The sequence below is a fragment of the Capricornis sumatraensis genome, chromosome 3, assembly GCF_032405125.1.
Source record: "Capricornis sumatraensis isolate serow.1 chromosome 3, serow.2, whole genome shotgun sequence".
Taxonomy (NCBI): Eukaryota; Metazoa; Chordata; class Mammalia; order Artiodactyla; family Bovidae; genus Capricornis; species Capricornis sumatraensis.
Genome location: NC_091071.1, coordinates 153879924 through 153952012, shown reverse-complemented (window position 1 = coordinate 153952012; position 72089 = coordinate 153879924).

The window sequence follows — 72089 nt, the reverse complement described above, 5'->3', positions numbered from 1 at the left end:
CTTTATAGTCCAACTCTCATATCCATACATGACTAATGGAAAAACCATAGCTTTCACTAGGCAGATCTTTGTTGGCAAAGTAGTATCTCTGGTTTTTTAATATGCTGTCTAGTTTGGTCATACCTTTTCTTCTAAGGAACAAGCATCTTTTAATTTCATGGCTGCAGTCATCATTTGCAGGGATTTTGGAAACCCCCCCTAAATAAAGTCTCTCACTGTTTCCATTGTTTCCCCATCTATTTGCCATGGAGTGATGGGACTGGACGCCATGATCTTCGTTTTCTGAATGTTGAGTTTTAGGCCAACTTTTTCACTCTCATCTTTCACTTTCATCAAGAGGCTCTTTAGTTCTTCCTCACTTTCTGCCATAAGGGTGGTGTCATCTGCATATCTGAGGTTATTGATATTTCTCCCAGCAATCTTGATTCCAGCTTGTGCTTCATCCAGCCTGGCATTTCGCATGATGCACTCTGCATATAGGTTAAATAAGCAGGGTGACAGTATACAGCCTTGACATACTGCTTTCCCGATTTGGAACCATTCTGTTGTTCCATGTTCAGTTCTAACTGTTGCTTCTTGACCTGCATACGGATTTCTCAGGAAGCAGTTAAGCTGGTCTGATATGCCTATCTCTTGAAGAATTTTCCAGTTTGTTGTGATCCACACAGTCAAAGGCTTTGGCTTATATCCGTAAGTTCGTATCCTTTTCATTAAAGAGGGCTCCCGTGATTGAATAAGTATCAGAACTCACAAAGCTTGGATCTTTGTTTGAGAGGGGTAGAAAACAATCTTATCTGGTAAAAGGCTGTGCCTTGAAAGATGATAGAAAGCAGGGCCAGTTGGATAATTTGCCAAGCTCAGTGCAAAATGCAAACATGAGGCTCCTTGTTCTGAGTCTGTGAAGAATTTCAAGATGGCAGCAAAAGTATTGAACTGTGTGTTGTGTTCTTTCTGGCGTAGAGTCAATGAGCCCACACAAGTCGCAACCCAGGAAACTCACCCTAACAGCATGATAGTGCATGATTACACTGTATTTCTGGTCCTCTGCTCCCTGGTTCAGCATTGAGGATCTGAGGCTTCCACTCCCAAAGTCAGCCATCGGAGGATGACGGTTCCTAATGACAGGTGGTCTCAACTCAACCCTCTCTTCCTCACTTCTACCTCCTGGCTCTATTGCACATTTTATTCTCCTGTTTCCTACTGTTTCTCACATTCAAATGCTCTGAGAGTCGGAGAGAGGGAAGGAAGAAGAGAAAGAGAGAATAAGAGAAGAGTTGATTAGTTTCATTAGTGGTTATCCAGCATGAAGCACCCTGGTGGGTGGAATTCTCATGTGCAGTTGATTCCTGGATCGCTAGACAGAGTATACATGGCAGCTTAGAGTCAGGTGACAATCTTGGTCTAATTAACTTGGGCCAGGGGTTGTGCATCATATAGTGAAAAGCATGATGACTTACTTGCTTCTAATTGCTTTAGTTAGAGCCATGTGCTGGCAGCAATGGAAAGCCTCTTCGGTGGGCAGGATGGTTGGAGGACCTGGGACTTGCTTTGTCCCACCCAGGAAGCACAGGGTCCCGTGCTATGCTCCTGGAAAAGCGGTTAAGTGTATTGTCTATTGAAGCACAAAAGACAACCTCTGCAAGTTCAAAGATCTTGTGCTCCCAAATTGGGATGATTTGAACACTGGAAAAGCAGAATGTGAGGCTGGCTCCCTCTGAGAATCTCACTCTGCTTTCTTATCAGATTTCAGCTTTCTGAAAAGGCATTTTCAAGTGGGCTGTAATTGCCTGCCGGTAGACACTTTGTACGCTCATAAATCTTCACTAGAACAGAAAAGCAAATTGTGTTGTGTTTGAGAATTCTTTGGATAGTGAGAGGGATATAGGGTGAGGGGAGAGTCTGTGTTCCCAAGGCGAAAGTTGCCAGTCAGAGCACATGGATCCTAGGAGTGAGCAGAGAGGGCAGAACCCAGCCCATGAGGTGCTGAGCAGCGATGGGACGGCTGTGGCCAGCTCCATAGATGTGATCAAGAGGCTGCCATGAGGTGACAGCACACTAACCATCTTTGTGTCTCAAAGGTTGAGCCTCAAAATCCCCCAGGTAGAATTTTGCAAATGCAGACATTAAAAATAAAATTTCAATCACAGCAACAGGGGAGTAGTTAGGAACCTTGATCTGGAGTCAGACGATTGGTTCAAATCCTTGTTTTAGGACTTACTGGGTGTCTGATCTCTGTGTTTTCATTTCCTCATCTATGAAATGTAAATAATACTCTTAAGTTTTTTTAGAAGGTCTTGTGAGATTGAATGAGAAGGTAAGTATGCCAGTGGAGTACCTAAAACTTTGGGGGCACCAAATAAATTCTGATTGTTATTTAATGTATTCATATTACATGTAATATGTACTTACGGATGGAGGTGTTTATACATATCTATATACAGAAGTGTAGGTAAATTATATTAAGGCTTAATGTACCATTGGCAAGGGCATATTTTATTATAAAGTTTCTTTTGAAATCTGCTCTTGAAAGATGAGCGGGAGTATATACTCAAACATGTGCTAAAAATTAAGTTAGAATCCAAATGAAGGCATAGTTCTACAGGGAAGGACTTGAGATTTGACAAACAATCAAAAAGCAAATCTAATTAATTTTAGGGGAAAAATATTCAGAACCTGCAGAAATCAACTCCTCTATTCCCAAGCATACGGAGGAAAACAAGCCCAGCAAACATCATGACTGTTTTACATGCAAAAACAATACTAATTGAGTGAGCTACCCGGCAAGAGAGGAGAAGAGAAGTAAAACCCAGTCTTTTCTCTCCGATTAATAACTACAGCTCTCTGGATTGTCAATTCCTGCTGGGCATGGACCATGTCTGTTTCACTCCCTGGAGTTCTTACACATCACCATGTGCAGATTAACATTTAATAAGTGTTTGTGGAGATGACTGATGATACGGCCAGTGCACTTGGTAATTTAGAGCAGGCTGTGTCAGTAGTAAGAAGTTTCATTTTCCTTCCTGTGGGAACCCCTTCTCTGCTTGACTTTTCTTGTTGATTGTAAGCTCCCTTGGGCAGGAAACTTGTTTGTCTGTATGTTTATTAAGAAGCAATGAACAAATTGCAACAAACTACACAGTGATAAGAGTGAGTAAAAATTTCATGAGATGCTATCAAATGATTCATTAAAAGAAAGATCCAGGATATTACCACCAACTGCTACATTAACTAGTCATGTCATAACGCCATCAAAATGCTAATTAGGTTGTCTGGTAGAATTTGTTATTAAAAAAAATCAACCCAAGTTTCCTGTAGTTCTTGAATTCGGATAGTTTTTCCCCTCCTAATATTTGCCTCAAGGTTTATTGCTTACCACTGAGTTTTCTTTTTTGGAGATAAACAAAGCTTTTGTGTATTCTTCCTGTCATTACTGTTAAAAACCCCCAAGCACTCTAAACTCTCAGAGGGAGGTCCAAATCTGTAGAATAGTGAATTGAAGTCACTAAAAGAGGATAAAACTTGGGGTTAAGAAGATGCCAGGCAGAAGAGACTGTTCATGTTGTCTTCTCTTGGGATCTAGCCAGGGCAGACTGGCTGCTTGCTTGCAGCTGGACAAGGCAGGTGGATAGGACTAAGACCTATAGCAGGAGCCATCCATTGGCATAGGCTAGGAGCTGGCAGGCAAACAATAAGGACAGACTTACACAGAGAAGGTTCTGTCCAGCAGGCCAATTCTGGTATCTTGGGGGCAGAGGTTTCAGAAGTAATTAATGATGGACAAAAATTCGAGATGAGTAAAGGAGTTGCCTAGTAAGTAAGACTCACTCAGCCTTGGAAGGGGCAGATGCACTAAATCATTTAACCTAAATGACCACTCTGAACAGAAGTCTGGGCTGCAGTCCAGCTACTGAGATGCTGGGGCTCACAGTGGATGGAGGATGAAAGGAAAAATAGACAGCTTCTCAGATCTAGGACTCCATGGCTGAAATGACTGCAAGATACTACATCCTAAAATGTTCCCAGCAGGGCTGACATGAATACTTTCAGTTAGGAATTGGGAGCAGGGCTGTGCCTGAAGGTATTCCATCCAGCCCCCTTGCAGAGAGGAAGAGACAGAGGCTGATGGCAAGTATGGCTGCTGGTTTGGGGGAGCCAAGTGTCCTGCTTGGGCTTCTGTTCCCAAATCTCCAGAATGATGGAATCGGTCATCATTTGAGGGAGAGACAGCAGAGCATGATGCTGACAGCACAGGGTCTGGAGTGAGATGGTTTGGCTTTGGCTCCTAATTAGAGTTGCCAGATTTAGCAAATCAGAGTACAGGGCACTCGATTAAATTAGAACTTCTAAACCATGACCAGTTTTTCAGTATAAATGTGTGCTCAATATTACCTGGAACATGCTTACACTAAAAAAATTATGGCCCATGTAATTTTTAAAAAATTTATTTATTTATTTGACTGTGCCAGGCTTAGTTGCAGCATGCAGGATCTAATTCCCCAATTAGGGATCAAACCCAGGCCCCCTGCATTGAGAACTCGAAATTGTCTGCTACAACACCAGGGAGGTCCCCCATGTAATGTTTGAGACATAGTTATACTACAAAATAATTGGTCATTGTTTATCTGAAATTCTAAATAAACTGTGTGTTGTCTATTCTTTCGGGGGTTGGGGGTAATCCTACTCTTAACTCCCCTTTCTAGCTATAGGATGGCTTCCCAGGTAGCTCAGTGCTAAAAGAATCCATCTGCCAATGTAGGAGATGTGGGTTTGACCCTGGGTCAGGAAGATCCTCTGGAAAGGAGAATGGCAACCTATTCCAATATTTTTTTGCCTGGGAAATCCCATGGATAGAGGAGCCTGGTGGGCTAAGTCCAGGGGGTCACAAAGTCAGACATGACATAGTGACTGAGTGCATACGCATGTACTATAAGAACTTGGCAACTTATTTAAAAAATGATCTAGCTCATAAGGCTGTTGTGAGGACTGAATGGGTTAATACATGCAAATTGCTTCAAATAGTGTCTGGCACAGAGTAAGCACTCAGAAATGATTGATTTTGCTTTTGTATTACTACTATTACTATTTATACTACTATTTGAGAGCCAGTCTGAGTTACTGGTGATCAGGCAGATATGTTTATGTTTGTAAAGTAATGTAGGGCAAAGCTTCAGCAAAATTGTGAAACATCTTACTCGTTTGTTCCCAATTCCCTTCTCCACAAAATCATAACTGTCTCAAAATAAAGGAACTGGTAAAATTAACCCAAGGACAATTACCGTTAGAAAAAAGACAATCGTCAAAAAGTTTAAATAAAAAAGATAAAGAAAAAACAATGAAGAGATTCTGGCTGATGATATAGTTCTCTATGGCGGTCAAATACAAAGTTCTGAGTTTGCTAACAGATCAAAGAAATGGTGAGAAATCAGGAGATTGGTTTGCTGCACGCTCCTTGTCCCCTCCTGATGTCCCATTGTATTTTCTTCTCTCAAAGTTTGCTCCAGAGAGTCTCTGCTATCCTAATATCAATGTAAATTAGTGACCCCTCCAAGAGCATCTCCACTTAAACTCACTGCAGAACACAAGGGCTTACTTTTCTGTTAGAAAGTCCTTCTGGTAGCACTTTGTGGGGTAGAAAGGAAAAGAGTTTTGTATTTTTGGTGTTAAGTCTTCGGTTGGGGAAGTTTTCAGAGAGAGTAGTGGTCCTTGACCTTGTTTACCCAGTAGAATAAACTGGGAAGGTTTCAAAAATCCACTTCCAGGCAGCAATTTACACCAGTTTCTTCACAATCTTTGAGTGGAACACCCAGGCACGGATCCTTTGTAAGCACCCTAGGTCCCCTCCATGGGTAGCCAAGGTTGACAATCATTGAGCTAAAGGATTATACACGTGTGTGCATGAGTGCTAAGCTGCTTCATTTGTGTCTGACACTTTGTGACCCTATGGACCACAGCCCACCAGGCTTCTCTGTCCATGGGATTCTCCAGGCATGAATACTGAAGTGGGTTGCCATGTCTTCCTCCAGGGGGATATTCCTGACCCAGGGATTGAACCCATTTCTCTTATGTCTCCTGTATTGGCAGGTAGATTCTTTATCACTAGTGACACCTGGGAAGCCCAGGAATATACACACCCCTGTGCAAACCATTTATATGGCAAGACTTATGAAAAAACCATATAATCCAGAAAATAATAATAACTGTGATTTAAAAATTCTTACTATATGTTTGTTACTACATATACTTCTAAGCTCTACAGGATTGAGGAAGAGATCTTTTTATCCACCTTTTTCAGTGAGGAAAAAGAAAATTGTAAATGACACAGTAAGTAAATGAGTCCAAAATCAATTAGATCTTTGGCTCTGCCTTGGGAAAAGGCAGAGAAAGGTGGAATTGATGCTTTGTGTCCTTTCTTTGAGCCTTATGTTCAACAGTGTCTGATTTTTCTACTAGATATCAGTGCCTCGTGGTCATTCAGGTCTTGGGACCCTGTAGGGTCAGAGTTCTGTGGCTGGTCTTCACTCTAATATTTCCAATTCCCCATGAGGCCTTCATCCATCCCACCACAGACCAGTCAGCCTGAATACAAGAGCAGACACACAGATCTGGGCTTTGCTGGGCAAACCTGTCTGAAGATAGACTTGCGAATGGTGAGCCAGCTTCTCCAGCTGTAATTAAACAGGGCTTGGCCTGACGGGTTCAGCCAGTCAAGCAGGACTTGTCTGAGCCTGTGGGAATGACAAGCTTGAATGAAAAGTAGGGACAAAATCAGGGACCCACAGATCACTTCAGCTCTTCTCATCAGTCACTGGTTAACTCTTTTACCAGAAAAGACCTCTCTGCTAAAATGGAATACAAACACTGTGATATTTTGTTGTCAGCTCATGCATGGGAAGAACGGCCAGGTGGATCCAGTTTTCCTATTAAGACTGTGGCCTTGGAGCCTGTATGTATGTACGTGTGTATGCATTCATGTCTTCATTCATTCATTGTTCATTTACTCATTCATTTACCTACACATTAGTTGGATCACTCAACTGATATTTACTGAGTGCTTTCTGAGTGGCAGGTATGCGCTAGTTTCTGGATATTCATTGCTGTTGTTCAGTTGCTCAGTTATGTCAGACTCTTTGTGACCCCATGGACTGTAGCCCGCCAGGCTCCTCTGTCCATGGGATTTCTCAGACAAGAATACTGGAGTGGGTTGCCACTTCCTCCAGAGGATCTTCCTGAGTCAGGAATTGAACCCTTGTCTTCTGCTTTGGCAGGTGGGTTCTTTATCACTGAGCCATCAGGGAAGCCTGGATATTCATTAGTAAACAAGGCAAAATGATCCTGTGGTCATGGAGCTAGCAGGATAGGAAAAGTGGGGCGAGCACATCAGTTCAGTTCAGTTCAGTCGCTCAGTCTTGTCCAACTCTTTGCGACGCCATGAACGGCAGCATGCCAGGCCTCCCTGTCCATCACCAACTCCCAGAGCCTGCCCAAATTCATGTCCATTGAGTTGGTGATGCCATCCAACCACCTCATCCTCTGTCATCCCCTTCTCCTCCTGCCCTCAATCTTTCCCAGCATCAGAGTCTTTTCAAATGAGTCAGTTCTTTGCATCGGGTGGCCAAAGTATTGGAGTTTCAGCTTCAACATCAGTCTTTACAGTGAACACCCAGAACTGATCTCCTTTAGGGTGGACTGGTTGGATCTCCTTGCAGTCCAAGGGACTCTCAAGAGTCTTCTCCAACACCACAGTTCAAAAGCATCAATTCTTCCGCTCTCAGGTTTCTTTATAGTCCAACTCTCACATCCATACATGACTACTGGAAAAACCATAGCCTTGACTAGATGGACCTTTGTTAGCAAAGTAATGTCTCTGCTTTTTAATATGCTATCTAGGTTGGTCATAACTTTCCTTACAAGGAGTAAGTGTCTTTTAATTTCATGGCTGCAATCAGTAAACAAATAAATTATATGTTTTCCTCATATTATTATCCATGGGTGACATCTTAAAAAAAGAAAATGCATATTATGAGCAAGGAGATATTAAATTTTTGATGGATAGAGAAGTAGGTGGCTCAGCAGTGAAGAATCCAGCTGCAATGCAAGAGATGCAGGTATGCAGGTTCAGTCCCTAGGTTGGGAAGATCCCCCAGAGAAGGGGATGATTACCCACTCCAGTATTCTTGCCTGGAGAATCCCATGGACAGAGAAGTCTGGTGGGCTACCATCTATGGTGTTGCAAAGAGTTGGGAAGTTGGACCTGACTTAGGGACTAAACAACGTGACTGGGAAATTGTCTCCAAGAAAGTTATATTTGAACTAAAATATAATTTTGCAGTTCAAAAAAGTTTTTTTTACATCATAATATCATTGAGCCAACTGCATAGACATTTTTCTTAGCCTTCCTATCTATTTTTCATATGTAAATTATGGAGCTAAGAGTAATCTATAGATTGCTATATTCAGAAAAATACTGCCCCAGCATCCCACAGAGGATCAACAAAGATTAAATGTCACAATTTGTCTATGGAAATCACCCTTTCAGCAACATGATTGTTTTATTTTGGGATGCACTTTATTGTTTCAGAGCTCAGTCACATTTATTACCCACTTGGTCTTCATCAACAGACCTGCAGGGTACAAAGAGCATCATCATTCTGTTAAACAGTGGGAAAAAATGATTCTGTAGTCAATGTCTTGTCCAAGGTCATGTGAGTATAGGAGAGAAGAAAAACTTAGGGTATTTTTTTTTGCCCAGAGTCTAGGATTATGCATGCATAGTGCGGAATTCCAAAATTCTGTATTTCTTATTTCCTGCCATTCTCCCAACTATGTTTCCCTAAAGCACTCATTTCTTTCTCTGATTCAAAGTATCTGGGGGAAAGATTGATTTTAGAGGACTCATTTCCCTTGTGCATTTTCATGGATCCAGGAGAGTCTATGTGGCCCCTGTTCCAGCTTTCACTCTCCAGTTAATAAGTAGATAAACAAGTAAATAAAGTTCAACATATATGCTTTGGTTGTGCATGGGTACTAAGTTGCTTCAGTGGTGTCCAACTCTTTGCCCACCAATATGGTCTGTAACTTGTCAGGCTCCTTTGTCCATGGGATTCCCCAGCCAAGAATTCTGGAATGGGTCGCCATTTCCTCCTCTAGGGGATCATCCCGACCCAGGGATTGAACCCACATCTCTTACATGTGGCCTGCATTGGTTAGTGAGTTTTTTTTTTTTTTTTTCTTTACCACTAGTACAACCTGAGAAGCCTATGTTTTGGTTGCTTATTGCCTATTAGATGCTGCTCTAGGCTCTGGGGATACATTACTGAGAAAATAGACAAGAATCCCTACCCTCATTGAGTCTACATTCTCCCAAGGGAGGCAATCAATAAGTAAATCAATATGTCAATATAAATAGCCTGTTGGATGCTGCCCTACTGAGGAAAGAAAAAAACAGGGAAGAAAACTAGGAGCACTGGAGGGAGGGTGTTGAAAGTCAAAATAAGATGGTCAGGAATGGCCTCTCTGAGAATCTGCTATTTGTGTAGCCATGATGTCATTTGGAGAAGAACACCATAGGCAGAGGGGACAGAGGCTGAGGGGTTGGCCGAAACTCAGGACTCAGTCAATGCACCCCACACTTGAACTTGAACTGTTTTTTTCTAAAGGCACAATATTAAAAATGCTGGCTAGATACAGTTGAAATCATATTTTTAAGGATTAGGTTCTGTATTCAATTTCATTTTGGGTTCAATACCCTATTGTGGTCTGTCCAGAAAGCCAAACCACCATGAATAATGTTTCCATGGGAAAATGTTTTCTGGGTTTCAACTCGCTGACTTACCAATGAACTTAGAGCTGGTTAGTAAGTTGAGAACGAGCTGTATTAATTAAGGGGCAATTCTCCTGCCATGGCTCCCTCTCTAGGCAAGGACAGAATGCCATTGACCGGGCTTCTGCCTCTCTCACATTCTGTTTTCTGTCCTTATCCTTTCTATAGTCTCTTTGGTTCCAACCTGTATTTTCCATTTTCCCCGCAGGGTTTCTCTTTATGCCCTTAGATCTTTGAATAATCCTTCATGAAGCCATATTGAAAACCCTTGATTCCGCTTATTCTCCTTCAGATGAGCTGCTGTCTATCTCACCTTAATTGTAGTGTCTCAGAGATTTCCCAGGGCTTTTTTTTCCATGCACATGGATTTATTTGCATTATTCACTGTCTGCTTCTGCCAATTGCAGTGAATTTAATGCCAGTAATGAGCATTGCACCTGGAAAATTCTGAGCACCTCACAAATAGATTAATGAATATACATCATATGTTTTTATGAAATTAATGACTTTCTGCTCTCCATTAAATGGTGAATTCGGGAAGATTCTTTTCTCTATAGGAACACTATACTGTCCGTTTGAATTTGACTGTATGTATTCATAAAAATAATTGGCTAGGCTGATTTCCTTTTTCTCTTTCCACTCTGCCTTCCGTTCCTTGAAGGGGGGTTGGATAACATTTTCACAGGTACAGAGAGGCACAGTGGGAATTCATAAATCTGTAGCATCAGAATAACAAATGAAAAGGAAGTGATATTTGCAGTACTTGAATACTGGAAAGACTATTTGAAATTATTCTGTGAATTTGCCTGGGTCTACATGGAATGACCATATATATATATACATTCAAACCATGAACAATTTTGTCTTTATTCTCATTTTATTTACATAGTTAGAGAGTCAGTTTGGTCAAATACACAATTGTGGGCTGACCAGAGAGCAAAATCTAGAAAGTAATAATAGTTAACAACTTGAGAACACTTGGTGTATTCCAGGCACTGAGTTTAATATGGATAAGCTCTTTCACTTCACAATATCCTAGGTGAGCCCCTGAGACACAGAAATTAGGTAACTTGCCAAAATCCACCCAACTAGTCAAGATTCAATCCAAGGCAGGGAATTCCCTGGGGGTCCACTCGTTAGGACCCTGTGCTTCCACTGCAGGGGGCACAGGTTCAATCCCTGGTCAAGGAACTAAGATCCCAAAAGCTGCATAGTCACACACACACACACACACACACACACACACACACACACACACACACACACAAATTGACCCAAGGCAGTCTGATTGTAGGACACAAGGTTTTAACTAATATTCACCACTACTGCCCACAGATGAAGGAAAGCAGATTTGCCATTTTCTCTTTTTTCCCTTTCTTATGACTTGGGACACTTTTACAACCCTTAATGAAAAAATCAAACCCCTTTGAAATCAAAGGTCACTTTATTGGATTGCAAATATATGCTGGGTACTGGTTCTTCAACTAGTGTCCATCAGAATGACCTGAATGACTTGTGAAAACGCAGAGTGCTGGGCCTACCCCAGAGCTTCAGATTAGGTAGGCTGAGACTGGTGCTGCTGAACGGGGGTGCACACTTTGAGAACCACTGGTGAAGTACTCCCCACAGATCCTACATGTCAGTAGCACTAATAAATATGACTGCATTTGACAGCGTTTTCCTGCTTTCAAAGCACAGAGTCTATAGCATCACAATTCCTCACAACAGTGCCAGGCTTTATTCTGGGCAAATGTTACCTCCATTCTATGGCTGAGACAGTAGAGGTGATATGACAGCAAGTGACCCATTTTTCGTTGTAGAGCAAATGAGTGGCAGAGCTAGTGCTATTGGGGGAGCACACTGACTGAAACCGCCCACCCTGGCCAGGCACCGCAGTAACCATTTGCATGAGTTGTTTACAACAGGAGGTCCTGGTAAGGAACACAGAACTAATAAGCCACCACCAACAGGAAGAGTTCAGGAAAGGTCAAAAGGAGACACCACATGTCTGACCACCTCCCAGAATTCTTCTTTCTGGTTATCCATCTTAGCTGAACAAGGTGTGCACCACCAGGGAGGACTCTGAGTCAGAATGATTGGCTAAAGACAACCTAGAAACTAATCTCATCACCATAAAACCCGAGACTGTGAGCCACGTGGCAGAGCAGTTCTCCTGCTCTCCACCCGGGTGCCCTTTCCCAATAAAATCTCTTGCTTTGTCAGCACCTGTGTCTCCTCAGGCAATTCATTTCCGAGTGTTAGACAAGAGCCCAGTTTCGGGCCCTGGAAGGGGTCCCCCTTCCTGCCACAGTATTGAGGCATTTCATTTTTCCCTTTGCCCTATTCATGCTCTAAGAAGAGACCAGTAACCATCCATCCTTAGCACACAGCTCACAAACTGGTTTGTTCACTTCTCTTTTCAGTTCAAGCTTAAAGGAATGAAGGAGCTCTGGGGAAAGAGGGAGGGGAAGGGAGGAGGGGAGGTGGAAAATATCTCTTGTTCAAAAGGAGAAACTGTCTTAAGAGGTGAATATCTGGACACAAAGGAGGGTGGACCCCTTTGCCTCCTCAAGCAAGATCTCAACACTTAGATCCAAATTGGAGGTCTCTGAGCTTAACTTGGCCTGGCTAATATTTCTCTTCCCTTCCAGGTTTGCTGAGCTTATAAATATCAATTATAAGGCTGAGTAAATTACAGGGATGTTGAACTCTGAATTGTTGTAGCACTTTAAAGTGTCTATATAGGGATAATAAGGAGATTGTGAAAAATCTGCTGAAGGAAATCTCACGCATATTTATAGATAATTAATACAGTGAGCGGAAACTGAAAATCAGCACTGAATTTTTTAAAGCAGTAATTTAAAAATGCATTATGGCAACACATTAAGTTAGCAGTTATTCAACAAGGAAATCTGCAGATTATTAAGCTAATTAAAGGTAATAAAAACAAGTGAAGGTATTCGGCATATAACTCTGAGATGAAAAAGAAAGAAAATCCTTCGTTTATTCCTACTACATCTAGGCAAGATACAAATGGCAATTAATATATGGACAAGTTACTGGATTTTTATGTAATAAGAAGAGAGGGTTGTATAAAAATACATTCCCTGGGGAAGCATAAAAAAAACTACATGGAGATGTTTCTGTGTAACTCTAGACCATTTTGCAGGCCCCCGTGAGCACACGTGTGCTTACTCTTTCTTACCAAGCGGTGAGTAATTGCCGTTTCAGGAACTTGATCTTGGAAAACTTTCTCCGATATATCCAATCTCCACTCAACTTTCAGATACTGAGGCCTCTTTTCTGATCTTTGGACTTTCTTCCACTTCAACTTATATGACAGCAATTCAGGTGATGGTCTCTGATGCTTCCTCCCCTTGCTTTGAGACCTTGCTCTCTGCTATTGATATAAAATGGAAATATATACTACAAGCGGGAAGCTGACATTGCTGGTGAGAACAGAAATAAACCCCTCGTTCAGAAGATGCTTCAGTTAAGTGTGTGTAGCTCTGCAGGGCTTGTAAGTTTCTTTGGGGAAAGATAGAGAAGGAGGAGGGAAGGAACACATCAAAGGTAATCATTAGAGAATTTAAAAAATAACATTCACACATGCAACAGAAAGTATGTTTATGTCCAGACATTTGTGGGTTGGTTTATTTACCCGTGATTGGGGAGGAAAGGGTTGACCACAGGAGGGAATGGCCAGACTCCAAATGAACCATACCTGTGTCTGCCAGCATGATGAAATGGATTATTAAATGCTCCTGGAAGAAGTCTTGGGGGTGTTTATGGCAGCACAGGACTTGGCAATTTCAAATTAAAGCTGGTTCATGATTATTAATTCTGCTAAAGGACCCTTGTAAAATTTACTACTGAGCAAATTGGGGTGTGCAGATTTAAATGGGGGCAAAGGGCAAAGCTTATCACAGAGAGACTTGTTCAACTTCTCAGAAAAACGAGGCTCGAGTAGGATAAAAACTATCAAATAAGTAATTTATCAGTAAAGTTCCAGCTTGTCTTTAATCCTATATATTTATGGGAAAAATAAGTTAGGAGCACTATAGCTAAGTGCTGGATCTTATACCCCAAAAAGGTATGGTTATTCAAGTTCATTAGATTCTATGCAGCACTTTATGAATTCAACCTTTCCTAAAAATAACTGGGAAAATCATCCTGAAGATGAATTTGATCCAGCACTCAAGGGGATTTAATGTTGCAAGTTATTTGGTTAATGATCATGCAAACTATAAGTAAGATATCTATCAACCTTTGTTCTAAGATTCTAAATAGGGGAGAGTTCTTTGGAAAGCTAGCACATTTTTATCATCAAGGTCACACTAGGAATTTTAGGACAAGTAAAAAAAAATGACTTCCTCAAGCAAAAGGCATCCTTTTAGGTCGTCAGGATGGATTGTTCGAAAGCTTCAAAGCAGCCTTGGTTCTCATTACTGGAGTCTGCCTTTACAAGAAATGCCTTTTTCCAATTATTTTCACTTTTCATTAGAAGTCCTAGCAGTTGCAGCTCACCTCATTTAGTTCACTGAGATACGATGCCTTTAATTTCCATGTTATAATTTGTGGCCAATTGTTTGACATTAAACCTGGCTTTTTGATTCTCTGATTTCTGAAGGTTTTCACAGCCCTTCCTGCATGGTAACCAGTTACCTTCATGAAGACAGAACATAGTAATGTTGTCAACATAACTTGTAATTTAACTAGTCTCAATTATTGAGATTTTGCTCTGGTAGGTTGTCCAGGTCAGGGTGCCTTCCGAGTGGGAAAGCATTCACCACCCGATGCCTTCAGGACACAGGTTCAGCCTGCCTGTAAAAAGCGCCTCCTGATCCAGCCTCCACTTTCATCACTGAACGATCAGTGGGCTAATTGAACACTTTCTCTCAGAAGATTTTCCTAATTCTCAGCCAAAACTTTCCTCCGCTAATTCATCTCATTTATTTGGTGTGTGCACATTTGAGCTATTTGTAGCTTTTTATCATTTTGCCCCTCAGCTATTGCTTAGTCAGTTTCCTCAGTTTGACGCCTTTCATCTTTTCTCATCAGTCAATCACTCCCAATCCCCTCATTCCTTTAATCATCTCCTTTGAACTCGGCCCAAGCTTCGGGGTGCTCAGGTACCCAAGATACAACTCGGTGGTCCGGGTGTGGCCTCCTAACCATTACACGGAAATAAGACAGGGAAAGGGTGAAAGAATCTTGAAGGTGTCCTAAACTCATTCTAAATTTCCACTTCAAAATAGTTTCACCCTCTACTCATGGGCCTCTCTTTTTCCTCTTCCCAGGCCTTTCTCATTTGATGTAGAGCATTAGAAGATAGAGCTTTCCTGTCACTACATGCCCCATCGCAGACAGACTGCTCCCACCTTACAGAATTGGTGGCATCCTGGGGCCTCAGGCAAAGTCATGTTTCTGCCAAGTCGGTCTACAAATGTATATACCATTAGCAGGTATGGGTGATGAATTTCCAGATAAATTGTGTTTCACTTTCGCTGCCTCCCCATTAGCCCTACAGAGCCTGGAAGGATACATATGGCAGACCGATCACCAACACCCCAGCAAACATCAAAATGATGCTGAATGTTGCTGCGAGATCCTGGCGTTTTCCGAGGAGCCTTCATAAGCATCCCAGGCGTCTCTGTTGGCTCAGTGGTAACAAACTCATCTGCCAATGCAGGAGACCTGGGTTCGATCCCTGGGTTGGGAAGATCCCTCGGAGAAGCAAATAGCAACTCCCGCCAGTATTCTTATTCCTGCCAGTAATTCCTCTTCCCACCAGAGGAGCCTGGTGGGCTACAGTCCATGGGGTCGCAAGCAGTTGGACTCGACGAGTTGGACACAACTTAGCAACTAAATAACAACAACAAAATAAATGTTCCAAATATAATCTCAGTTTCAGTTGAAGTAAACCCCAGAGCTTTTAGCAGAGGCTGGGCAGTGCACACGGGGGAAGGTGATGCTAAGGGGCATTGCTGTAACTGGGAGAAGGGGGAAGTGGGTCATTGCCACGTCACCTTTAATCCCCACCTCACCAGTGGGCCTGAAGTTAGGGAATGTCAAAAATGTCCTTCCAGCAAAAGACAAGCCTTCATGCAGTTGTCGCTTAGGTTAGAGCCTGAGAACCTTGCCATTTGTTAGAACTGAAAATTGAACTTGCCCTACACATAGGAAGAGTGGGTCCATCAGCTGTATATCGTGGAATTTTATTAAATCTGCTGCACTTTTCCAGTGACTGCATCCTGTAGCTTTAGACCTAACAGTTGTCGAGGGATGGAGTTTTTCATTTTCGTAGCTCAACTTCTTTTCTGGTAATAAATTGCCCAAACTTGGGGCCTTAAGACTGTCAATTTGCACTTTCTCTTTGGATCTTCTCTTCTCTCCTGTTGTGTATGTGTAGAACCATGACAAGAGATTAATAATGAAAGAGAATTCTTCCCATTACATTTTACCTGCCCACTTCTGCCTTTTATTTTTGTCTCCAAGACTTATTTTCTTTTGGCAAAAACCTCCAGGTTAATGTAACAAAGGATTCCTCCCTGAGTTTACCTGAGTTTTCTGCACATGGGTGACGTGTTCTACCAATTGGTATTTGTCACTGAGAGATTCTGAATGTTAAACTTGTTTCTTTAAGTTACGAGGGAACAATGTGCCTTCGGGTCAATATCCATCCTAACCACAACAGAATATAAGCCTCATGCTCAGACAGAAAGCAATGCATTTGTTCAAAGACGAAGAAAACATAAAAGGGGCTGAGGCTAAGGCTGGAGACAGTTTCTGGGCGTTCACAGGTAAGCTGATACTTTGAGATTCTCAGAGATTAGTGTTCTATCAAACAACAGAACATCTTTGGCAAGGAGAAACCTAAGGGATTAATGGTGAGTTTGGGGTGGGGGAGCTAACCACAAGAGTATGGGGGACAGATGTGTGCAGAGGGTGTAAAAGTCATTCTTCTTGGAGCTGGAAAAAGTTTAGACATTCTGGGGATTGAGCCAGCTAAATTTTATTTTAAGCCTTTCAAATCACAAGATTACAACAAGCATGGACAAGTTTAATTATTGTAGATGGAAGGTTAAAAAGCACACACATTTCCACTGAGTGGGCACTCACACAGAAACATAGCAGTTCTGTTTTTTGTTTTGAACTCTTTTCCTGGGGAATTCATGTAACTGCTAATTGCTTATGGGGAAAGATTTGTCGGAGCAATAGCAGAATTCGTGGCATTCTCTATAAACAATTTGAAAATAATCAAAAGAGAAGTTAACTTTGACACTAAACTGACACCTTGAAATAGAGCAAATGAGAGAATAAAAGCAGCTTTGGAGAGCACATATGGGTCCTGGCTGATTCTAAACACTGTGTGTGTGTGCGTGTGTGCACACAAGCACATATGTATGTAAGTGTGAATTGAGAAATTCCATCACGAAGTAGAAAAATAAATGAAGTTTCAACAAAAGGCATTTGGGGTAAGATAGCAGATTGGTTTTTGGGATAATATAGAGTTAGCCACCAAAATGTGAGCTGCAAAGTTGAAATTGGGTGGTGTTTTTCTGTGTTCTTTGTTGCAGTGTAACAGACCATGCCACAATTTACTGGTGGATTTTTTGGCATTCCCAAAAACTCTCTGTGTTGTCTGAACTCAGCTGGGCAGCTCTGTTGCAGCTCATGGCAATAGCTGAGGTCACCCATTGGGCTGCACTTGACTAGGGGCATACCTGGGGTGGGGAAGTCGAAGACAGCCTCCCTGGACTGCCTGGAGCTCTGATGGGGACTGCTGAAAGGCTGTGACCTTTCCTCCTAGGTGGTGTCTCTGGGAGGATAACTGTGCCCCTTTACACAGTGGCTCAGAATTCATAGAGTAAAGGCAGACACTTGTAGGTCTTTTAAGGGCTAAGCTGGCATTGTGTAACTTCCTCCTATTCTTTGGGGAAAGCAAGGCAGACCAGCCTAGATTCAAGATGAGGGGAAATAGAGCCCACTCCTGATGGGAGGAGTGCAAGTTGGTACAGGCACAGCTGGAGTCGGTGGCAGCCATTTTGTGGGCAGTTTCCCTCAGTCTTGTAAGCATATGGGGTCAAAATGGAGGGATCAGAAGTATAAACTCTGCTCTAGTTTAAAAATAAGCAGTGTCTTCATTGGTGAGACAAAGTTGTAGTTTCAGTTCAACTTACGGACAATCATAAAATCCCTCGTTTCAGGTTTGAGTTGAGAAGTGAAATTAGTTGCTTTCATGAATTAATGCTTCCGTGCAACCTGAAAACTTTCTTCACCCCCAGAGAGTCAACGCACTGGGGTCATGGAACCGCTGCTGTGCTGTCAGCCAAGCTTTGTGCTTCTTTTTCAACTGACAAGTGGTCAGAGAGATTCAAATAATTCTTATTCTTTTTGTTTTTCTCATTTTTACTCAATTTGCGGCAGTTTTATTAGCCAATTAATTAGAAAGATTAAACGTTGTAAAGACTACTTTTCCATTCTTCACTTGTTTATTATCCCAATTATATTGAAATAAGAAAATCTTATACTGTTGCTTGGTTTCCTGGTATTTTTATTCCTTATCTTCTTTCTTATGTATTTATATCTTTAGTTGATTATATAAGCTTAATAAGACTACTTGATTGTAAGATGAAGTTATTGTGACTTTGGTTTGGCTGTTACCAGCTCAGGATTAATTTTATAATGCTATTGGGAAACTCATTTTCTATTAAATCCATACATATTTATTGAGTGTCTGCCGTGAGCACTATACTGTATTTTTTTTTTTTTTAAGGGCACAAATGTTCTTATCAAGAACTTGTATCATTTAGATGGGTCTTTTTGATATCAATCCATGCAGAAATCATGATCCTACATAATAACCATCAAAACATTGAAAAATAAATATGTTGAAAATGCTTGAACTGGGTGCTAAAAAATGAATCAACCAAAAGATAATACATTCTATAGCAAATATAAATGTTGCCTTTTTGTCTTCTCAGCAGTTAAAAATGAATTTTATTCCATGGGAGGCCATAGATTTTCCTAGAGACTAAAGAAAATACAGAAAAATAATAGATCATCAGGGGATATGTTAAACATAATGAAAAAACATAATGAATTCTATAGAAGTAGCTACTTGTAGAGTTGATCTTTTGGTACATTAATGTGAGCTGTTTAATAGCAGGTTATTATTGAAAGGTGAAACAATCATAAATTAAAAAATAAACAAACAGCCAACATTATTTTAAGCCAAACCAGAGTTTATTTATTTATTTATTTTTAAAGTGTTGTGGGAAATGAAAGGAAGAATGAGCATATAAGATAAAATAATTTTTAAAAATTTTGCTTATTATGTTTTAAGGAAGAAAAACCAATGTAATTATAAAACAAACTTTTCTATACAGCAGCTTTTCACTGCCTATCTATTAGCTTCTATATAACACAGGGAGCTCAGCTCTGTGCTTTGTAATGGCTTAGAAGGGAGAGATGGGGGGTAGGCATAGGGATGGGAGGAAGCCTTGAGAAGGAAGGGATATATGTATACATATGGCTGATTTCCTGGTGGCTCAGTGGTAAAGAATCTGGCTGATAATTCAGGAGACACGGGTTTGATCTCTGAATTCGGAAAATGCCCTGGAGAAAGAAATGGCAACCCACTCCTGTATTCTTGCCTAGGAAATCTCATGGACATAGGAGACTGGTGGGCTACAGTTCATGGGGTCACATGAAGACAACATGAAGATAATGGTGACCTCCTTCAAAAGGACTTCTGCATGCTTTCTTGTATTCAGTGCCCTTGACCCTGTGGCAGGCCATTGCCGACACATGCCTCCGCTGCAGACTCCTGGACACTCACAGGCAAGTCTGGCTCAGTCTCTTTTGGGGACACTGCTCCTGTCTCCTGGCTCCTGGTGTGCATGAGGTTTGGTCTGTGCCCTCTAAGAGGCTGTTTTCCCAGTTCTGTGTACCTTCTGTAATCAAATCCCACTGGCTCTCAAAGTCAAATTCCCTGGGGGTTCTCAGCCCCTTTGCCAGATTCCCAGGTTGGGAAATCTGTTTTGGGTCCTAGTACTTTCTTAATAGTGTGAGATTACAATGGGAAAGACTAGGGATCTCTTCAAGAAAATTGGAGATACCAAGGGAATGTTTCACGCAAAGATAGGCACAATAAAGGACAGAAATGGTATGGACCTAACAGAAGCAGAAGATATTAAGAAGAGGTGGCAAGAATACACAGAAGAACTATAAAAAAAGACCTCAATGACCCAGATAACCATGATGGTGTGATCACTTACCTAGAGCCAGACATCCTGGAATATGAAGTCAAGTGGGCCTTAGGAAGCATCACTACAAACAAAGTTAGTGGAGGTGATAGAATTCCAGTTGAGCTATTTCAAATCCTAAAAGATGATGCTGTGAAAGTGCTGTACTCAATATGCCAGCAAATTTTCAGCAGTGGCCACAGGACTAGAAAAGGTACATTTTCATTCCAATCCCATAGAAAGGCAATGCCAAAGAATGCTCAAACTACCACACAATTGCACTCATCTCACGTGCTAGTAAAGTAATGCTCAAAATTCTCCAAGCCAGGCTTCAGCAATACGTGAAGTGTGAACTTCTGGATGTTCAAGCTGGATTTAGGAAGAGCCAGAGATCAAATTGCCAGCATCCACTGGATCATAGAAAAACCAAGAGAGTTCCAGAAAAACATCTACTTCTGCTTTATTGACTATGCCAAAGCCTTTGACTGTGTGGATCATAACAAACTGCAGATAATTCTTCAGGAGGTGGGAATACCAGACCCTCCTGCCTCCTGAGAAATCTACATGTAGATCAAGAAGCAACAGGTAAAACTGGACATGGAGCAATTGACTGGTTCCAAACTGTGAAAGGAGTATGTCAAGGCTGTATATTGTCACCCAGCTTATTTAACTTATATGCAGAGTCGGTGATGCCATCCAACCATCTCACCCTGTATTGTCCCCTTCTCCTTCCACCTTCAATCTTTCCCAGCATCAGGGTCTTTTCAAGTGAGTCAGTTCTTCACATCAGTTGACCGAAGTACTGGAGTTTCAACTTCAACATCAGTCCTTCCAATGAATATTCAGGACTGATTTCCTTTAGGATGGACTGGTTAGTAGATCTCCTTGCAGTCCCAGGGACTCTCAAGAGTCTTCTCCATCACCCACTTCATGGCAAATAGATGGGGAAACACTGGAAACAGTAATAGACTTTATAGGCTCCAAAATCACTGCAGATGGTGACTGCAGCCATTAAATTAAGTGATACTTCTTCCTTAGAATAAAAGCTGTGACCAACCTAGATAGCATATTAAAAGCAGAAACATTACTTTACTGGCAAAGGGTCCGTCTAGTCAAAGCTGTGGTTTTTCCAGTCATCATGTATGTGAGAGTTATACCATAAAGAAAGCTGAGCACCAAAGAATTGATGTTTTTGAACTGTGGTGTTGGAGTAGATCTTGACAGTCCCTTGGACAGCAAGGTGATCAAACCGGTCAATCCTAAAGGAAATTTGCCCTGAAAATTCATTGGAAGGACTGATGCTGAAACTGATCTCCAATACTTTGGCCACCTGATGTGAAGAGCTGACTCACTGGAAAAGACCCTGATGCTGGGAAAGATTGAGGGCAGGAGGAGAAGGGAATGAGAGAGGATGAGATGGTTGGATGAATCACTGATGCAATGGAAAAGCCTGGCGTGCTGCAGTCCATAGGGTCACAAATAGACATGACTGAGTGACCGAACTGAACTGAGCACACAATACACGTAATAACTGATTCACTCTTTTGTACAGCAGAAGCTAACATATTGTAAAACAATTATACTAAAAAAAACTAACAATAAAACAATATTTTTTATAGCCATCTTAAAAAGTTCTAAAATCTTCATTACATTTCCAAATATTTTTCCTTAATAAGCTGACATGCCTCAACATTTTAAAAGCTGAATTATTTCATCTCTATGAGCAGTCAATAAACTACAGCCCAAGGGTTAAATTCCTCTGGCCACACCCACTCATTTAGGTAGGGCCAGTGGCTGCTATCATGCAACAGGAGCATTCTAGCTTGACAAAATCCCAGTGTTCTAGGCCTGCAGAGCTGAAAACTTTTAGTACTGGGCTTTTTACAGAAAAAAGTTTGCCAATCCCAGATGTAGAATATGTGATAATTTAAAAAATTTTGTAGCTTAATAAAGATAAAGAGGACTTTGTCTTTGAAAGAAGTTCATTGTATGAATGATTCCTATACTGCATTTGTTATTGTTGTTGTTCAGCCGCTAAGTCATGTCTGACTCTTTGTGACCCTTTGGACTGTAGCATACTTTTCTTCCCTGTCCTTCAACATCTCCCAGAGTTTGCTCAAACTTATGTCTACTGAGTTGGTGATGCTATCCAATCATATCATCCTCTGTCATCCCCTTCTCCTTCTGCCTTCAATCCTTCCCAGCATCAGGGACTTTTCCAATGAGTCGGCTGTTTGCATCAGATGACCAAAATACTGGGGCTTCAGCTTCAACATCAGTCCTCCTAATGACTGATTTCCTTTAGGACTGACTGGTTTTATCTCTCTGCAGTCCAAGGGCCTTTCAAGAGTCTTCGCCAACACCACAATTTGAAAGCATCATTTCTTCAGCACTCAGCCTTCTTTATGGTCCAATTCTCACATCTGTACATGACTACTTGAAAAACCGTAACTTAGACTATACGGACCTTTGTCATGAAATTGATGTCTCTGCATTTTAATATGCTGTCTAGGTTTGTCATAGTGTTTTTTTTCAAGGAGCAAGCATCTTTTAATTTCATGGCTGCAGTCATCATCTGCAGTGATATTGGAGCCCAAGAAAATAAAATCTGTAACTGTTTCCACTTTTTCACCATCTATTGCTAGAAATTGAGGGGAATGGATGCAATAATCTTTGTTTTTTGAATGTTGAGTTTTAAGCCAGCTCTGTCACTCTCCTCTTTCACCTTCAACAAGAGGCTCTTTATTTTCTCTTCGCTTTCTGCCATTAAAATGATATCATCTGCAAATCTGAGGTTGTTGATATTTCTCCTGGCAATCTTGACTCCAGCTTGGATTCATCCAGCCTGGCATTTTGCACGATGTACTCTGCATAGAAGTTAAATAAGCAGGGTGACAGTTTACAGCCTTGACATACTCTTTTCCCAGTCTGGAATCAGTCTGTTGTTCCATGCCTGTTCTAGCTGTTGCTTCTTGACCTGCATACAGATATCTCAGGAGGCAGGTAGGGTGGTCTGATATTCCCACACAGTCAAAAGCTTTAGCATTGTCAATGAAGTAGAAAGTTGATATTTTTCTGGAACTCTTTTGCTTTTTCAATGATCTAGCGGATGTTGGCAATTTGATTCCTGGTTCCTCTGCCTTTTCTGAACCCAGCTTGTACATGTGGAAGTTCTTGGTTCACATACTGTTGAAGCCTAGCCTGAAGGATTTTGAACATTGTCTTGCTAGCATGTGATACTATTCTGTTCTACTAAGTTTTATTCTATTCCATAGCATGAAGTTTTCGAAAAGAATTGTTAGCATTTGAACTCTCCCCACCCCATTTTCAAATAAATCTTTTCTTGGAATCTCTGTATATAAAATAATTGTGGAAGTTGAGATGCAGTGGAAGTTGTAATGTTTAAGATGGGGATGGAGGCCTTGGAACCCTAGCAGTTACACAGTCCTGTAAGCCCTCCTCTTTCCAAGGAAGCCCATGAAGCTTCCTGTATTAGCTTCTGAACTACGAGATTGCTTCTGCTTCAACTGGATGAATTTAACAAAAATGTCAGGGCTCAAAGGAATTAGTTCAATTGTTTTCTCTTTAAAGAAAAAGGGACAAAAGTCCAGGGAACATAAATGCTTTAGGCCAGGGCCTGCACCTGTTATTAACAGAACTGAGAGTGAGACCAGAACCAAATGGCCTGCTTTGCAATCTACATGTGCTCTATCGCTTCCTGCAGAAAACAACGCAGAGTCTAATCTCATATGGTGGCATGGTGACCCCAAGGCCAGCAATATCTTCTTATTGTTGTATGCTCCCACATGGTCCTAAATAGCTTTCTAAGTAGAGAGAGAGAGAGAGAAAAGAGGACTCAAATAAGAAGAATACCACCTTTTAAAATAGAAAAAATTAAAGATGGGTCCCTGAAAGTGAATTTTAAAGAAAAGATTTAAAATATGCTGATGACTCTGTCAAGTATTTATCTCTTACAAATAATGTTTTGAGAGTTCATAAAGCCAGGGCTACATTAGATTATATGCCATTTTATTTATGATTTTTTTTAAATTTCAAATTAAGGAATGGTGTAGAAATGGTATAGAGCAGCAATCATTAACTCTTGAGAGAGGAAAAGAGTGAGACAGTGGGAGAGAGAAAAAGCTGATAAAAAATGATAAAGCTATAAAATTAATTTAGAAGAGGAAGTGGAGAATCATTTACTTACCTTGAATTATAAGGAGATTTAGGTAGAGAGAATTTAATTATGGAAGCAGGAATTTGGCAGGGCATTGAGGTTAAGATCTTGATCCTTATGACAGAGGTTATGGGATCTCAAATGAGCACAAGTGGCCATGAGCATCTAATTAATATCTTTTTCCATTTATGAAAGAGGTCAGAAAATCTATTCTGGCCTCAGATTACCTCAGCCTTGCAGAATAGAGTTCTGTTTATTATACTTCTAATAATATTATTACTACACCTTGATGAAAGTTAGAAGTAAATGAGACCATTACCCATTATAACCTGTTATATCTTTTGAGAAGATGGTTTTCAAATACCATCAAAGATCTAATAGTAATTACCAAACACTTGGTTCCTGTTTCCCCTTATTTTAATGACACTATCATTTTTAAAGATGGAAATTTGAAAGAAAACTTTAGGAAATTTTACTTGTGATGTGTGTGAGCATGCTCAGTTGTGTCCAGCTCTCTGTGAGCCTTATGGACAGGCTTCTCTGTCCATGGGATTCTCCAGGCAAGAATACTGGAGTGAGTTGCCACTTTCAGAGTGTCTTCCAGACCTGGGAGATCAAAGCCATGTTTCCTGCAGTGGCAGGTGAATTCTTTACCAGTTGTGCCAGCTGGGAAGCTCTTTGCTTAGGGGCACCCAGCCAAAATGGAACTACCATGCTTAGGAGTCAAAAAAAAAAAAAAAAAAAAAACCAACTCATTGGAATCACATATATCTCTGCTTCGTGGCTGTGTTCTTTATTGATCTATCCTTGAAAAAATCACATTGCTATTAGAGGTAAAATTTAGTCAATATACTTATAATGATGGGTTTCTGCTTCTAGAGAACACATTACAAAATATTGTAACCAAGTTCAAACATTTGGGAACAGAGATAGTAATAGCCTATAGAGAGGAAAGCATCATAAACCAGAAATCAGGGTACCTTGATATTAGTTCTAGCTTTTCCAGTGACCTTTGATCAAAGTGCTGAATCTACCTAGAACTGGTCGTATTTGTCTATACAATGAAAGTGAAAGTGTTAGTCTCTTAGTCATGTCCAACTCTTTGCAAGCCCATAGACTGTAGCCCACCAGGCTCCTCTGTCCATGGGATTTCCCAGGCAAGTATATTGGATTTGGCTGCCTTTCCCTTTCCCAAGGGATATTCCTGACCCAGGAATCTAACTCAAGTTTCTTATGTCTCCTGCATTGACAGATGGATTCTTTACTGCTAGTACCACCTGGAATGTGTGAATGTGAAAGTTGCTCCACCGTGTCTGACTCTTTGCGACCCCATGGACTGTATAGCCTGCCAGAATCCTCTGTCCATGGAATTCTCTAGGTGAGAATACTGGAGTGGCTTGCCATTTCCTTCTCCAGGGGATCTTCCCAAGCCAAGTATCGAACCCAGGTCTTCCCCATTGCAAGTGGATTCTTTACCATCTGAGCTACCTGGGAAGCTGGTATACCACCCGAGCTACCAGGGAAGCTGGTACCACTAAATAAAGGGAATTAAACAACAAATTAAATAACAATAATAAATTATAATAAATAACAATTAATAAATAATAAACTAAAATAAATTAAATAATAAAAATTCACACAGCTGTTCCTTGTAATGTTTATGTGATGGTTTCTACTTTGTTTGGGTAACCCTAAAATAACTTCGATTTTGTTTTTTATTGGAAAACTTTCCCATTTCTTTTTTTTTTTGGCTACCCCTTAGAAGTTTTTGGAGCCTACAGATTTCAGGTTGCAAAAGACCTGAGATTATCTTGTTCAGTGACTCTTATATGTATGCATATATCAACGTGAACAAGATCACCGGGTAAACTAGTGAGGCTTAGAGCACCACTGCCTGTCCTCCCCACTACAAGCTTCTGATTCAGTAGATCTAGAGGAGACTCATACTGTTCATGGGGTTCTCAAGGCAAGAATACTGAACTGGTTTGCCATTCCCTTCTCCAGAGGACCACATTCTGTCAGAGCTCTCCACCGTGACACAGCCGTCTTGGGTGGCCCCACATAGCATGACTTAGTTTCATTAACTTAAACAAGGCTGTGGTCCATGTGATCAGATTGGCTAGTTGTCTGGGACTGTAGTTTCAGTCTGTCTGCCCTCTGATCCCCTCTCTCTGTGCCTACCGTCTTACTGGGGTTTCTCTTACCTTGGATGTGGGATCTCTCTTCATGGCTGCTCCATATCAGTAGGTGCTCAATATGCTACTGGAGATCAGTGGAGAAAAAACTCCAAAAAGAATGAAAGGATGGAGCCAAAGCAAAAACAACATCCAGTTGTGAATGGGACTGGTGATGGAAGCAGGGTTCGATGCTGTAACGAGCAATATTGCATAGGAACCTGGAATGTTAGGTCCATGAATCAAGGCAAATTGGAAGTGGTCAAACAGGAGACGGCAAGAGTGAACATGGTCATTCTAGGAATCAGTGAATTAAGATGAACTGGAATGGGTGAATTTAACTCAGATGACCATTATATCTACTACTGTGGGCAAGAATCCCTTAGAAGAAATGGAGTAGCCATCATAGTCAACAAAGAGTCTGAAATGCAGTACTTGGATGAAATCTAAACAATGACAGAATGATCTCTGTTCATTTCCAAGACAAATCATTCAGTATCATGGTAATCCAAGTCTATGCCCTGACCAGTAATGCTGAAGAAGCTGAAGTTGAACAGCTCTATGAAGACCTACAAGACCTTCTAGAACTAACACCCCCCAAAAATGTCCTTTTCATTATAGGGGACTGGAATGCAAAAGTAGGAAGTCAAGAAACACCTAGAGTAACAGGCAAATTTGGCCTTAGAGTACATAATGAAGCAGGGCAAAGGCTAATAGAGTTTTGTCAAGAGAACACATTGGTTATAGCAAACACCCTCTTCCAACAACACAAGAGAAGATCTACACATGGACATCACCAGGTGGTTGACACCAAAATCAGATTGATTATATTCTTTGCAGCCAAGATGGAGAAGTTCAATACAGTCAGCAAAAACAAGATGGGGAGCTGACTGTGGCTCAGATCATGAACTCCTTATTGCCAAATTCAGACTGAAATTGAAGAAATGGAGAAAACCACTAGGCCATTCAGGTATGACCTAAATCAAATCCCTTATGACTATACAGTAGAAGTGAGAAATAGATTTAAGGACCTAGATCTGATAGACAGGGTGCCTGATAAACTATGGACGGAGGTTCATGACACTGTATAGGAGACAGGAATTAAGACCATCTCCAAGAAGAAGAAATGCAAAAAAGCAAATGGTTGTCTGAGGAGGCCTTACAAATAGCTTTGAAAAGAAGAGAAATGAAACACAAAGGAGAAAAGGAAAGAAATACCTATTTCAATGCAGAGTTCCAAAGAATAGCAAGGAGAGATAAGAAAGCCTTCCTCAGTGATCAGTGCAAAGAAATAGAGGAAAACAACAGAATGGGAAAGACTAGAGATCTCTTCAAGAAAATTAGAGATACCAAGGGAATATTTCATGCAAAGATGGGCTCTATAAAGGACAGAAATGGTATGGACCTAACAGAAGCAGAAGATATTAAGAAGAGGTGGCAAGAATACACAGAAGAACTGTACAAAAAAGATCTTCAAGACCCAGATAATCATGATGGTGTGATCATTCACCTAGAGCCAGACATCCTGGAGTGTGAAGTCAAGTGGGCCTTGGGAAGCATCACTATGAACAAAGCTAGTGGAGGTAATGGAATTCCAATTGAGCTATCTCAAATCCTGAAAGATGATGCTGTGAAAGTGCTGCACTCAATATGCCAGCAAATTTGGAAAACTCAGCAGTGGCCACAGGACTGGAAAAGGTCAATTTTCATTCCAATCCCAAAGAAAGGCAATGCCAAAGAATGCTCAAACTACCGCACAATTGCATTCATCTCACACACTAGTAATGATCAAAATTCTCCAAGCCAGGCTTCAGCAATACAAGAACCACGAACTTCCAGGTGTTCAAGCTGGTTTTAGAACAGCCAGAGGAACCAGAGATTAAATTGCCAACATCTGCTGGATCATCAAAAAAGGTAGAGAGTTCTAGCAAAACATCTATTTCTGCTTTATTGACTATTCCAAAGTCTTTGACTGTGTGGATCACAATAAACTGGAAAATTCTGAAAGAGATGGGAATACCAAACTATTTGACTTGTCTCTTGAGAAACCTATATGCAGGTCAGAAAGCAACAGTTAGAACTGGACAGAGAACAACAGACTGGTTCCAAATAGGCTGTATATAGTCAAGGCTGTATATAGTCACCCTGCTTATTTAACTTCTATGCAGAGAACATCATGAGAAACGCTGGGCTGGAAGAAAAACAAGCTGGGATCAAGATTGCCAGGAGAAATATCAATAACATCAGATATGCAAATGACACCACCCTTATGGCAGAAAGTGAAGAAGAACTAAAGAGCCTCTTGATGAAAGTGAAAGTGGAGAGTGAAAAAGTTGGCTTAAAGCTCAATATTCAGAAAACGAAGATCATGGCATCTGGTCCCATTGCTACTGCTGCTACTGCTAAGTCGCTTCAGTTGTGTCCGACTCTGTGCGACCCCATAGACAGCAGCCCACTAGGATCCTCTGTCCCTGGGATTCTCCAGGCAAAAACACTGGAGTGGGTTGCCATTTCCTTCTCTAATGCATGAAAGTGAAAAGTGAAAGTGAGGTTGCTCAGTCGTGCCCAACTCCTAGCGACCCCATGGACTGCAGCCCACCAGGCTCCTCTGTCCATGGGATTCTCCAGGCAAGAGTACTGGAATGGGGTGCCATTGACTTCATGGCAAACAGATGGGGAAACAATGGAAACAGTGTCAGATTTTATTATTCTGGGCTTCAAAACCACTGCAGATGGTGATTGCAGCCAAGAAATTAAGACGCTTACTCCTTGGAACAAAAGTTATGAACAACCTACACAGCATATTAAAAAGCAGAGACATTACTTTGTCAACAAAGGTCCATCTAGTCAAGGCTACGTTTTTTTCCAGTGGTCGTGTATGGATGTGAGAGTTGGACTATAAAGAAAGCTGAGCGCTGAAGAATTGATGCTTTTGAACTGTGGTGTTGGAGAAGACTCTTGAGAGTCCCTTGGACTGCAAGGAGATCCAACCAATCCATCCTAAAGGAGGTCAGTCCTGGGTGTTCATTGGAAGGACTGATGTTGAAGCTGAAACTCCAATACTTTGGCCACCTGATGCAAAGAACTGACTCATTTGAAAAGATTGAGGGCACAAGGAGAAGGGGACGACATAGGATGAGATAATTCACCGACTTGAAGACATGGGTTTTGGTGGACTCAGGGAGTTGGTGATGGACAGGGAGGCTGGTGTGCTGCGGTTCATGGGGTCGCAAAGACTACTGAGTGACTGAACTGAACTGAACTGAACAGAGGAGACTCTCCAGTTTGTATTTCTGCTAAGTTATCAGGTGATATGAATGCACTGATCCAGGGACCAGACTTTGAGAACTACTGGTCTCCCTCAAACTCTTCATTTATGAGTCTGGAAAACAGGCCCTGCAAAGTTAATTGAATTAGCTTACTCATCATATTAGTGGCTGAACCAAGACCAGCCAAACCTTAGACTTCCAGATGCTGAGGTCAGAGCCTCTCTCGGGACACCACAATTCCCCACTCTGATTTTTGGTTATGTGATACAGACTAAAAAATCCAAATGAATGTATTCCAATCCACACTGCCACTCGGATTAGGAGAAGGGAAAAGCAAGAAACCTTACACTTCTGTGGAGAGGTAGTTTTTCAGTAGGGAACAAAGACTCTGACTACCCAGTCTTTTTTTTTTTTTTTTTTTTAAATTTGTGGTCTACACCTGGTCTATGTTTGCCTGACAGAGAATTAAAGCTGAAATGGGACAAAGAAGGCAAGATGTATTGTGAGTGGAAGGCTCTGTCACAACAGAGACAGATGAAAACAACTCAGCTTATTTCCACCAGTACATTTTTAAAACTATTTTCAGGCTTGAGTTTTATTTTTTATTAATAACAGAAACTGAGCAAGTTTTGGTTTCAGGACCAATTTTGGTATATTTGGAATCATATTTATTTTTTAAAAAATTCCCTCAACCTTAATTTTCTGAGATAAGATTTTTTTTTTTTTCTCAAGTCCCTAGAAATAAGCCTAAGCAAAGGATTTCTAAACCCTTCAAAGACCTTTAAAAGACAAATGGTTTCCCTGAATGCAGTGAACTTTGGGCTCTTACAGCCTGTTCTCTATCCTGTGGAATGGTCCTTTGCCTCTCCTTTCTTCTCAGTTTGTTCAGTTACTCATCCCTCAGGTCTGAGCTTACATGCTCTTTGCTGAATCTCCAAAAGTAAAGAACAGGCCCCCTCTAAGATAGCTCTTCATTATTCCCACATTCTGATGTTCTTGTCCTTGTGAAGTCTCTCCCCTTGAATATGAGCTGGACCTAATGATCACTGGCATGACATTTCTAATATAAGGTCACCCAAAGGCTCTGGCTTCTGTCTTGCTTGTGCTCTTGCTTGCTCACAGTTGTGTCATAAGCTGCCCACTCTATGGCAAGAAACTAAGGAGCCTCTGGCCTATATTCAGGAAGTAACTAGGGCCCTCGATCCTACAACTCATGAGGCACTGAGTTCCTGCCAAAGGTGTGAATATGCTTGGAAGCTGGTCTTCTTTCTGCCAAACCCATGGATGAGACTGTAGTCTAGGACTTTTGTTAGCAATCTTGAGGCAGGGGCACCAAGGTAAACTGTTTCCAGATTTCTGGTCCATAGAAACAGTGAGATAATAAATATTTGTTGTTTTAACCTGAAAAATTTGGGAGTAATTTGGTAAACTACCACAGGGCCCATCACATTTATTGAATCTCCCTGTAGGCCATGGGGTCACATATTTTAGAAGGCAAACTCTTAAAAACAGAGACTCCCAAACCCAGCTTTGAGGTAGTCTGATTCAATAGGCCTGAATAAGGCTGAGAAATCTGTGTTTTTGTCTTATTTATTATTATTATTTAATCTGTGCTTTTAAACAAGCATTGTAAGGAACTTTTCAATATTATAGTATTTGCATTGCACTTTTAAAAGCATTCTTTAGTGTGGAAGCCATAAGCAGCCTCTTTGCCTTATTCATAGCTATATATCCATCTCTGAAACATGGTAGATTCAAAAGGAATATAAGTGAATTAGTGAATACACAGTCTTCACTGGTGGCTTAGTGGTAAAGAATCTTCCAGGAATGCAGAAAAAGCAGGAGAAATGGGTTTGATCCCTGGGTAGGGAAGATCCCCTGAAGGAGGGAATGGCATCTCACTCCAGTTTTCTTGCTTGGAGAGTTCCATGGAGAGAGGAACCTGACGAGCTAGTCTGTGGGGTCTCAAAAACTCGGACATGACTGAGCATGCACACTCCACACAGAGAATGCTTATGGATGTACAATATAGAAAAGTTTTGGAGGGCCTTTGAAAAATTTAATTACAAGCATGATACAAATAAGTTAATTAACTTCTCCGGTCTCAGGACCCTTAAGTAGTTAACATTTCTTAACTATTTATGCGTTTACACATGCCAATTTCCCTTCTCCTTAAGAACTTGGACTGTATCTGACTTTTTATTCATGATACCACGATACCTAGAAAGTGGTCTTGGCATAAATTTAATTTTCAACTGTACTTGTTTACTTATCCTCTTTTATTTGTTTTAAATTAATCCTCTAACAATATACATTTTCTAAAAACAAATAACTCCATTTTAACTGTTCTTAAGCCCATCAACATGATAATTTGTCATCATAGGAAGAATATGAATTTTCAAATTATACATAATAGGCTCTTACAGTTTCTGTATCTAATACCTGAGGGTCCTTTGGTAAATTATTTAAAGTCTTGAGTCTTTGTTTTCTTCTTTTTAAGTGGTGGCTGGTGTTCTTGTGACACTTAAAAGAATTAATATGCAAGAAGCCTTATACCTGGTAAATGCTTGAGCTCGCATCACTTTAACCTATTTTAGTATACTCCTTTTTGTTTGTTGTTTTTGCTTATGCTATGGGTTGAGTGATGTTACTCCTAAATTCATATGCTGAGACTCTAACCTATATACCTTAGAATGTGACTGTATTTAGAAATAAGCCCTTTAAAAAGGTAATTAATTTAAAATGAAGTTGTTAAAGTGGCCTTAATTCAATCTGACCGCCATCCTTAGAAGAAGAGAGTATTTGTATAGTCAAAGAGACATGTGTGCTGAGAGGAACGACCATGTCGGGACATAGCAAGAAAGTGGCTGTCTGCAGCCAAGGAGAAGAGGCCTCAGAAGACACCAACCCTGCCAACACTTTGATCTTGGGCTTCTAGAATGGAGAGAAAATAAATCTCTACAGTTGAAACCCCACAAGTCTGTGTTATCTTGTTACGTAAGCCCTAGTGAATGAAAATATTTCATATCATAATACATTTTCATGCTGCTGTTTAGTCATAGTCATCATTTTGAACGACTACACAATATACCTTTGAACTGCCATAGTTTATACAACAATCCTATTGGATATTTAATGTTTTTGTTACTTTGTAAACAGATACAGTTCTGTCAGGTCTGGCCTGTTTTCTAGACTCTCCCTCCCCTCCCTGTCCACAGGAGAGTGACGGCATTCATACCAACAGACTTGTTCCCTTTGAGCTGGGCACTAACCCTGATCTGAAGCAAGAGACCATATTTAAGGAACTCTAGCACCTCCCTTTTTGTTGTTTGTTGCTTAGTTGCTAAGTCGTGTCCAACTCTTGCCACCCCATGGACTGTAGTCCACCAAGCTCTTCTCTCTGTGGGATTTTCCAGGCAAGAACACTGAAGTGGGTTGCCATTTCCTTCTCCAGGGGTTCTTCCTGACCCAGAGATGGAACCTGGGTCTCCTGCACTGCAGACATATTCTTTACTGCTGAGCCACTGGGGAAGCCTCCATCTTAGGTACTGGCTAAAGAAGGTCTGCTTCTGCTTTCTGGCCAGCTTGGAGGACTTGTCTCAGTGCTCCCTGGGCCTCTGTCCTTGTTACTGGGCTCCTGACTTGGCCTCTGACCTTGACACTTCACCAGTTCATCCTCACAGAGATAGAAGATCAAAGAGACAGCATTGACAACTGCCCAGACAATTTTAGCTCAACTTTTACTAGTCTTTATTTTCATAACCCAGAAATCAATAAAGGTATCATACATTCATGTTTGGGGTGTACAGTCATGCAGGCACACCCAGAAGAAGATTGAGGAAAAAGTGACATGCTTGCTTTTGTGTTGTGTGTGTGTGTGTGTGTGTGTGGCGGGGCTGGGTGGGGGGGGGTGGTTGGAAGATCAAGGCTGAACCTTCTAACTCTCTAGTACTTTCTTTGTTTTGGAGGTTGGAGTTCCAGACCATGAAAAACAAGACCAGAAAATATTACATTTCCTCAAAAAAGTAGAAAAATCACAGACCTAGCGTATAAGTTTCAGCGGTAACCAGAGGGCTTTTTATTACAAATAAGGAAAAGTATTCTAAAAAGAAGGGTGGTGAAGCATCATTATACATTCCTAGAGGGGGTCGTTGAATTACTAATGGTTGGTCTTTCAAATGCAGAATGTCTCCTCTACTTAGGGTCATTTAAGTATAGTTGATTCAAGTCTGAAGTGGAGACAAAAATGGGAAGACTTATTAAAAGTATATCCACCCCTGTAATTTCAGTCTTCATGGATCAGCAGCCATTTCTCAGTGGGTTTACCAATTTCTAATAGTTGATATTATTTTAGGCTTACGAGTAGCTGATTCTTAAACATGTTTCAGGCATCCAAAGCTGTGCATACCAAGATTTCTGGTAACAGCTGGAAAGCCATAATTATAGTTCACGGGGTACAATGCTCATCTGGCAAACTCTGTAAATAAAGCTTAGAAAGCAAATATCTCATTTATATAAACGGTTTCTCAATACTACACAATCGATTGCCAAAGGACTAGAGAACTAGCTTTTTTCAATTACAAGCACTAGAGAACTAGCTTTTTTCAATTACTCTTTTTTCTAGATTCGAGGGCAACAATTTATTACTTCCTGTGAGAATAAATAAATAATTTTCTAAAATATTTAAAGATGTGGATGTAAGAGTGAAATTTATCTAAAAATGTTTCTCCCCTTTTTTTAACTCTTCATATAACGTGAAAAAGTGGTCGACTCTTACATTGTTGAAATATCATCAGAAAGAAAATTATTGTTTAAAAGCAATTTTGTACTGGAATCTATTCCCCACAGGCTTATTTTAAGGAAGTTTCAGGATTAGCTGCCAAAGACTGTGAGGTCTTTCTGTCTTAATGACTTTTAAAAATCATTTGAAGTACTGTGAACCAACATGAATAAAATGGTATGGGATTGAGGGAAAAATAATTTTGTATTCCTAAGTGAAAAACAACCCAGTGTAAGCACTAAATTTGAAAGAGGCACAATATATAATTTAAAGTATAAAACAGTTAAACGTTTGCTTTTTAAGGCCACACTTGAAAAGTCCCTGACTTTCCATTTTATTCCAAGTATTTATTTGAAAGGGGAAATTAGTGGAAAATATTTTAAACTGAATGAACTCTTAAGTAATTAATGATTACAATTCTAGTAGAAGTGACATGATATAAACCCACAAACACACCACAAGAGACATTCCAGTGACTGCTTAATATTTGTGGTGGCAGAGGAATGAGAGTGTGGTTCTCACTCATTCCAAAACAAGCAATTACAATGGTCAATCACACTAAATTCCATGCAGTATACTACCAGCTTAAGAGTAAAGACAAACACATTTTCTCTTTTCCTTTGCAATATTTTTACTTTTGTTTGGCTCTGTGCATGTTTAAACTAATTATTCAAGTACTTAGCACAATTTAAACAAAATAAATGAACCAGAAAAAATGCAATTTGCTTATATTCGTCACACATCAGCTTTACTGGCATCGGTCACTGTCGGAATGTCCCGGGGCACAAGTAGATACAAAATCTGATTTTAAAATCTCTCAAACTAGAAGATCGCAAAGTTTTAGCATATATAGGATCCAATTACTGTGCATTACTTCTTTTGCCGAGTAACTGACGTTACTATACAAGCAACTCCAAGTCTATATGCTTTATCTTTATGCTTTCTTGGGCCTCACCAGGTCTTTGGACTCTCTGAGCTCCTTTGCTTATTACCTCACTTGACTCCACTTTGACAGGTAAAGCTCTATACAGCTTAGTTGGAAATTAAAACAAGTGAACAAACCAAAGAATCAGTAAGAGAAGCAACTATGTTCTCCTCCTCTTTCTCCGCCTCTTCCTCCTCCTCCTCTTCCTTCTTCTTTTTTAAAAATTGAGGTGTAACATATATACAATAAAATGTGAAACTTCAGCAATCTCAAGTGGCAAATTTTTACATACATACACCTGTGTAATCACCATTACATCAAATATCTATCATGTCCAACAATCCGGAAGGTCCCTTATGCCCTTTCCACATTAATATACTCTCTCTCTCTAGGGAGTAGACACTATTCTGGTTTTATTGCCATCAGTTAGTTCCACGTGTTATTGAAATTTATATCGCTGTAATGTTCCCTTTTGTGTCTAGATTTATATGTTAAAATTATTGATGCTTTTAGCACCAGTCTTATACTAGTTTAGGAGAATGATAAGCAGAGTAATTTCTCCATGTTTCATTTTAGTTACACTGCTATTAAAGACATCTGATAAGTGGTAAGCATTTAATTTTTTAATAAAGGTTTCATTCTAAACAAATCACTCTAGGGCTATTAAAGAGCCTCAGACACTTTAAAAGTTCAAAAACAATCCCTTTTAAAATTTATTTTCTAAAATTAAGTTTGGTTTTATCAAAGAGATAAGATTAGCCAGATTCATAAGTATGTGAGTTGTTTTTAGAGGAAAGATTTGGGGTCATTGTTTTATAAGCTCATGGAGGAATGAAGGTGAAATAGACCAAAGTGAAAGAGATATAAGTTTAAGTCACCCCAAATAAGATGATGTCCTGAGAAAGGGTTATCATGTATTCAGGTTTGGTTTTAGCTTTATCACCATCTATAGATGGAATAACAAATTACTTCTCTGGATTAATCCAGATTATGAGTTTGTAAACTCAAAAGAAGCAGGACAAAGACTAAGTGAATTCTGCCAAGAGAATGCACTGGTCATAGCAAACACCCTTTTTCAACAACACAAAAGACTTTATACATGGACATCACCACATGGTCAATATCAAAATCAACTTGATTACATTCTTTGTAGTTGAAGAGGGAGAAGCTTTACACAGTCAGCAAAGATAAGACCTAGAGTGGACCGTTGCTCAGATCATTAGCTTCTCCTAGCAAAATTCAGGCTTAAACTAAAGAAAGCAGGGGAAACCACTAAGCTAGCCAGGTATGACTTAAATCCCCTATGAATATGCAGAGGAGGTGATAAATAGATTCAAGGGGTTAAATCTAGTAAACAGTGTGCCTGAAGAACTATGGATGAAGGTCCATAACATTGTATAGGAAGCAGTGAACAAAACCATCCCCTCAAAAAAGAAAAGCAAGAAGGCAAAGTGGTTATCTGAGGAGTCTTTAAAATAGCTGAAAAATGAAGAGAAGTGAAGAGAAAGGGAAAAAGGGAAAAGCACAGCCAACTAAGTGCAGAGTTCCAAAGAACAGCAAGAAGAGACAAGAAGGCTTTCTTCAATGAATAGTGCATAAAAATAGAAGAAAACAACATAAGGGGCAAGATTAGAGATCTTTTCAGGAAAATTGGAACTATCAAGGGAACATTTTGCCCAAAGATGGGCACAACAAAGGAAATGGTAGAGACCTGGTAGACACTGAAGAGATCAAGAAAAGATGAAAAGACTACATGGAAGAACTCTGCAAGAAAGATCTTAATGAACCAGATGACTACGTTGGTGAGTCAGTCACCCAGAGCCAGACATTCAAGAGTGTGAAGTCAAGTGGACCTTAGGGAGCACTGCTGTTAATAAAACTAGTGGATGTGATGGATTCCAGCAGAGCTATTCCAAACCCTAAATAATGATGCTATCGAAGTCTTGCACTCAATATATCAGCAAATCTGGAAGATCCAGCAGTGGCCACAGGACTGGAAATGGTCAATACTCATGCCAGTTCACAAGGAGGGTAGTACTAAAGAATGTTCAACCTACTGGACAATTGCACTGGTCTCCCATGCTAGTAAGGTTATGCTTAAAATCTTGCATGCTAGGCTTCAGCATTATGCGAACCAAGAACTTCCAGATGTCCAAGCTGGGTTTGGAAAAGGCAGAGGTACCAGAGATCAAATTGCCCACATTCCCTGGATCATAAAGAAAGCAAGAGAATTCCAGAAAAACATCTACCTCTGTTTCATGCTGCCTCTGCTGCTATGTTGCTTCAGTCGTGTCCAACTCTGTGTGACCCCGTAGATGGCAGCCCACCAGGCTCCCCCGTCCCTGGGATTCTCCAGGCAAGAACACTGGAGTGGGCTGCCATTTCCTTCTCCAATGCATGAAAGTGAAAAGCGAAAGTGAAATTGCTCAGTCATGTCCAACTCTTAGTGACCCCATGGACCACAGCCTACCAGGCTCCTCCATCCATGGGATTTTCCAGGCAAGAGTGGGTTGCCATTGCCTTCTCCTCCCCTATTTCATAGACTATGCTAAACCCTTTGACTGTGTGGACAATAACAAACTGTGGAAACTCTTAAAGAGATGTGAATATCAGATCACGTTACTTGTCTCCTGAGAAACCTGTATGCGGGTCAAGAAGTAACAGTTAGAACTCTGTATGGAACAACTGATTGATTCAGAATTGAGAAAGGAGTATGACAGGGCTGTCTGCTGTCACCCTATTTGTTTAACCTATATCCTGAGCACATCATGAGAAATGTTAGGCTGGATGAGTTACAAGCTGGAATCAAGGTACATGGGTGAAATATCAATAACCTCAGATATGCAGATGATACCATTCTAATGACAGAAAGCAAAGAGGGGCTAAAGAGCCTCTTGATGAGGGCAAAGGAGGAGAGTGAAAGAGCCGGCTTAAAACTAAATATACATAAAAAAACTAATATTTTTGTTTTGAAAATGTGTATTGAAAAGCAGAGACATTACTCTGCTGACAAAGGTCCATATAGTCAAGGCTACGATCTTCCCAGTGGTCATGTACAGTTGTGAGAGCTAGACTGTAAAGAAAGCAGAGCACCAAAGAATAGATGACTTTGAATTGTGGTATTGGAGAAGACTCCTGAGAGTCTCTTGGACAGCAAGAAGATCAAACCAGTCAATCTTAAGGGAAATCAACCCTGAACACTCCTTGGAAGGACTGATGCTGAAGCTGAAGTCTAGTATTTGGGTCAACTGATGTGAACAGTCAACTCACTGGAAAACTCCCTGATGCTGAGAAAGCTTGATGGCAGAAGGAGATGAGGGCATCAGAGGATGAGATGGCTGGATGGTATCATGGATGCAATGGACATGAACTTGGGCAAACTTTGGGGAAGTGTGACGAACAGGGAGGCCTGGTGTGTTGCAGTCCATGGGGATGCAAAGAGTTGGACATGACTGGATGACTGAACAACAACAAATTCAAATCATTATGAGGGGAGAAGTTGGTAATATCAATGAGTGAGATGGTTTGTAACTGTGTATGACAAACAGGACAGAAACAGTCAGATTGATCATAGGTTGCCCAATAAAAATACAAAGTCACCCCATTTTCAAGAATTGCCAAAATCACCCCATTTTCAAGAACATTTAGAAATCTGGAATTGTTCATGTGAAGTCCATTACTTTAACATTTTAATCTATAGAACAAGGCAAGAGTAATTTTCCCAAATAAACAAACAACACCTTGAAGGGGTATTAAGCCACCAGGTCAAGATCTCTGATTTAGATACTTGTTGTCCAATATGTTGACCACTGGCCGCGTGAGGTGACTGAGCATTTGTAATGTGACTATCCCACATTAAGAAATGTTAAAGTGTAAACAATACTTAGTACAAGAGAACTATTTTGTTAATAATTTTTATGTTGATTATATATTGAAATGATATTTTTGATATATTTGGCTTAAAACCTGCAAAGTATAGTATTCTATATATCTCTCTTCCTCTTTGACAAGAAAAAGGAAAAAAAAGGATAAAATGTACTTAAGTAAAGTCATTATTGGTCATGATACCAATAATGAGGAACCTTTCACAAATTAGTATACATTCAGTTTCAGTTCAGTTTAGTCGCTCAGTCATGTCCGACTCTTTCAACCCCATGAATCGCAGCACACCAGGCCTCCCTGTCCATCACCAACTCCCGGAGTTTACTCAGACTCATGTCCATCGAGTCAGTGATGCTATCCAGCCATCTCATCCTCTGTCTTCCCCTTCTCCTCCTGCCCCCATTTCCTCCCAGCATTAGAGTCCTTTCCAGTGAGTCAACTCTTCACGTGAGGTGGCCAAAGTATTGAAGTTTCAGCTTTAGCATCAGTCCTTCTAAAGAAATCCCAGGGCTGATCTCCTTTGATTTTTGAAGAGAAGGGATCTAGAATTCAATGTCTCCTACACTTACTTAGTCACTAAGACCGTGTCTGTCTTTTGCAATACCGTAGGCTGTAGCCTGCCAGGTTCCTCTGTTCATTGAGTTCCCAGGCAAGAAGGTTGGAGTGCATTGCCATTTTCTTTTCCAGGAGATCTTTCCAACCCAGGGATTCAACCTGCATCTCCTACTTGGTAGGCGATTCTTTACCACTGAGCCACCTGGAAAGCCCCTCTAATGCTTAGTTGGCTATAAACAGAATCATTTTCATGTTATAGAGATTCTCACAGTACAGTGTTCTGAGAAACACACCAAAAAGTGAGACCTATAACTTACTTTTGCTGCTCAGTCTCAAGAAACCAGATTAATGTCTCTGAATAAACTGCAATAGCTCTTGAAGAAAAAAAATGAATAGATAATAACCTTTGGGAATCTCATAATGAATCTGGCCACTTTACATTTGAAAACCTTTCATGTTCTTAGAGTTTGTTCTCAGCTTTTCATTTCCCTAACAGACACTTGAGTGAAACCTCCAATACAGAAAGCAGAGATCAAAACAGACAAAAGTACCACTGAGGTATCAGAATCAATGCAGGGATCAAAAGGGAATGATGAGCAACTCCAACAATATTTACCATTCTCAGAGAGTTAGGTTACTGAATCAATAAAACAAGTAAAAAAATGCTATCATAAGTGAGCAGGGAAAAAAAAAAGAAAGAAAGCAGACAACTAGAAGACATTGGTAGAGGACTTGGAAAAGCAGCTTAAATAAATCCCAAAGAATGTAGAAGATGACACATTAAGTGAAGGAACAAATAGAGAAAAGAAAACTAGAGTTTTCAATAGGGGGTCCAAAATGCAAATAAAGGTAATTTTAGAGAAAATAAACAGGACTGGTAAGGTAGAAATTATTTAACAAATAATAGAAGATGATTCTCAAGAATTAAAAGTTACGTTTCTGGATTGAAAAGAAAGCCCACTGAGAGCCCAGAAAAATACGTGAAAAAGAGTCTAAACAAAGCACATCTTTGTGTGCTTTGCAAACTCTGACAATGAGAATCACGAAAGTTCTAGGTAGAGGGGTTGGCAAGAAAGATCATAAACAAAAGACTGAGGATGAGAGTAGCCTTGACTGTCAGTAATGCTAGTGCTAGAACCTAGAAATAGAGATTGCTTCATGTTCTAAGTGATATTCAATGTATAATTTTATATTCAGCCAGAATATTAATATAATGAGTGGGAACGATAAAGATATGTATCAGATATGCAATGTTTTGAAAGCAAACACATAAAAAGTATTTTCTAAAATATTTTTAAAAATTTAGAAAGGAACTGAAGAATATATATATATATATATATATATATATATATATATATATATATAAAAGCATGCTATTCTGCGCTTAGTTGTTTCACTTCACTTCACATCAGTCGCCCAGTCGTGTCCGACTCTTTGCAACCCCATGAATTGCAGCACGCCAGGCCTCCCTGTCCATCACCAATTCCTGGAGTTCACTCAAACTCACGTCCATCGAGTTGGTGATGCCATCCAGCCATCTCATCCTCTGTGGTCCCCTTCTCCTCCTGCCCCCAATCCCTCCCAGCATCAGAGTCTTTTCCAATGAGTCAACTCTTCGCATGAGGTGGCCAAAGTACTGGAGTTTCAGCTTTAGCATCATTCCTTCCAAAGAACACCCAGGACTGATCTCCTTTAGAATGGACTAGCTGGATCTCCTTGCAGTCCAAGGGACTCTCAAGAGTCTTCTCCAACACCACAGTTCAAAAGCATCAATTCTTCAGTGTTCAGCTTTTGTCACAGTCCAACTCTGACATCCATACATGACCACTGGAAAAACCATAGCCTTGACTAGACGGACCTTTGCTGGCAAAGTAATGTCTCTGCTTTTTAATATGCTATCTAGGTTGGTCATAACTTTCCTTCCAAGGAGTAAGCGTCTTTTAATTTCATGGCTGCAGAGACATTACTTTGGTTAGCTTTGCACAGAAGTTAAAAAATTAGAAAATGAGTCTTACAAAGTCTGATATCCCTCTTGGACCATTCATTTCCATTCTCCTCTCTGCCTTTGCTTCACTTAAAGTTCTTCTTCAAAGGCTCTCACCTGTTCAGTCTCTCAAAAACCTCTGCTTAGCAATAAGTTAAGTTAAGTAAGTCACTCAGTCGTATCCGACTCTTTGCGACCCCACCAGGCTCCTCCATCCATGGGATTCTCCAGGCAAGAATACTGGAGTGGATAGTCATTTCCTTCTCCAGGGGATCCTCCTAACCCAGGAATCAAACCCTCATTGCAAGAGGATTCTTTACCAGCTGAGCTACCAGGTAAGCCCATATATAAGCATGTATATAAGTATATATGTACATATATATATGCTCTTATATGTATCTATAAGCATATATATATATATATTGCATATTAAGAAAGAAGAACAAAATGAGATGCGGCAGCGGGACTGAACACAGAAGAGATGGTACATGAAGTGCCAGAATAGTAGTTTTGTACTAAACCTTGATGGTAATCATTCCAAACTGGAGAAAGACATCAGAGAATTCCAAGAAGGAAAGCTCCAGAAAGCAAAACAAAACAAAATAAAACAAACAAACAAAAAAACCCTTGTATTTGGATGTATTTGACCATATGATAAATAATATTAGGAGAGGTTTTAAAATTCAGTTGGAAGTTTGGGAAAAACTAGTGATAGATTCCAAAAATTAAGAAAAGAGCAAATTTTTAAAGACCACTTTAAAGTATTAATATGCTTCCTAAAGAACACACTATGCTACCAAAAAGGAAACATAATCCTGTTTACTATCTAGCTCAGCAATGATCAGTATTTACATAGTGATAAAAAGATTAATATAATTTTGATTTCATAAAAATATGATCGAAAATATGAGCAAGATGAAAAGAAGAAATAAAGGTATGGATTGGCTTAGTGTTATATCTGTATTTTCTAGTAGAGGAAGTCAGTGAATAATGTTTAAAATTCATAAATCAGAGAACGGAAGTTAAAGTGCATCAAGAAATATGAAAGCAATACAATAAAGAAAAATATCTAGGAGGGTTGAAAAAGATTCAAAAGTTGAATCGAAGACTGCTGTTTTTCATTATACTCCATGTACTACTTGGCTTTCTAAAATATGTGCTTGCCTTTGTTAGAATAATAAAAAATATGTTACTAAAAGTGACTTTCAATTACATTTGGTTTTTAAAGCAATCACCATATGAATTCTAATACTAACTAAAGAGGTCATTGAGTTAAAGTACTTATTCTACTAATTTAATTAAATACATTCTTTTATCATAAAGTACTTACTAGAAATCTACATACACATAGACATTTACAGTTACTCAGGACAAAATCTCAATGTCATTGCATTTGGCATTGGAACTTAAGTTGGTTCTTGTATTGAAAGGCGTAAAAAATTCAAAATTAATTCAGAAATTCAAAATGATGGTTCATTTATGATTATGAAATTGAACTTTTTAGAAACAAAATAAAGCATTTTTCTCTAGAAGCAGTTATTTGAAAAAATGACTTGAATCTGATCTTAGGAAGTCTACGATATCTAAGAGTCCAATGCATTAAAAATAAAATCTTTAATGTACTCTATGTTAAGAATGAAAGAAAAGCATGAACGGAACACAGGGAGTGGTAGGGCACAAATAAGTTGATGGATCGAATGTGTAATTAGAAGTTGTGAGAAAAGGGTGGACATTTGAGAATGAGCAGCTCTATTAAGTTAATTTCAATCAGGTGAAAACATACCAATGATGAAAATTAGGGAGATGGAAAGTTAGGATTGGTGGTGAATCATGAGTCTGAAGAGTTAAGTGGATATTCAGGTCAATTGCTCAGTCGTGTCCGACTCTTTGCAACCCCATGAACAGCAGCACTCCAGGCCTCCCTGTCCATCACCAACTGCCAGAGTCTACCCAAATAGTGGATATTAAGCATATATGTGGAGAAGGCAATGGCACCCCACTCTAGTATTCTTGCCTGGAAAATCCCAGGGACGGGGGAGCCTGGTGGGCTGCCGTCTACAGGGTCGCACAGAGTCGGACACGACTGAAGCAACTTAGCAGCAGCAGCAGCAAGCATATATGTATATATAAATATAGTAATGTGTAGCTGGGACTTCCCTGGTGGCACAGTGTTAAAGAATCCACCTGGCAATGCAGGAGATGTGAGTTCAATCCCTGGGTTGGGACGATCCCATGGAGGAGGAAATGGCATCCCACGCCAGTATTCTTGCCTGGAGAATCCCATGACCAGAGCCTGGCAGGAGACAGTCCGTTCATAGGGTTGCAAGAGTCAGACACAGCTGAGTGACTAAACATGCACACATGTATATATGGTTGGCTTGCATCAACAACTCAATGGACATGAATTTGAGCAAACTCTTGGAGACAGTGAAGGACAGAGAAGCCTGGTGTGCTACAGTTCATGGGATTGCAAAGAGTCAGACATGACTTGGTGACTGAACAACAGCAACTATAGCATAGCCTAGAGAAAGTAGAAAGAAATAAATATCTCTTTTATACACAGCTGTAAAAGGTGAGAGTTTATTTTATTATATTTGCTGATTATGAAAGACATTATATTTATATTATAGATTATTTAGAAAATGAGAAAAAGGTAAGAAAAGCCCAAATAAAAATCATTTGTAACCCCATTACACAGAAATATCAAGCTACTTAGTACACTGTAGGTACACTTAGTACACTGTAGGGTAGGAACAATGTCTGCCTTATTCACACTATATTTCCAGTATCTGGCAGAGTGTATGGGACAAAACAAGTACTTGACACCTGTTTGTTAATGCATTTGTACCTTTTTTTGGTTCATTTCACCGTGTTTTTCTATGCATGTTAGATGTATTAAGTGTGGATAGTTTATGTTTTGTTTTTAATATCAGAGTATATCATTAAGTAGTCTTAGACAGGATCAATGGTGGATGTATAATGATCCATTGTATGTATATATCATAATTTAGAAAAGTGTGCTTTACATAATATATGCAGTACTCTTTTTAATTTGACTTGAAATTGAAAGCATTTCATTTAATCCCAAGTAATTAAACAAAATGTCCATGACTCTTATTTTTGTAGCATAGCTTTAATTTATGAGGTTTCCGTTAGCTTCATTTTTGAGACAGAATGGTGGCATGGCAAGAACTGGACAGAGGGAATTCAATGTTCTTTTTCTAACACTTACTAGCCGTGTGGTCTTCTGCAAATTATGAACTTCCAGTAGTCATTTCCTGTTCTGTGATAATGGGGGGTTAGTAAACATTTCCCTATAGAGTTGTTGTAATGATTAATAATTTTTAATAATTAGTATGTAATAACAATATGCCATACTAAATGCTACACTTTCCAAACTGTGCCTGGCACATAGCAGGATCACACAATGTTAGCTCTCATTCATTCTTTATCTACCTTAGGCAGAATAGTGTTTTCCAATGCAACACCTATTCCTAATAGCGAATTGAACGTTATCGTCTTGAAGCAGGAACAGGAAGAAAGGACAGAACAAAGGAAACAGGAATCTTTTTTATTACCAAGTCTGACAAGAAGAAACCAGGCATCAGGTTCTAAAAGCTTACCACCCATGGTCTGATTGTAGCTAAGTTCATCAGCTTCAATGAAAGTAGATAACTATACCTTCAGGACTTGATACAACAGAATAGTCTATGAAAACTTTCAACCGAAAATTACAGAACGGTTTCTCCATATTTAAGTACGGTTTTAAGTTCTGAGTATCCACATTTGTAGACAATGTAATGTTTGGAAATGGATGAATCCCTGGAGCTCATTTAATCCAAGATCTCCATTTTAGAGATGAGGAAATGAAGACTCCAAAAGATCAGCTTACTTGACCGTGGTCAAAGAGATTAAGTGACAAAGCTAGCATAAATCTAAAGCATTGTCATTATTCTATACATCATCTTGTTATACTCGATGATATTGAAATATAAATACTTAATTTTTGTAAGTATATCTGAAACTCATACATCATTTTTATATATTCTTTATATTTCATATGCATATTCATACTTTCTGCAAGCATTTGCAAATCTGACCAAGATATTTCTTTTGATGATTTTGATAATTAGGTAATCAGCACTGGATATGAAAATGGGTGGCCTTGAGCCATCTGGTCTTGATTGTAAATTAATCTTAAAAGAGTGAAGATAAATAGGATTCCAGATGAATAGAGATTAGAAGAAGGTCACCATCTTCTGGTGTTAAAAAAATCACCGATACTCATACAATGGACTGTATAGAAATTTTATATGCATATTTTTATTCTTTGTGTTTCAGTCAGTTCAGTTCAGCTCAGTCGCTCAGTCATGTCCAACTCTTTGCGACCCCATGAATTGCAGCACGCCAGGCCTCCCTGTCCATCACCAACTCCCAGAGTTCACTCAAACTCACGTCCATCAAGACAGTGATGCCATTCGGTCATCTCATCCTCTGTTGTCCCCTTTTCCTCCTGCCCCCAATCCCTCCCAGCATCAGAGTCTTTTCCAATGAGTCAACTCTTCGCATGAGGTCACCAAAGTACTGGAGTTTGAGAATTTTATTTCCTATAAGAATCATAGAATATTAGATATCACAGAACCTAACTGTTTTATTTTTCAGATAATAAAATTGAGACTGATCAAAATTAATGAGTTTCTTAGGATCATTAGGACTTCCCTAGTGGCTCAGATGGTAAAGAATACACCTGCAATGCAGGAGACCTGGGTTCAGTTCTTGGGTTGGGAAGATCCCCTGGAGAAGGGATTGGCAATCCACTCCAATATCTTGCCTGGAGAATCCCATGGACAGAGGAACCTGGCAGTCTACAGTCCTTGGGGTCACAAAGTGTCAGACACAATGGAGTGACTTTCACTTTACTTCAGACACTAAAAAATATTTTGTCAAGTACTTTTATAGATAATTATTTTTCATTATCTATAATATCGGTATTATTTTCCACACTTACTCTTTGAAGAAACAGGTATTTCTAATCATTGGATCTCAAAAATACATCTGCTGCTTCTAAGATGTATATATATTATACATCTCAAGTATATGTATTAGATATCACAGAATCCAACTGCTTTATACTTATATACACAGAACCCAACACCATATATACTTGAGAAGAGGTGGAGCTTAGATTCAAATTCCTATCTTTAATGCACAATTTTCAGACATTATTTTAGATGGGGACATAGTCTCATGTATTTGACTTATCAGATAAACCTACTGATGTGTTATATTTCTAAAGAAGTAATACAGCAAACTGAATGTGCATATATGGCATAATATTCCATCTATATTGTGAATGCAAGTAAGAACTGAGCTGGGTCAATGTCTTTAAAAACTTTGGTCAAACAACAGAAAACTTCTACATCAACAGATTATACTTAAAAGTAAAGATCTGAAATCTACTTTTCAATTTAATATTAAATATAATGTTTTTATAAATAATCTTTGTACTGTGGGGCAAAATTGTCATTTGTATTCTGTGTTATATTTACTATATGAACCTTTTCTTTGGAGGACATCATTTATCTTATTATATATCCAGATCCATGTAGTAAGCAAGCAGCACAGGCTGCTATACTAGCAATTATTTTAAACTAGACCACACATCTGTTTTTTTCACAGTCATCTGCTTTGCCAACTTATGTTCAGTCAACATAAAATGAATTGGACTCCATGACCTTTCAATGAACCATATGATTTTGTTACACATATTAGTTTCAAAAGGATTTACTTTTCCAAAGTCATGCTGTATGTGTAATACTATATAGGTAGGGGAATTTTAATGGACATTAAACATTTAGAGAAAGGCATTATGCATAATATTTAAAATAAAATATATTGATTATCTATGATATATTTTTCAACCATATGCACAGCAGTTTTATATAGGAGAAAAAGATTTCTATCAACAATGATGACTGGAACACACCATACAACTCAGTAGGTATGAGCCAAATCTCTCATCTAATTTTATACACATGAGAATATTCTAGATATTAAAAGTCAGTGACAAGAAAAACTGTTTTCCTGTGTAATCTGAAAAATCACTAGTTAAGTCATAAAATTATTTTGTTTTTAGAAAAAATATGTATACTCATCTATCACCTACTCTCACACACATTTCTCAAGGATTGCAGTTTAATGAAAAGAATGCGGTATAAGAAGGTCTATCATAATTTTAGAGAAACATGGAGCATTTGCCAGTTTTTTGTGAGTGATCGCAACTCTAAAGAACCTTAATTTTAAGCTCTTGTTTAATAGATGTCACTCATTTAGTCTAAGACATGGATAAATTAGGATATAAACCAAGAATTCAAGCTGTCTCCTATCATAATTAATTATACAAATATTTCCATATATATCCAGTCAAGGAACAAAAGGGAGTCTAAGATGTCTTCATAGATTGAAGTATAAGAGTTCCCTCTTAGGTATGGGATACTTGCCAATGGCAAGTAACTTTTAAAAAGATCAATAAAAGGTAAGGCTGGGTTTGAAGCTTTCTTATCAAACAGTGAAATGGTTTCTATTCCATGGCTATTATAAATAACCTGAGAAGACAGGCAGTGACAGCCCAGAGAGGGGAAAAATTATTATAAAAATAATAAATTATAATTATTATTTATTGGGAACTTACTATGTACTAAGAATTCTGTTTCTAGTATGTCTTCAAGAGCTTAGAAATGACATTTATAGGAAGGGGAGGAAACTTTAGAGTGTGTGGTTTCCAAGTGTTTTAAGTATGAAGAGCCATTTTCTAAAACATTTTTTGACTCTCCAGTGTAATAGTACTCATATTTTATTATTGGTGGAATCATACAACAGCATGGCCAAAAGCTATGTTGAATTTAGTAATACTTTTAAATTAATTTATGTTGTATAATCACAATAGCATCTGTATAAATTTTTTTAAAATCATATATATTTCCGTATGAAATAAGGAGTTTCATATAGCTATATACACACATATGGTGCATATGCTTACATTGATAGCAGTACATTGTTGTTGTTGTTGTTCAGTCACCCAGTTGTATCTGACTTTTTGTGACCCCATGGACTGCAGCATGTCCAAGCCTCCCTGTCCCTCACCATCTCCCAGAGTTTGCCCAAGTTCTTGTCCATTGCCTTGGTGATGCCATCCAGCCATCTCACCCTCTGATGCCCTCTTCTTCTTCTGCCCCTAAGCTTTTCCAGCATCAGGGACTTATCCAATGAGTCAGCTGTTCGCATCAGATGACCAAAAAACTAGAGCTTCAGCTTCAGCATCAGTCCTTCCGATGAGTATTTAAGGTTGATTTCCCTTAAGATTGACTGGTTTGATCTCCTCGCTGTCCAAGGGACTCTCAGGAGTCTTTTCCAGCACCATAGTTGAAAGGCATCAGCTCTTTGGCGCTCTGCCTTCTTTACGGTCCAGTTCTCACAACCTGTATGTGACCACTGGGGTGACAATAGCCTTGACTATGTGGACCTTTGTTGGCAGAGGAATGCCTCTGTTTTCAGCACACTGTCTAGGTATGTCATCGCTTTCATGTCAAGAAGCAATGGTCCCCTGATTTCATGGCTACCGTCATCATCTGCCATGATTTTAAAGACCAAGAAGAGGAAATTTGTCACTGCTTCCACCATTTCCCCTTCTATTTGCCATGAAGTAATGGGGCCAGATGCCATGGTCTTAGTTTTTTTTTAATATTTATACTACATATAGATAACTATATAGTGATGTATGTATTTTATGAATATGTATAAAATATTAAAATGCACATAATGCATAACCACAAATTTAAGTGAAATATTATTATCCAGTCATTCTACAGTCAATATTAAAAGGCATGTGGATAACTATGCCTTGAGATAACCTTGAGGCCATCCAAGGTGAGAACCACTGTTTATTTTTCTACATTGGATGGTTTTCTCTTTATTTATTTTTTATATCCCCATGACTTATTTTTTAAATTTATTTAAAAAATTTTTACACTTTAAAGGTTATTTTCCATTTATAGTTATTATAAAATACTGGCTATATTCCCTGTCTTGTGTGATACATCCTTGAGCCTATCTTATACCCAATAGTTTGTACTTTTTATTCTCCCACGTCTTTTTTGCGCCTCCCCCTCTTCCTACAGGTAACCACTGTGAGAAGACTCTCCATATGTGTGTCTCATTCTTTTGTATAATATTTACTAGTTTGGTGTATTTTTTTAGATTTCACACATGTGATATCATACAGTATTTGTCTTTCTCTCACTTTCTTCACTTACCATGATGCTCTCCAGGTCCATCCATGCTGCTGTAAATGGCAAAATTTTCCCTTTTTTAAATAGTTGAGTGGTAGTCCATTATATATATATATACACATCTATATATATCATCTCACAGCTTCCTTATCCATTCATCTGTTGATGGACTCAGGTTATTTCTGTATCTTGGCAATTGTAAATAGTGCTGCTATGAACATTGGGGTATATGTATCCTTTCAAATGAGTGTTTTTGCTTTTTTTCTGTATATATATCCATGAGTAGAATCATTGGGTCATAGGGCAGTTCTATTTTTCATTTTTTGAGAACTCTTCATAGTGTTTTCCACAGTGGCAGCACCAACTAACATTCGCACTAACAATGTACAAGGGTTCCCTTTTCTCCACATCCTTGCCAAGTTGTTTGTGAGAATCACTCTTTTCAAGGAGGATTTTTACTGTAAAGTGGTGTTTTGGTTCCTCACATCGTGGACAAGCCCACCAAGGTTCAAAATTTTTTACTATTTTGCTGATTTCAAAGCCATTTTATTGAAACTCTTTTGCATTTTCCTTGTTGTTGTTCAGTTGCTAAGTCATGTCTGACTCTTCGTGACCCCATGAACTGCAGCATACCAGGCTTCCCTGTCCTTCACCTGAGTTTGTTCAAACTCATGTCCATTGAGTCAGTTTTATTCTTCTAAGAAAGTGTCATTATCTTTAAAGTCTTGTCAGTGTCATTGTCATTAAAGCCTTCCATTCTTGCATGAGATAAGCTTTCCTTTCAACTTCCTCTATATCTGAAGCGCTCCATTTCTGTATCTTAAAGAAAGTGAAAGTGAAGCCGCTCAGTGTCCGACTCTTTGCGACCTTATGGACTGTAGCCTATCAGGCTCCTCCGTCCACAGAATTTTCCAGGCAAGAGTGCTGGAGTGGATTACCATTTCCTTCTCCAGGGGATCTTCCCGACCCAGGAATTGAACCTGGGTCTCCTTCACTTTTCACTTTCATGCATTGGAGAAGGAAATGGCAACCCACTCCAGTGTTCTTGCCTAGAGAATCCCAGGGATGGGGGAGCCTGGTGGGCTGCCGTCTATGGGGTCGCACAGAGTCAGACACGACTGAAGAGACTTATCAGTAGCAGCAGCAGCTCCTGCATTGCAGGCAAACGCTTTACCATCTGAGCCACCAGGGAAGCCCCCAAATATTTTAAAGGTATTTTTTAAATTGAAAAGATTGGTATTTCTCAGAATACTTCAGTTTTTCTACCTTTTTTCTTTCTTTAGCTTCTGTTTTTCAGCTAATTAGGATTTTCTAACTAAATGTGTGTCTGAAGTGAATTTGAAGTGAAGTTGCTCTGTCGTGTCTGACTCTTTGTGACCCCATGGACTGTAGCCTACATGGCTCCTCTGTCCATGGGATTTTCCAGGCAATAGTACTAGAATGGATTGCCATTTCCTTCTCCAGGGGATCTTCCCGACCCAGGGATTGAACCCAGGTCTTCTGCATTGTAGACAGATACTTTACTGTTTGAGCCACCAGGGAAGTCAAATGTGTGTCTAGGTGTGTATAAAACCATTATATTTGTGCAGCAAATATAATTTCCACAAAGATTATCTTTCTTGATCTCCTTATAATTTTCTCTTTGGAGAGTTTAGTTTCTTAAGGCTACTGAAGTAGCTTTCTTAAAATTATTTATCCTGTTTATTTTCTTATATTTTCTAAAAAATTATCTTAGTTCTATCTATAAGCACTTCTTTTAAAGTTGCAACTGTTACCTAAAGTTAAAAATTGAATGTCAGTATATTCTGATTTTCCCTGAAGAGTAACCCATAGCTCTTTTCCACCTCAGCAAAGACTGTAGACTTTTAAACGAATAGGTAATCAATGTACATAAGTAAATGCTGTTCTATGGAAACCTTTTAAAGCAATAAGGATTCTCATATATCTGAAGAGATTCAATTATTACCTGGTTTGAAAGCCAAAGGTCCTGATCGAAGTCACACAGGATCCCAGAAATAGAAAGACACTTGGAAGTAAATTTACTGGGGGAATTCACTTTATCACTTTTGGAGTCACAAAGAACAGATCTATTCTCTCTTTCTTATTATAGTCTTCTAACAATTTCAGCCCCACAGTCAAGTCTGTTTTCTAGTCTCTTTTTATCTAATCTTATATGACGTGGTTGCTAATTAGTTCCTTCAAACTTGCTTAAAGCAAATTTATCAGGAGTGGTTAGAGCATAGCAGTATAGATAAGGATCATCACCTCCCTTATCTGGAAACTAGACCACCATTAATGCAACCCAAGAAAGCATTAAGTTCTGTGGCAGATGAATCATATCATCCCCTAATTATGAGCTTGTTAACATCCCCACTTTCACTCTATATTTGTGTAGTTTGCCTCCAAACTCTTGTCCATAAAGCCTTTGAATTTTGTGTTACTAAGAAAAGAGATATGTACTTTATTGTCCTCTGGGAATGCTTTTGAGACTGAGGAAGGTAATTTTCTAGACCACAAGAAGAAAGAAGGATTTCAATTCAATTCTTCTGAACTTGAAACTCAGATGATAGGATAAGAATGAGAACTGCAGATACTTTGTCTGGTCTTCTCTTCATCCCACTACCTATTTGAGTTGATATGTCTTAGATTGTCAAAATTAGAATCCTGTGAAAACTGATGCATTCAGATTTGGGTTTATATTTTATTTCATGAATTCATGAGAAATGATGGTTGTATATTATCCTGAGAATATAAGTGGTTTTCCTGGTCAGTCCTGATGATTTAGCATATTCACCCTGCAAAACTCAAATAAATAAAATTCCTATGCCCAAAAGATTTGAATTGACACTGTGAGTAAGCAAATGTCTTCATAATTAATTGTACCCTTCCTAGACTTCTCTATTCTGCAGCACATAAGTACAAACACACATATTTGTTTGTGCAAAAATTTTCTAGTGTAAATGTGTACCTATATAAATACATCTGTACTATAGAAAACTGTGCTTCAGTTATTTCCTCCTAATTGTGTATTCAGTTTTGTTTTCTTGGCCACTTACAACTGAATATCTTTTATATTCATGAAAATTCTGCAAAGCATATTTGAAAAAGCATTTACTTTCAAGCACATTGAAATGTATCTCACTATTCTCATATTTGTGTTAGCCATAGTACTATGTTTTCATTGCCACCTGGGATTACTTAATAATCCAAAAACGGAATGGAAGCAACATGATATCTAATTATTCCACTGGTAAGGAATGTTTGGATCAAGCAAGCATAAATGATTCTCATCATGAGAAAACGCATTTAATGTGAAGGTTAATATCTAAATTGCAGGGGTGGGGGGCGGGTTGAAGAGAAACAGAGAGAGAGATACACAGCGGCTGAAACTGAAATTTATTAACGCTTGTAAAAACCCCGTTAAAATCCTTCAATTTATGGCAGTTAAGCAAGTTTACATGCTGGAATCACTTGAGATTTCACATCTAAGGCAGATCATTTGATGTTTTATGAATTATCAGAAGTTTAAGAGACAGATACTTACAGCACAGTATCACATTTTGTCAGAGACCTGATTTTCATATTCATCTGAGATCTTATTTTACTTACTGCTTTTGACAAGAGTGATTTCAGGGAAATAGCTCACTTATTTACAGTGCTACAGGAAAAAAAAAATGTAACAGGAAACTGTAAAAAAAAAAAAAAAAAAAACCTTCCTGTCCTCCTTGGCAATAATGTGAAGAAGTAGACATTCATAAGATTAAATAATCCAAACAAAAGTATGATATTAATGTTAAATGAAAAGGAAAAGAAAACTTGGCTATAAAGGGTAATTTGTAATAAAGATAGCATCTTTTCTTTCTCTTTATTTCCTTGGGCTCAGCAGAAAATCAGGAGAACATATGCCGATCCATAATTTGCCAGCCTTGCATTAGGAATATTTTAGTCAAGAGGCAAGGCATTAAGCCAAATTTCCTGGAAAAAATAAAGGAAAACTAACTTGAAGTCTAATGTATCTTTGCTTTAAAAAAACCTGCCATTTTAAGAAGGATACCTCACAACATCCAAATATTTGGGTGAAAATCATATTGTTTGGGGGGTTTTCCAAAGAGAGATTTTTCAAACTCCTGAGTGTAGCAACTTAAGTTGTTGGGTTGTCATATTGCTACTTAGCCATTTTGGAGACTGAGAAAGAAAAGTCAAGAATGCTGATCCTTTCTTTATTTAGAATTATTTCTTTGTTTAGAATTAGGATATTTTGTTTATAGTAGATTTTTGGTATTAATCCTGATTTTTTAAAGATATTGCATTAAAATGCAATTTATGTTGATGACTGAGATTTTGGTGCCCTCAAATTCAAATTTTGTGCCTAAGACGAATGCTGTACTTGCCTTATCTAGAAGGTGTGTGTGTGTGTGTGTGTGTGTGTGTGTGTGTGTGTGTGTGTGTGTGTGTGTGTGTATGCACATATACATATACATACTCATATTTTGGAAGATGTTATTCATATATAACTTGATTTTTTTCATTTTCTACTTGAGGTTTCCACCCCACATTCTTAGTGGGCTTAAAGAACAGATAATTATTATACCTCTTGATGACCATTTTTCTCATACTTGGAGGTTAAGTCTTCCTCTAGGCCTCGTTCCATGTTGATTAACTTCAGAATCTTTAGTTGTTTCATACTTTAACTCTTAATTTTTATGGCTCCAAAATGCATTTTCTTCACATCTTGCAAACGATTTCATACTAGGGGAAAGGTCTGCTCTCAGGTATTTTACTTTTCTGTATCTTTGTATTGTACTTGATTTTTAAAAAATTGTGCCAGGTCTAGTTATTTTCCTTGCTCATTGCCCTCCCTGTAGTTAAGGGGAGGGATGCGTCCTCCTGGTCTCCTTGAGGAGCAGGTTATTGGCTGAGGGCTTTGTGTGCTGAGTAAGGTGGTGTGACTGGGTATGCGTGGGAGTAGATCTCTGCAAATCAACATTGTATGAATATTTTACACAGGCTTATCAGGCTTTTGGAGACTAATCTTCATTCTCTGAGCTGAGACCCCTTAGTTTTAGATACTTAGGAACAACACACATTTAAAAAATAAAAACCCATCTGATACTGATCTCATCACACTTCTGCCTCTTTTCCCTAGAAATTTCAAATATAGAGTTTTCACAACAATAAAATCTATGGGGGAAGGATGAAAGAGTTCTTCCCCCAAAGAAGTTTCCACCAACCTTCTTTGGGCGAAAGAAGTTGAAAGTCCTTCCGCCAAAGAAGAAGAGTCTGTGACAAATTCTAAATAGTTATTTTACCACCAGACTTACATATACCTAACTTTTCTTGGTTTTCCTTTGGCAAAATTTATTCTTCAATACTCCAGAGTTACTTCACCAACTTTATTCTAGTTGTAACTGATTGTTTGGGCAATTTACTCAGTTGCTTTGGATTTCATTGCCTCATTTCCAAGAATCTGGAATTTCCTTTACCCTTCGGAGCTTAATAAGAATCTTCTTTCTGTTGAATCGTTATGTCACTGATAGAAATGTTAAACGACCACAGGTTCAGAGCTGACCCTTGAAGAACTGTGGCACCATTTGTTGTGTGTCCCTAGGTTGACACTGATCCATTGATAACCTCTCTCTGGGTCTGACTTTCCAGCTGGTTTTTCACTCACCTCATAACTAAATGGTTCAGACCTTGTTTTTCCACTTAATTGATGTGTATGTTGTGTGGGGCAGAATCAAAGACTCTGTTAAACTTAAGATTGATTGTATCTCTAGCTTCTTTTGGTCAGTCAGAACTCCCACAAGGATATCAGCCTGGTCAGACTAGACATATCTTGTCAGTGCCATGTTGGTTTTCTTATCAAGGGGTTTGCTATCTCATGGGATAATTTCAGTATTTTTTCCTAAGTATCAAAATCCTGCTGAAATTACAATACAGACTTCAGCTACTCTGTAAATTCAAAATCCAGGGGTAGCTTTTTTTTTTTTTTTTCCTTTTAAGATACAAAAGAACAATGGCCATTCTTTTAGTGCATTCAGCCAAAGTTCATAGAGTTTAGGGAAGACAATTTCTGGTTAAAAAAAAAAAAAAAAAGAAAAGAAATCAGGCCTTTTGAAAGAGTTTTCTGGAATATGTCCACACTATTTCTCTCTTCATTCCTGTCTACTTTTGTCCTGGACTTGGCCTATATTGACAGTCATTCAAGTAAGAAATTACCCCATTTTGAGAGCTATAACTTCATCTTGTTCATTAATGTCTCTGCTTTAGGGTAAAAGGAATGAGTACATGAATGACTACCTGCAGGTATAATAAAAATATATGTATCACACAGAGATGTATTATTTGTCCAGTTTATAGGGAATTCCTTGCCGTGCTCAGGGAATTTAAGTGTTCACTTGAAAGGAGCAGCCGTGCGACAGTGAGCCTTCTGCTGTTCTTCATTCACCGCAAAGGAGTAATTCAATTAATTTACTACTTTAAAAGATTTTGACACAACAGTGGTGTGCATGACCTACTCATGTTGGGAACTGAGGAAAATACTGCGTTTTGGTAAAAGGCTTTCATTATTTTAATGTGATGTGATGCTGTTTAGGATATTCTAAGGCATAGGGGTATATTGAAGATTTACACTGAAAGGAAGGGAAAATAACAAATTAGCACAGATGAAATGTACGCTGCTAAGTCACTTCAGTCGTGTTTGACTCTGTGCGACGCCACAGACAGCAGCCCACCAGGCTCCCTTGTCCCTAGGATTCTCCAGGCAAGAACACTGGAGTGGGTTGCCATTTCTTTCTCCAGTGCATGAAAGTGAAAAGTGAAAGTGAAGGCACTCAGTCGTTCTGACTCAGCGACTCCATGGACTGCAGCCTACCAGGCTCCTCGGTCCATGGAATTTTCCAAGCAAGAGTACTGGAGTCGGGTGCCATTGCCTTCTCCAGATGAGATGTATAACAATTTCCATATATTTGTCAAGGTTTCTGATTATGAGAAAATGAAACTTACTATCCCTTTAGAGAGAATATTTTACTTCTTCCTATTTTAAGGCTACAATTCTAGGTTTTCATACATTCTGTTTTTCAATAAAAGGTCTCACAGAAACATAGCTGAAAACACAGAATGTAATAGAGACAAACTTTCCATGAATATTTTAGATGTGAGGAGGGATGACCATGATGATGAAGCTTCCATACCTGATACAGAAGGATTCTGCCAGAGCCTGAAGAGGACAGCTAAGGAGGAAGGAGCCTTGTTCCTGCCACTAAGGAGCTTCCAGTTTAGTTCTGGGAATGGATGACACTCCACATGAGGTCCTCTATCATCAACCACACTGCTGGCCAGGAATTAAAAATAAAACATAGCCTGGTGCACCAGGTCATTTCAGCAACCTAAAATTGACTTCCTCTACGTTCAGCCACACTCATCCTTTGTCCTAACCTTCTCTTACTTATATTGTTAGTGAGTTATTTTTCCCGTTAGGTTTCAAATTCCCTCAAAGGATAATGTTTTGAAGTGAACTCAAATATCATAAACACAAAAGAAAAGAAGCACACTTAAGAGAAGCATATATGAAGTTCAAAAGCAGCTGGGAACCAGTTAAAGCAAAATCCAAGGTGCAGGGCTGACATGTATGGTTGTGCAGTTTGTGTACTGCACAAGGACTCTAGACCAGTGAATTGAGGCCAGCTAGGGTTCTCCCCATCAAGCCTTGTGCTCATGATACTATGCTCACCTGGTTTATTGGCTTCTGTTTGTCTTGCCAGGGTGCCTGCAGTTAGATCTTGTCCTCAAGATCTGACCTTTAAATACTTGATTAGCAGAGTGACAGAGCAGTATCTGCAATTTGCTTTAAAATCTCCAAGTTAGGATACCAATAAAAAAAAAATCAATCAGGTAGAACTAGGAGTGCATCATTTCTTTTAACTATGCCCACTAAGGGCTCTGGTAACTCTGTGGGGAAGAGAAATGGGAAGCAGATATCTGAAGTATATAGCTGCTTTCCATTCGTAATTTATCTGATACACATTGATGACTATCATTCCAATAACCACTTAGTAAACTTACTGCAATTCCCATCCATAGTGTGGGTTTGCATTCACAATGATAGCTCTTACTGTCTTTATTCCCTGGGATGAAAACCTGTAAGAATTGTTTTAGAATATACTTGAACTTGGAGGACTCCATACAGTAATTCCAATCACCATTTAGGATGGGTAAACCAGGTAGGCAGAGTCATATAGAATGCCTGACATGGCTTGTCCCAACCAGTTGTGTTTCCTGTTAGGTAAGCTGATACTCCTGCCAGGTACTATTTGCACAGCCATGGATGGGAGTCTGCCACGGGTGCTGTGCTAGATGGAGATGGGAGTAACTGGGGAGCTACTCAGGAAGACAGTGGGTTTAGAATGAAGTGTTATAGGAGAAAGCCAGATCAAGAAGGAGGAGAAAGGCATTCTAGGTGGAAGTTTCAGGCTGGAGGCTTACAGGGTGAATTTGGCAATTGTCTGTGTTTTATTTGGCCTGCAGAAAGTTTATGTAAACAAGGAGATATTATGGCTGATCAAATCATAACTAGCTTAACATGTAATATCTTACCTAGCAGCTTTATTGACTTGTGTGTCCTGTCTGGCCTTGAAAAGCAGTCGAGTTTTTGAATCCCATGAGCATCTCTTTTTGGAAGTAGAGATGGAAAAAGAACAATGACATTGAAAGAGAATAGACAGGAACAATCTTGAAGCATAGATTACAATATTTAGTCATGATGCAATGAATAGTCCAGAAGTATTTTCAAAATGTTTGAGCTTAGTGCATATTACTATGCACAACATGATCAAACAGACCCCAAACTAATTCCAAAACTCATGATGTGTGTTTCACAAGTTGAGTACAGAGTAAATATTATAACCTGCATGTATACCTTGCATGAACAAAACAGATGGAATTGTGTCTTTGGTTATGTCTCAGAAAATTTTCAAACTCTTCTAAGGTAATTAATTTAAAAAAGGAAAATAAACTTTAAATATTCTTAATGCAACAAAGCAAAAAAGTCTATTCTGTAATATTTTTCCAAATGTTGAAAGTTAGTCAGTCTTAACAAACATAGCATCATAAAACTTACCCCAAACTATTTCTATGGTGCATAATTTGTGTTCCATGAGTATGGAGTAAATGTTATAACTCTGCAGGTTACATCTCAGGTGAAGTCGAACCCATGGTGGTTTGGAACTTTTCCACAAGATCACTCTTTATAAAGGTGGAGGTTTAAGGACTATATGAAAGATATATGAGGGCTAGAAACTTCTGGGCACTACAACCAAAATGATTTAATATAAAATTCAGCTATGCAGCATCTTGGTGACTCCAATCTTACTCCTACTAGTACTTGGGAGTTAAATGTTTGAAAATGCAATAGAAGATGATACTCTGAAAGAGGATTAGGGCTCAGAGAACTTCAAGAATCTTCCCAGGGTAGGAATACAAGAAAGTCAATTTGTGCTCTGAAGGTGTAGTTCATCTACGGTATCCATAATTAATGAGATTTCCTTCAAGTCCCACGAGGCTCAGTGGTGAAGAATCACATCTGTCAATGCAGATGTGAGAGAGGCGGGTTCAATCTCTGGGTCAGGAAGACCCCCTGGAGTAGGAAATGGCAACCTACTCCAGTAATCTTGCCTGGAAAATTTCATGGATAGGGTAGCCTTGGGGGCTGCAGTCCATGTGATTGCAGAGTTGGACATGATTGAGCAACTAACACACACATACACATACACATATTTATGCTTGCTTTTTTTGGTATGAGATTTATTCCAAATTTCTTACCATCAAACAAAATGGATCTTCTAGGAAGAAACACACCACTGATCTGGTTGACCGCAGCACCCTACTTGTTCTCTGTGTGTCTGGGGAAGGGGAGGTGAGTGAGTAACCCAGTTTGAGAAACATGGTAGATTGGGCAGATCAAAGTGTTCAGAAGTGGTTTTTGCACTGGCACAGCTAAATATAATGAGGGGAAACAAAAGAGCATGCCCAGAGGAGGGCTCTATTTACAAAGCTGCTCTGTCCCTTGCCTTCATCCCAGCCACAAAACACCCACACAGGAGGCAGCCACTGGGATGTAAGACACTTGTCCAGGAGAAAGGGGTCCAACATTTACTCAGTGAATGAGAACAACTTTCCGTAGGTTTCAGGTACCAACAGGTTGCCCTTAAAATGTTTGCTCAGCACAGAACAGATACATAGCAGTGCCATAAGCATTCAGCTTCTGCTTTTAGCTGACTGCTTTTGCAAAGCTGTTTTCACTTTCTGTCTAAATCTTCCTGCAAAGTGCTACAGTTAACTATCCATACATCACAGATGATGTGCTCTGACAGACATGAAGAAGAATTAAAGTGAAATGCATGCAATGTTTAAAATAAAATCATCTATGTCATGAATAAGAAAAACAAAACAGATGGAATTGTGTCCTTGGTCATGCCTCAGAAGAGTTTCAAACTCCTCTAAACCCCTTAATTCAATAATAATAATAAAAAGCTCTCAATATTCCAAATGTAATAAAAATGTAAGAAAAAAAAAGCCAACCTAATTCTATGATCACATTGGAATTCGGTATCAATAATTTTACTGTCAAGAATTCACTGATGAAATGACATTTAGGTTTATGAGGTAAATCACTGAGGCAAAATAGCCACTGATTTGAATGTCGCAGAACTGATGAAGTGACTTTCCATTAGTGTACCCCATGCTAAAAGAAGGATCTGGTAAGTGAAACTGTGGTCACAAAAGCGAAAACATCATATCAAATTGGATGGAGCACGTCTGTAGTGTCTTTGACACAAGTGTTTAGTTCCTCAGAAAAACATTCCAAGCAAACAATTCTTCACAGACTATTTCTCTTTCCTAGAATGAAAGAGGGGATACACTTGGTGTAATCACTTGCTCAGCTCAGAGCCACAAGAAAAGTCAAGTCTTGACGTTGCTTTTTCAGTGGAATGCTTCAACTTGACATCAACAGGAAAGCCCAATCAGTCTTAGATTGGAAGTGCTGGAAATCTTTCCCCCAAAATGATTGGTGGGGGAGGAGGGAAGAGAAGGGAAGGATTTACTCAAGATCAGGGGAGTCGAATAAACAAGCGCCATGGCAGTTTCCTGCAGGAAAGTGGAAAGATTAACCTGGTTTATATTGAGATGAGGATAGAGCTTAACACAGGTTGTAGTTGATTAAACAAGAGTGAATCATTGCGCTGCCCCATGTAGACAGTCTTTAGCCATTATGTTTCATAATAACAGAGAAATCTCAAGCTCTCAGTAAGCCCCTGATTTTAGTCAGTGTAGAGGTGGAGCTCAGAGACCTGCCGTCTTTGTGGTCCCTCACCTCCACAGAATTTTCACCCACTTCCGACTTTAAAAAAATAACACAGAAGATAATATTACAAATCTTAGTCAAGCTTTTAACTCGTGTGTTAGGAAGCTCAGGATCATTTTCAGGGTCTTGGGAGAAAAGTCTCTCTTGCCAAGTGTCCTTGGGGACCTTTATTACTGGAAGTGGGCATTGTGCCAGATGCTGCAGTGAGGCTTTATAAAAATAGACAAGATAAATGGACTTTTAGTGCAGTATTGTGCCAGACTTTAAATTTTCAGGAAATTATTTTTTTAACCTAGCTGAGAGTCAAGTCAATTTGTGAATTAGTTGAAAGGATGGCTTGATATGGGGGTGGGGGGTTGGGGGGGTGAGGCATCTGACATTTTAAGTCAGAAAAGCCTGCCACACAAAACAGATTTCTCTTGGCAATCAAGATAACTTAACAACCATAAACACATTGTCAGAGGGAAAAATTGCATTTTGCTCTAACACAGATCATGTACAGATGACTGATTTTTCTTTCAAGTTCAAGCAGAGAAAGACTGTTTACATATCTCAACTTCTGACCCAAGCAGGCAGAACAGTCTTAGAGGTCTGAGTAGGGATGGCTGAAGAACTTTTGGATATTTCTTTGGAAAGGATATAGCATGATGATCATGGGGTATATACACAGTCCAGATTGTTGAGAATCAGAGTAAAGTTGCTGCCATAGATACTTTGTGATATTTGTTTACTTATTATTCCCCTTCCTGAAAGATAAAACAAAGACTTTAAAAACAAAAACACTGTTTTATTCCATTTTAATTCATTTATTTGGAATATGATGACAGACTGTTTTTACCTGTTTCTATGGAATGTTTTTTTTTCACCCCAAGGATGTTCTCAACTGATATCTCATGCTTTATGATGATTTCATTCAATTCTCAGATCACTGATACCTCAGATAGTGGACATAAGCTGAATATTGTAAAAGACAACTGAAAATTGTCAAGAACTATCTGAGACCCAGTGTATTATGAATTATTTACTTTTATCATTATAAACACTTTCAAAAATAAATACAAAAGTACAGTAGATTTTAAAAAAGTCACCTGAGACCATGGCCCATCTAAGAGGGGATAGTTTAATCCGGTTGTTTTTATTTTTATTTAGTGAGTGTGGAGGGGAGAGGAGTTGCCCAGCTCTCCAGCACGTTGGCATTATTTACTGCAGCAAGTGCATTAATCAGGTATGGATTTATTGAGCACTTTTTTCTTTCAGCTGCACCATGCAGCAAGTGGGATCTTAGCTCCCTAACCGGGGATTGAACCCATATCCCTCCTGCAGTAGAAGCACAGATTCTTAACCATTGGACCTGCAAGGAAGTCCATATTGAGCACATTTGATGTCCTCATCGCTGTTGGATAATTCTGACAAAACAGCCCCTGGATTCTAAAAGTTTATAGCTGATTGTATAGAAAAGACCCACTTGCACTCACAGATACATAAACACACATGCTCACCATTAAAAAAACAGTACAAGACAGTAGTGAAAATAGTGAAAGAGTAGAAGTAAGCAGTGATCTATGAATATCTATTTGCATTATGAATATCTATTTGCATTATGAATTTTCAAAAATCACAGAAAGATTTGTGTGTGTGTGTGCATGTGCATGCCTTCTTGGCATCTCTTTTTAAAGTCTAAAGATGTATTCCCACCAAAGTAATCTTATTTTGGCCCACCAAACAGGGGAGACATGTGTTTATTGAACTCATGCTATGTGCTAAGCATGTGGGCATTTATTCCCTTATATAGTTGTCAGAACCGTAACTGAAGTAACATTACTATGAATTCTATTTTATAGACCCAGACAGTGAGCCTCAGCTACTAGGCAAAGTAGCCAAGTTGCCCCAGCCAGCAAATGGTAGAACTGAACTATGAATCTGTACTTTTTTTTTTCTTTTTTAAAAAATTGAGTTATAATTAGCATATATAGGTGGCCTAGTGGTAAAGAATTTGCCTGCCAATGCAGGAGACACAGGGCTGTGGGTTCAATCCCTGGATCTGGAAGATGCCCTGGAGAAGAAAATGGCAACCCACTCCAGTATTCTTGCCTGGAAAATCCCACGGACAGAGAAGACTGGCAGGGTTGCAAAGAGTTGGATATTACTGAGTGACTGAGCACACGATTAGCATAAAATATTATGTTAGTTTCAGGTGTAAAACATCATGATTCAGTACGTATATACTGCAAAATGATCACTACAATAAGTCTGAACCTCCACCACTACATAAGATTACTTTTCTTGTGATGAGAACTTTGAAGATTTACTCTCTTAGCAACCTTCAGATATACAATATAGTATTATTAACATTAGTTACCACACTGCACATGATGCCCCAGGATTTCTTTGTCCATCTTGCCCACCCTTCCACTTCTTGAATCCATATTTTTCTGATTCAAAACCCTGTTCTCTTGTTTCCTCTGCCAGTGTTTCTCAAATTTTGCAGATCTGAATTAGAGCCTCTGGGGTAAGTGGCAAGGGGAAGGGAATATTTGCTAAAAGCAGATTATTAGGCTCCCAAACTTGCTAAACCATAGTCACCCACTAGAATTGAGGACTCTGCACTGTATAACAACTGCTTCAGTGATTTAGATATTTTGTGCTTCAAGTAAACACAGTTGTCTGGGATGAAAGGAACAGAAATAAGTAAGTAAACAAATAAATAAGTCTTAATTCTTTGTTCTTCGAGCTAGGGTCACTTGAGCTAAATTCTCTTCAGTTTTCACTACAGTTTTCAAGAGTCTACAAATCAATGAGCAAGTACAAATTCTATTTCTTCTCTAAGGAATAAAGGAAAGGAGTCCCTCATGAACAGCTGGCGTCCGAAAGATGCTGTGATTCTGCAAGATACATTTCCAGGTGGTTAATTGAAACCTAATGTTTGTCTTATCCCCTATCTGGAGCTTTTCTTCTCATGTCCCTTTTATCCAGGGCTCGAAAACTCAAAATAAATCTAGCCAGCATTTAGAATGAAAGCAGTTTCTTCATTAGATTTTGAGATGAAATGAAAGTTAATAGTAGCAAAAGGATTTTCATCTATTTTATAGGATTCTAATAGGAGATAGCAGGCAATTGGAAAGTCATTCATGGATTCAAAAAATACTACGATTGAATGGAAATGCGATTGTGTCTCCTTGAGAGAAGATATTCATGAAATATTTGTGTTCATTACTCTTTCTCTGAGCAGAAGAATACTTAAGAAAACCTCTATCTTGTTCTGGGGAAGAGGATTCTAGAACTGAAACATAGGATTTTACTTTATCACTTTTAAAACGTAAATTTGATAAATTAATTTAGCAGTAGTAGTATTGTAGTTGTTTGGTTGTGTCCAGTTCTTTGAAACTCCATGGACTGTAGCCCACCAGGCTCCTCTGTTCATGAGATTTCCCAGACAAGAATACTGGAGTGGGTTGTCATTTCCTTCTCCAGGGGATCTTCCTGACCCAGGGATTGAAACTGCGTTTCCTGCATTGGCAGGCAGATTCTACTCCTGAGACATCAGGGAAGCTCAATAGTAGTTATTAGGTACAATTTAGTAGGCAGCTGCCAAAGAGGTTAAACACTGAGATAATCATTTTATTGCTGTATTTCACAGAGAATTTGATTATTTTATGTTGTCACTCAATCTTGATTTGTAGTACCTGCCTCCTTTATGCAAAAAAGCATAAGATATTTCACTTTGTATCACAACAAAATACTTCAATTTATACCCCACATTATAACATCTTATAAACTTTCACATGCATTCTTATTTTATTATTGACATTAATAATAACACTCACAATATCAGCCAAATTTAACCTCAACGAAAACCTGGCAAGACAGGTATTATGTATATATTACAGATGATGAAATTGAAGCTTGGGGAAATTAAAAGATAAAGCCCAGTGATTCTGTAACCTTAGCTTGCATAATCCAGAAGGCTTGTTAAAACACGTTTCTGGGCTGCACCTCCAGAATTTCTGGCTCAGAATATTTTGGATCACTTCAGGAAAACTATTTTTCTGTGTGTTTAGAGTTAGACATTACATTACATTTATATATACATGTATGTGTATATATGGACTTCCCTGAAGGCTCAGATGGTAAAGAATCTGCCTATATAATATATATTGCATTATATATGTATATAAAAATATATATACATATACCTATATTACAATATATGTATATATACACACATATATTTTATATATATGTATATGTATATATACACACATATATAAAATATTGCATTATATATAACATATTACATATTCATATAAAGAGAGCACATTTGGGAGTCATATTATTTAAGAATATTCTATTATTTAATAATGTATTTTCTTTAAAATAAAAATTTTAAAAATTGCTTTGCCTTGGTAGACCAAGATATATATATATATATAATGCTCAAATTACACAGGAGAAAGGAGGCCCATTATTGTGAAAAAAGATCAAATGAAAGATTGGATTATAGAAAATATACCCCTTCTGGGCAGGTTCAGGGAGTGGGTGGGTAGCCTATCAGGCATTTGGATACATTTCATGTCTGTGTTCCAAAGACTTTTCCTATTTGTCTCTTCTGTGTCAGCAGCCTGGGCTCTTAAAAATCATGGAAATTAGGAATAGGATAGACCCAGGCTGTCATCTATTTCATCATCCTGTCAGTCTAGAGCCACTATCTTCTGTTTGGTCCATTTCCACTGAAATTACTTGATTGTGAAAAATGAGAGAGTGAGACATTTAAAGAAAAAAGGATACTAGGAAGAAAATGTTTTTCAACAAAACTGTCAAGAGTTAAGAAAGCTACTGTTTGTTAATTTTTCTGCCACTGAGAACTGGGAGAGTATCAGTTTTCCATCTGCCAACAATATTCTTGCTTTCACTATACTAATCGACTTACCTTGGAAATGCCTACTCTGGCTACGTAAACTCCAGGAAGCTGGAAGACACGGGAGCATTTCTGTACTGGCACCATCTCTATGCACAAGTGCAGCTATATTAATGGCAGATGTGAATTTTCTTTATTCTCCATCAGGGCTCTCTCTTGGATTATCTGCGGTGTTTGTCTACCCGTCATTTTACTTCTAGTGTTTAAAAACAGCACCTTGATTTTTTTTTTTTTTTGGCACGAATGGAGTTGACCCCAACTTGTGACTCCAGGAAAGAGGGAGTTGGCCTGTGTGAGACCAGATAGAACCTTCCAGAGACTCTTTCTCTTGAGTATCCTCAACTGATAGGAGGTGAGCTGGGTGCTCTTGGGTGACTACCACATGGGGAGGAGCCTACTTGAGAAGGAAGGCAAAGAAAACAGATACCAGGGATAAAGAGAAAGATAGATTCCTGATGACGTTACTTAATAATCTGAATTCCAGATGTGAACCTATACATCTTGTTTCCTTTTTTTTTCTTTTTTTGGCTGAACTTTTAGAGTGTAGTTGTAATCTCTAGCCTAACTTCTAGAAAGTTAAAGCAGATTGAATTATAAGCACTCTAGCATCAAAATAAGCTTCTTTACTAGTGAAAATACTAGTTTTGGAGACCTAGGTTCTGGTCCTGGTTGTGGCATAGAGAAAAGCTCTTTGGAGACATTATCTCTTGGTGTCACAGCCTCTTGAATTCTTTCTCATTAACTTCAGACCTGCAAGATGCCTTCCATTACTGATTTTACCTCTGTTACTGAAATTGTCATAAAGACACTTCGGGGGAAGATTACTGAAAATGGCCTGGGAAGAAAAGAGTCAACTGATGTTGGAAGGGCTACAAGAAAATGTGACAAGGCAGATGCTGTAGAATCAAGATCATAAGTGAGTAACAGACAATGGGATCATTTTTTCCTGATACAGTACAGTAGCTGAGGTAACCTCAAACAATAGCTGCAATGGAGAAACATGGGCTAAAAAAGCAAAACAGAAAATAAATTCTGGAGACAGAAAGGAGACATCTGACATCTATGACTAGTAATTTTTAAGATTTAAAAAGTTTTTATTTTGGCTCTGCCACATGTGGGATTTTAGCTCCCCAACCAGTGATCAAACCCACACTCCCTGCCATGGAAGTATGGAGCCTTAAACACTGGACCACCAGGAGGTCCCTAGTAATCTTGTTTTCGGTGAGGTACTTGTTGTGACTTAAGTATCGGAAGCAAAAGAGACCAGATATTAGGATGAAAAACAACCCAAGATAAACCCTTTTGGAAGCAAGTGCCTTTCAAAGTCCTGCAAAATTTTAGATATGAGATTCAAAGAATTTTTATAAAGCTAAATTGTCACATTTGAATAATTTTTCCACTTATTTTTTATTGAATGAAAGATTCTTGAAATTTTATAATGCTTTACAACTTTCAAGTTTCACACACATGACTTCACATAATCACATAGTAACACCCCTTTGCTCCCCCAACCCGTATGCTGCCCCTCCCACTTCCCTCTCCCCACAGGTGACCATGAGTTTGTTCTCTCTATATATGTGAATTTGCTTCTTTTTTGTTTTGTTCACTAGTTGGCTGCATTTTTTTAGATTCCACATATAAGTGATATTATACAATGTCTTTCTCAGCCTGACTTATTTCACTTAGCCCTCCAAGCACATTCATGTTGCTGCAATTGAAGATTTCATCCTTTTGAAAATTTTTATCAGAGTCCTCCCCTTGGCATGCTGGTGAATATTTAACAATTGGACCTCAAAGAGGGTGGCGTGGGGAAGATGATTTGTGAAATTTGCAGTTTTGGCGGCATAAATACTCCCCCCCATGACCGATTTCAAGCTGACAAGCTGATGTCAACTGACTCATAAAAGTTCTGAAAACTTACCAACTGGCTCTGATATGAACCAATTCCAGCCTACACTGAAATTACAGAGTGGAAACTCTAATTATCATTGCTTTTGTGTATGTATTTAAGGAGTAGATCTGTGGCCCTCCCTGAGGGTTCAGATATGAATCAGAGATTGCAGAGCTCCAGAAAGAAATGATATAGATTCCTCTGATGTCCTGTTCCCAAGCAGGGCTATTCTGATACCACTGAATGTTATGCTTCAGAAGAGAACCTTGACTGTGGAGGTCACAGGGCACGGCCGCAGGATCATTCTAATACTGTAATCCACACAGGCAGAATTAGTGTGGTATGCAGCCTGCTCTGATGTTTCAGGTGCTTGGATTCTGAACACAAAGGTAGCCATTGTGGCAAGAGGGGATGGTGCAACCTTTGCAAAGAAGAGAAGCATTCGCCCTGGAGCAAGAGACAATAGCAAGGGGATAAGGAGGTGGAGGCACTCTTACCTGCCCCAGACCAGAAACAAGTTTAAACAGAGCAGGTAGAGAATCCATCAGTATTAGATAATAAAGCAGCCCACAAAAGGACACGGGTAAAGAAGGAAAGGGTGGAGAAGTTTTAGAAGTGGCAGCTGTAGGCAGAGAGACAAGGAAGAAAATGAAGGAACAAGAATATGGAGAGAAGAAACCAACAGGAAAATAACAGGAAAGCTTGTCACCTGTCACACATGTGGGTCAGGGGTCTTACAAGTGGGATTGTGTTAGGGAGGATGATTGCATAAAGGGGATGAGGAATGTTTTCAAGGGAAATTGATTGAGACATTGCAAACTTCCTATGAGCAGATATGAATCTATATGTGCATGTACACATATATATTTAATATTAGTCGTTTCACCCAGGTAAGAGTCAAAACATTTAGAGGCTAAAGAGAAACAAATCCCCGAAAAGTGCAGATACAAAAATTCCAGTGTTTGAGATTGAAGTTGATGAAATGCAAGCTTGATTCTTTCTTTAAAGAGAGAAAAGTAGAAATTTCTGCTACTCTTCAAATCTTTCCTCTTATGATTTGGTTAAAATAATGTTCAAATGCCCGAAACTAAAGGGACATTAGATAATCTCAAAGGAAAAGTAGCCCAAGTAAGATGTATCTTTGGCTCGCATTGAAGGTAAGAAGAATGGAGATTGAGCAAGATACTTAGGTAGCTCTTAAAAGAAGAAAGAATAGATGACTTTAGGGGGCTTGGATTTGTGCAGGGAAATGACTACTTTGAAAAAAACAAACGCTATTTGCTGTTGGGGACAGCGATCCTGGCTGGGCTCCTTTTGGATCTGAGGGGAGACGGATGGCAAGCGATTAACTTTCTCCTTCACACAGAGATATGTATCTGTTACCTTATGATAAACTATGATTTATATGCAAAGAATAATCTAACTGGTGTCACCTTCTCTCCAAAAAGGAGAAAATAAAAATTGACATACTCAGGTATATTCTCCATGAAGATGTTGGGAAACCTGTTTCCCTCTACTCCCAAACTTACATCTGAAGAATATTTATGGACTTCAAGGTAGAAAGAAATTAAAGATTTTCAAATGCAAATGCACATTAACTCAGGAAGACAATTTTAAAAGACAAATAGAAATGCTCCAGTCTTGGCTTAGGCAGAATTGAATTTCAGCCCAAACCTGGCCTCAGCATTCTTTGCTACTTGGGACAAGTTGCATGCTTTCCTCAGTCTGTCTTTAATAAAATGCAGAAACCGGAGCAGATACATATGGGTTCTGTTCTGCATGAAATTGACAAAGCATTCTACAATCAAGAAAGACTCATTTACTTTAAATACAAAGTAAATAATACATTTTAAAATTTAATTAATTCATTTAAAATACATAAATAATGCATGAATAAATGTTCTGCATAACAAACTTAAATAATATAAAATTATATAGAAAACAAAATCATCATATGCATACCTCTCTCCCCATCTCATTTCTCTCAATAAAGGTAACCATCATTCATGGTTTGCTGTGAACCTTTATGGTCCTTTTTCTGTTCACTTATATATAATATCATTTTTATATTTTTCTACTATTAAAGTAATGTAATCATATTAGATAGAATTTAGAAACTAGAAGACTAGAGAATATAAGAACACCTGTAAGTGCCACTCAATAAAAATTTAGAATCCAGTTTGATCAATTTCTTCAAATTTTTGCTTATGCATAATTTTCAATAATAGTTATAATATAAAAGGAAGGTATTCAATGCTTGGATCAAAAATTAGCATGATGATTGTGCATTTTGCTTTGGGGTTATATTTTAGTATTTTAATAGTGCATCTATTAAAAGTCAGACATTTGTGACAGAGAAATGGACTTTGTTTTCAAGAAATGAAAAATATATTCATATTTTTGGGGACACTTTGGGATTTTTGGGGGGTATTGAGCCCCTTTTGGGATACTCAAGATGGATGATAAATGTATTAGAAAAACATGAAAGCAATGATTTTTCATTAATGAAAGTCATATATAAAAATATATAATAAATAATTCTTATTTGTTTATAATGTTCAGATCTGTAGTAATTATTTATCTATACCATAATGTTTGGTGCCAGCTTTTATGCTTTTGTATGTAAGCAGATAGGGGTGAGTTTTTACACACAACGTTTAAATATACTATACACTCCAGTGTGTAAAGTATATAGCTAGTGAGCGCCTGCTGTATAACATAGGAACCTAGCTCAGTGTTCTGTGCCAACCTAGATGGGTGGAAAGGGGGTTGGGGTGGGTGGGAGACACAAGAAGAAGGCGATATATGTACACACACAGCTGATTCACTTTGTTGTATGGCAGAAGCTAATACAAACTGTAAGCAATTATACTCCAATAAAAAGATATATATATGCTGTCATTTTTCAGGTAGTAGACAACCACAGTATATACTTATGCCAATATTATTAGCAGTATTCCTAAAGCCTCTTTTGAAGTAATAGATGTTCACATCATTAAAAATAGAAAATATATATAAGCATGTTCATAAAAAGAAAATAAGAGTTCCCTAAGTGCCAATATAGGATTATCATCTTAATATTTTGGTGTCTGTCCTTTTGAATTTCCCCAGACATCTGTGCTTTTTGAAAATAATAAAAGACACATTTCTCTTAATGTTTCTCATATTATGTGGTCTTTTCTTCTCTATCTCTGTGAAAGCCAAGAGAATAATGAAGTTTTAATGGAGCTGTATATTTAGCTTTATTTATCTTTCAATCAATGCTAAATCTAGATTCTTAATTTAATTTCTTAGGTCCTTAGATTTAATGCATTTCTATCACATTTGATTATATGTTAAAAATAAATACAGAACACTGCAAGGGACCAAATATAATAAACACCTATCTATTTACTACTCAAAATGCACAAATATTAACCCTTTTCTAAATGCTTCAGATTTAAAATTATTATTTAAAGCTATAAAAAAGAAATATTGTTATGAAATTCAAGACCTTCATGTCACTCTTTCCACTCTCATCCTTCTCTTTTCCTCCCTCCCTCCACAGAGATAATCTCTGTCATGAAGTTTACTCTGTAAAGTTCCCATGTAACAGCCCAGAAACTTCTAAAGGACAGCTGCTACAGACTTTGACCTTGGTATATTTTGATGGTAACTGCAATATTTGTAGTCAAATATTTGTTGAATGAATATTCATCCATAAACCATATTCAGCAGTGGCCACAGGACAGGAAAAGTTCAGTTTTCATTCCAATCCCAAAGAAAGGCAATGCCAAAGAATGCTCAAACTACTGCAAAATTGCACTCATCTCACACA